Consider the following 72,089-nt stretch of genomic DNA (forward strand, 5'->3'; position numbering starts at 1 on the left):
CCGTCCAGCGCATAGCTCCTCGCCGACACGGCCACCGGCCTCCCTGCAACTAAGCACCATGTCCAGCAGCTCCGCCATCATGAGCCATCGAGCTAGCTCCCTACACGATCTTCTACCAGCCTCGCACCGCCATTAAGTCCCAAGCACTGGCCGACTTCCTCGTCGACTGGGTCGAAACCCAGTACCTGCCACCGGCCCCCGACTCCACTCATTGGCGGATGCACTTCGATGGGTCCAAGATGCACACCGGTTTGGGAGCCGGCATAATCCTCACCTCTCCCAAGGGCGACAAGCTCAAGTACATATTACAAATTCATTTTGCCGCCTCCAACAATGTGGCTGAGTACGAGGCGCTCATACACGGGCTCCGGCTAGCCAGAGAGCTCGGCATCCGCCGGATCCTGTGCTATGGCGACTCGGATTTGGTGGTCCAGCAGTCATCTGGCGACTGGGACGCCAAGGACGCGAACATGATGAGCTACCGCTTCCTCGTTCAGCAAATCAGTGGATATTTTGAAGGATGCGAGTTCCTTCATGTACCACGGGCCGACAACGTGCGAGTAGATGCCCTGGCACGAATAGGCTCCACCCGGCAAGCTATACCAGCCGGCGTTTCTCTCCACCGCCTCCTCAAGCCGTCTATAAAGCCGTCTCCAGAATCTGATTCCATCTTCGTGCCGCCTGACCCCGACGCAGTCGGATCCGACTTGGGGAACCAAGCAGGTGGCTCGGGGACTTCAACAGGCGGCCCGGGGACTGCCATAGTCGCACCCGGCCCGGGAACTTTGGAACTCGGCCCGGAGGCTACTGCAGCCGGCGCGGGGACTGCATCGACATAACAGGCGGTGGCCGACTCTAACTCTTCACCACCCAGCCCACCCGCCCTGGTCACAGTAGCAGTTTTGATAGTAGAAGAAGTCACGGCTCCATCATGGGCCCAGCCCATCCTCAACTTCTTTGGTAAACAGAGAGTTGCCAACTGACGAGATCTCGGCAAGACAAGTCCAACGCCGAGCCGGAGCATACACAATAGTAAACTGAGAGCTTGTTAGGCGCAGCGTCACTGGAGTCTTCCAGCGCTGCGTCGAGCCAGAGAAGGGCATAGCAATCCTCAAGGACATCCACCAAGGTGAATGCGGCCACCACGCGGCCTCAAGATCACTCGTTGCCAAAGCTTTCCGCCACGGATTCTTCTGGCCGACTGCTTTGGATGACGCCAAGGAGCTAGTCAAACACTGCAAAGGGTGCCAAGTTTTCAGTTCCAAGCAACACCTGCCGGCTTCTACACTCAAGACCATCCGCCTCACCTGGCCTTTTGCCGTTTAGGGGCTGGACATGGTGGGCCCATTCAAGACGGCACGCGGCGGCATGACACATCTGCTCGTCGCTGTGGACAAATTTACCAAGTGGATTAAAGCAAAGCCGATCAAGAAGCTGAATGGGCCGACTGCCGTAACGTTCATCGCGGATATCACAACCCGGTACGATGTACCGCATAGCATCATCACCGACAATGGCACAAATTTTGCAAAGGGAGCACTGGCACGTTTCTGCGCAACACAAGGCATCCGGCTGGACCTAGCGTCCGTTGCCCATCCGCGGTCAAATGGCCAGGTCGAGTGAGCAAATGGCCTCATCCTCTCCGGCATCAAGCCCCGACTGGTCGTGCCACTGGAGCGTTTGGCCGGCTGTTGGCTCGACGAGCTGTCGGCCGTCCTCTGGAGTTTGCGCACTACCCCAAACAAGTCAACCGGCTTCACCCCTTTCTTCCTTGTATATGGTGCCAAGGCTATCATCCCAACTGACATCGAGTTCGACTCACCTCGGGTCACCATGTACACGGAGGCGGAGGCCAAGGAAGCACGAGAACACGGCGTCGACCTGCTGGAAGAAGGCCGGCTGTTAGCCCTAAGCCGGTCCGCCATCTATCAGCAGGGTCTGCGACGCTACCACAGCCGGAAGGTCAAGCCAAGATCCTTCCAAGAGGGCGATCTTGTGCTCCGGCTGATCCAGCAAACAGCCGGCCAGCACAAGCTCTCGGCCCCTTGGGAGGGCCCCTTCGTCATCAGCAAAGCTTTAGGCAACGACTCCTACTACCTAATCGACGGCAGAAGCTGAAGGCACGCAAGAGAGATGATTCCGGCAAGGAGTCGGAACGACCATGGAACGCCAATCTCCTCTGAAGATTTTACAGTTAAAAAGCAGTATGTACCACGCTACCTTTTGTACTAAGTACGAGACAAAGGGTCCCCCAAGGAGCACTCGGGGACTACCCTCCTTTATCTATGAATGATGAGTATGATGCCTATGATTATGTTACTACATTCGCTTTTTTCGTCCGGCACCGGGTTCGACCAGTCGGCCCGGGGACTCGCCGCCTCGAGTTATATCTAAAGTTCTGTCTGCAGTCAGACAAGTAGTGTGCCGGCACCCAAGCCCCCTCTTGTCAAAAGTCACAGCTCGAAGAATCGACTGTCCGACTGGCAAGAGCCAAGGGCAGGAAAGGATGCCCACACGAAAAATGGCTAAGGACTAACGAACTTATATAACGCGAGTCGGCCTCCTCGCCCCGCCAACCTTGCTGCAATCTAAGAAAGCTCGAGTACTTGTCTTCCCAAAACGACCAAGCCCTTCTCCAGTCACAGACTGCAGAGCAGCTGTCCGGCTGGGAAGGCGGTGGCCAAGGGAAGGCGGCAAAGGAAAAAGCCAAAAGGATGAAAAGAAAACATGAACGGAAGCCAAACACAAGCATAATTATATTTACACAAAAGACCTTCAAAAGGCCAGCATTCAACATAGTTTGAATACACCCCTAGTGGGTGGAACTGCGCAAATTTAATAAAAGTTGTTCAAAAGAGTAACAAGCAGGAAAGCAAGGACGGCGGATCAGGCCAAGGGAGCGACGGGCGAGTCGAGCAGGTTGGTGGAGACGGCAGTGCCGGCGGGAGGAGTGACCGGCTGGCGAATCTCGACATGATCATCACCTCTTGCAGGCAACGCGCTCGCACGCGCCTCGTTGCTGGAGGAACGATCAGGCTCGGGTGGGCTGGTCGCTTCGCTATCTGGCACAACGTCTTCACCATCCTCTCCCTCTTTCCCTTCACCCTCATAGCTGGAAGCAATCTCCTCCGCTGAGTCCTCACCTTTTGCTGGGTTCAGCCCGAACCACTCCTCCGGCTGAGCGACGCCGGCACCATCCACCTCTGGGGCAAAGGCGCTGGTGTCGGTGTACTCGGCGATCGCCGAGGCACGCTGGACGATAGTCGGCCGCACAGCCTCTAGCTCCTCGTCGGCCTCCTGCCGCCAGGTGCTCAGCTGGTCCAAGTTCAGCCCAGGATACCAAGCTCGGACGAACTCTAGCGCCCGCCCAGCGCCGGACCGGGCCGCTGACGCCTTCCAAACCTCGAAGCGGCCGATTGCGACCTCCAGCCAGTCGGCAGTCCGACTTGGGGTGCGGGGAACCACCTCGCCAGGCCAGAGGGCGGCCAGCACTTGCGCCCCGGCGCGCCGAAGACGGCGGAGCATGCGGTGGGCTGGCTGCAGGCGGGCTTGAAGCGCCAGAAGCTACTCTTCAAGTGACCGGACGACACCCGGTGCGATCTCGGCCCCTGCCTGCCGTCGCGCGTCGCAGTAGGCCTTGATGGCTTGGGAGGCGGCAACAGAGTAACCGGGAAAGTAATTTGTGAAGGAAATATGCCCTAGAGGCAATAATAAAGTTATTATTTATTTCCTTATTTCATGATAAATGTTTATTATTCATGCTAGAATTGTATTAACTGGAAACGTAATACATGTGTGAATACATAGACAAACACAGTGTCACTAGTATGCCTCTACTTGACTAGCTCTTTAATCAAAGATGGTTATGTTTCCTAACCATAGATAAAGAGTTGTTATTTGATTAACGGGATCATATCATTAGGAGAATGATGTGATTGACTTGACCCATTCCGTTAGCTTAGCACTCGATCGTTTAGTATGTTGCTATTGCTTTCTTCATGACTTATACATGTTCCTATGACTATGAGATTATGCAACTCCCGTTTACCGAAGGAACACTTTGTGTGCTAACAAACATCACAACGTAACTGGGTGATTATAAAGGAGCTCTACAGGTGTCTCCAAAGGTACATGTTGGGTTGGCGTATTTCGAGATTAGGATTTGTCACTCCGATTGTCGGAGAGGTATCTCTGGGCCCTCTCGGTAATGCACATCACATAAGCCTTGCAAGCATTACAACTAATGAGTTAGTTGCAAGATGATGTATTACGAAATGAGTAAAGAGACTTGCCGGTAACGAGATTGAACTAGGTATTGAGATACCGGCGATCGAATCTCCGGCAAGTAACATACCGATGACAAAGGGAACAACGTATGTTGTTATGCGGTCTGACCGATAAAGATCTTCGTAGAATATGTGGGAGCCAATATGAGCATCCAGGTTCCGCTATTGGTTATTGACCAGAGACGTGTCTCGGTCATGACTACATTGTTCTCGAACACGTAGGGTCCGCACGCTTAAGGTTTTGATGACAGTTATATTATGAGTTTATGCATTTTGATGTACCGAAGTTTGCTCGGAGTCCCGGATGTGATCACGGACATGACGAGGAGTCTCGAAATGGTCGAGACATAAAGATTGATATATTGGAAGCCTATATTTGGACATCGGAAGTGTTCCGGGTGAAATCGGGATTTTACCGGAGTACCGGGAGGTTACCGGAACCCCCCGGGAGATATATGGGCCTTAGTGGGCTTTAGCGGAAGAGAGGAGAGGTGGCCAGGGCTGGACCGCGCGCCCCTCCCCCCTAGTCCGAATAGGACAAGGAGAGGGGGGCGCCCCCCCCTTCCTTCTCTCTCTCCTCTTTCCCCCTCCCGAATCCTATTCCAACTAGGAAAAGGGGGGAATCCTACTCCCGGTGGGAGTAGGGCTCCTCCTGGCGCGCCCTCCTCCTGGCCGGCCGCACCTCCCCCTGCTCCTTTATATACGGGGGCAGGGGGCACCCCTAGACACACAAGTTGATCCACGTGATCATATTCTTAGCCGTGTGCGGTGCCCCCTTCCACCATAATCCTCGATAATATTGTAGCGGTGCTTAGGCGAAGCCCTGCGACGGTAGTACATCAAGATCGTCACAACGCCGTCGTGCTAACGGAACTCTTCCCTGACACTTTGCTGGATCGGAGTCCGGGGATCGTCATCGAGCTGAACGTGTGCTAGAACTCGGATGTGCCGTAGTTTCTGTGCTTGATCGGTCGGACCGTGAAGATGTACGACTACATCAACCGCGTTATGCTAACGCTTCCGCTGTCGGTCTACAAGGGTACGTAGATCACACTCTCCCCTCTCGTTGCTATGCATCACCATGATCTTGCGTGTGCGTAGGAATTTTTTTTGAAATTACTACGTTCCCCAACAGTGGTATCAGAGCCCAGGTTTTATGTGTTATGTTATATGCACGAGTAGAACACAAGTGAGTTGTGGGCGATATAAGTAATACTGCTTACCAGCATGTCATACTTTGGTTCGGCGGTATTGTTGGACGAAGCGGCCCAGACCGACATTACGCGTACGCTTACGCGAGACCGGTTCTCCCGACGTGCTTTGCACAAAGGTGGCTAGCGGGTGACAGTTTCTGCAACTTTAGTTGAATCGAGTGTGGCTACGCCCGGTCCTTGCGAAGGTTAAAACAGCACCAACTTGAACAAACTATCGTTGTGGTTTTTGATGCGTAGGTAAGAACGGTTCTTGCTAAGCCCGTAGCAGCCACGTAAAACTTGCAACAACAAAGTAGAGGACGTCTAACTTGTTTTTGCAGGGCATGTTGTGATGTGATATGGTCAAGACGTGATGAGATATAAGTTGTTGTATGAGATGATCATGTTTTGTTGAAGTTATCAGCAACTGGCAAAATCCTTATGGTTGTCTCTCTATTGCATAAGATGCAAGCGTCCAATAATTGCTTTACTTTATCGCTATGCGATAGCAATAGTTGCAAGAGCAATTGTTGGCGAGACGACCACGTGATGACACATTGATATAGATCAAGATGATGGAGATCATGGTGTCATGCCGGTGACGATAGAGATCATGACAGTACTTTGGAGATGGAAATCAAAGGCGCAAGATGATGATGGCCATATCATGTCACATATTTTGATTGGATATGATGTTTATCTTTTATACATCTTATTTTTCTTAGTTTGACGGTAGCATTTTAAGATGATCTCTCACTAATTATCAAGAAGTGTTCTCCCTGAGTATGCACCGTTGCGAAAGTTCTTCGTGCTGAGACACCACGTGATGATCGGGTGTGATAGGCTCTACATTCAAATACAACGGGTGCAAAACAGTTGCACACGCAGAATACTAAGGTTATACTTGACGAGCCAAGCATATACAGATATGGCCTCAGAACACGGAGACCGAAAGGTCGAGCGTGAATCATATAGTAGATATGATCAACATAGTGATGTTCACCAATGAAGCTACTCCATCTCACGTGATGATCGGACATGGTTTAGTTGATTTGGATCACATGATCACTTAGAGGATTAGAGGGATGTCTATCTAAGTGGGAGTTCTTAAGTAATATGATTAATTGAACTTAAATTTATCATGAACTTAGTCCTGGTAGTATTTTGCAAATCATGTTGTAGATCAATAGCTCGCGTTGTTGCTTCCCTGTGTTTATTTTGATATGTTCCTAGAGAAAATTGTGTTGAAAGATGTTAGTAGCAATGATGCAGATTGGATCCGTGATCTGAGGTTTATCCTCATTGCTGCACAGAAAAATTAAGTCTTTGATGCACCGCTAGGTGACAAACCTATTGCAGGAGCAATGCAGATGTTATGAACATTTGGCTAGCTCAATATGATGACTACTTGATAGTTTAGTGCACCATGCTTAAACGGCTTAGAATCGGGACTTCAAAGATGTTTTGAACGTCATGGACCATATGAGATGTTCCAGGAGTTGAAATTAATATTTCAAGCAAATACCCAAGTTGAGAGATATGAAGTCTCCGACAAGTTCATAGCTAAAAGATGGAGGGGACTCGCTCAACTAGTGAGCATGTGCTCAGATTGTCTGGGTACTACAATCGCTTGAATCAAGTGGGAGTTAATCTTCCAGATAAGATAGTGATTGACAGAATTCTCTAGTCACCATCACCAAGTTAGTAGAACTTCGTGATGAACTATGATATGCAAGGGATAATGGAAACGATTCCCAAGCTCTTCGTAATGCTGAAATTGACGAAGGTAGAAATCGAGAAAAACATCAAGTGTTGATGGTAGACAAGACCACTAGTTTCAAGAAAAGGGCATATGGAAGAAGGGGAACTTCAAGAAGAACAGCAAGCAAGTTGCTGCTCAAGTGAAGAATCCCAAGTCTGGTCCTAAGCCCGAGACTAAGTGCTTCTACTGCAAAGGGACTGGTCACTGGAAGTGGAACTGCCCCAAGTATTTGGCGGATAAGAAGGATGGCAAAGTGAACAAAGGTATATTTGATATACAGATTATTAATGTGTGTTTTACTAGTGTTCGTGGCAACCCCTCGGTATTTGATACTGGTTCAGTTGCTAAGAGTAGTAACTCGAAACGGGAGTTGCAGAATGAACAGAAACTAGTTAAGGGTGAAGTGACGATGTGTGTTGGAAGTAGTTCCAAGATTGATATGATTATCATCGCACACTCCCTATACTTTCGGGATTAGTGTTGAACCTAAATAAGTGTTATTTGGTGTTTGCGTTGAGCATGAATATGATTTGATCATGTTTATTGCAATACGGTTATTCATTTAAGTTAGAGAATAATTGTTGTTCTGTTTACATGAATAAAACCTTATATGGTTACACACCCAATGAAAATGGTTCATTGGATCTCGATCATAGTGATACACATATTCATAATATTGAAGACAACAGATGCAAAGTTGATAATGATAGTGCAACTTATTTGTGGCACTGCCGTTTAGGTCATATTGGTGTAAAGCGCATGAAGAAACTCCATGCTGATGGGATTTTGGAATCACTTGATTATGAATCACTTGATGCTTGCGAACCATGCCTTATGGGCAAGATGACTAAGACTCCGTTCTCCGGAACAATGGAGCGAGCAACTGACTTATTGGAAATAATACATACTGATGTATGTGATCCGATGAGTGTTGAGGCTCGCGGCGGGTATCGTTATTTTCTGACCTTCACAATGATTTGAGCAGATATGGGTATATCTACTTGATGAAACACAAGTCTGAAACATTTGAAAAGTTCAAAGAATTTCAGAGTGAAGTGGATAATCATCGTAACAAAAATAAAAAGTTTCTACGATATGATCGCAGAAGTAAAATATTTGAGTTACGAGTTTGGCCTTCAGTTAAAAACAATGTGAAATAGTTTCACTACTCACGCCACCTGGAACACCACAGCATAATGGTGTGTCCGAACGTCATAACCGTACTTTATTAGATATGGTGCGAACTATGATGTCTCTTACCAATCTACCACTATCGTTTTGGGATTATGCATTAGAGACAGATGCATTCACGTTAAATAGGGCACCATCTAAATCCGTTGAGACGACACCGTATGAACTATGGTTTGACAAGAAACCTAAGTTGTCGTTTCTTAAAGTTTGAGGTTGCAATGCTTATGTGAAAAAAGTTTCAACCTGATAAGCTCAAACCCAAATCGGAGAAGTGCGTCTTCATAGGATACCCAAAAGAAAAATGTTGGGTACACCTTCTATCACAGATCCGAAGGCAAGATGTTCGTTGCTGAGAATGGATCCTTTCTAGAGAAGGAGTTTCTCTCGAAAGAAGTGAGTGGGAGGAAAGTAGAACTTGATAAGGTAATTGTACCTTCTCCCTTATTGGAAAGTAGTTCATCACAAAAATCTGTTCCTGTGACTACTACACCAATTAGTGAGGAAGCTAATGATAATGATCATGTAACTTCAGATCAAGTTACTACCGAATCTCGTAGGTTAACCAGAGTGAGATCCGCACCAGAGTGGTACGGTAATCCTGTTCTGCAAGTCATGTTACTAGACCATGACGAACTTGTGAACTATGAGGAAACGATGATGAACCCAGATTCCACGAAATGGTTTCAGGCCATGAAATCTGAGATATGATCCATGTATGAGAACAAAGTATGGACTTTGATGGATTTGCCCGATGATCGGCAAGCCATAGAAAATAAATGGATCTTCAAGAGGAAGATGGACGCTGATAGTAGTGTTACTATCTACAAAGCTAGACTTGTCGAAAAATGTTTTTGACAAAGTTCAAGGTGTTGACTACGATGAAATTTTCTCACTCGTAGCGATGCTTAAGTCTGTCCAAATCATGTTAGCAATTGCCGCAATTTTATGAAATCTGGCAAATGGATAAACAAAACTACATTCCTTAATGGATTTAAAGAAGAGTTGTATATGATACAACCAGAACGTTTTGTCAATCCTAAAGGTGCTAACAAAATATGCAAGCTCCAGCGATCCATCTATGGTCTGGTGCAAGCATCTCGGAGTTGGAATATACGATTTGATAAGTTGATCAAAGCATATAGTTTTATACAGACTTGCGGTGAAGCCTGTATTTACAAGAAAGTGAGTGGGAGCACTACAGCATTTCTGATAAGTATATGTGTATGACATATTGTTGATCGGAGATAATGTAGAATTATTCTGCAAAGCATAAAGGAGTGTTTGAAAGGATTTTTTCAAAGAAAACCTCAGTGAAGTTGCTTATATATTGAGCATCAAGATCTATAGAGATAGATCAAGACGCTTGATAAGTTTTTTCAATGAGTACATACCTTGACAAGATTTTGAAGTAGTTCAAAATGGAACAGTCAAAGAAAGAATTCTTGCCTGTGTTACAAGGTGCGAAGTTGAGTAAGACTCAAAGCCCGACCACGGCAGAAAATAGAATGAGAATGAAAGTCATTCCCTATGCCTTGGCCATAGGTTCTATAAAGTATGCCATGCTATGTACCAGACCTATTGTATACCCTACACTAATTTTGGCAAGGGAGTAAAATAGTGATCTAGGAGTATATCACTGGACAGCGGTCAAAATTATCCTTAGTGGAATAAGGATATGTTTCTCGATTATGGAGGTGACAAAAGGTTCGTCGTAAAAGGGTTACGTCGATACAAGTTTTGGCACTGATCCGGATGACTCTTAGTCTTCATCTGGATACATATTAAAAGTGGGAGCAATTAGCTAAAGTAGCTCCGTGCAGAGTATTGTAGACATAGAAAATTGCAAAAATACTTACGGATCTGAATATGGCAGACCTGTTGACTAAACTTCTCTCACAGGCAAAACATGATCAAACCTTAGTACTCTTTGGGTGTTAATCACATAGCAATGTGAACTAGATTATTGACTCTAGTAAACCCTTTGGGTGTTGATCACATATCGATGTGAACTATGGGTGTTAACCACATAAAGATGTGAACTATTGATGTTAGATCACATGGCGATGTGAACTAGATTATTGACTCTAGTGCAAGTGGGAGACTGAAGGAAATATGCCCTAGAGGCAATAATAAAGTTATTATTTATTTCCTTATTTCATGATAAATGTTTATTATTCATGCTAGAATTGTATTAACCGGAAACATAATACATGTGTGAATACATAGACAAACAGAGTGTCACTAGTATGCCTCTACTTGACTAGCTCGTTAATCAAAGATGGTTATGTTTCCTAACCATAGACAAAGAGTTGTTATTTGATTAACGGGATCACATCATTAGGAGAATGATGTGATTGACTTGACCCATTCCGTTAGCTTAGCACTCGATCGTTTAGTATGTTGCTATTGCTTTCTTCATGACTTATACATGTTCCTATGACTATGAGATTATGCAACTCCCGTTTACAGGAGGAACACTTTGTGTGCTACCAAACGTCACAACGTAACTGGGTGATTATAAAGGAGCTCTACAGGTGTCTCCAAAGGTACATGTTGGGTTGGCGTATTTCGAGATTAGGATTTGTCACTCCGATTGTCGGAGAGGTATCTCTGGGCCCTCTCGGTAATGCACATCACATAAGCCTTGCAAGCATTACAACTAATGAGTTAGTTGCAAGATGATGTATTACGAAACGAGTAAAGAGACTTGCCGGTAACGAGATTGAACTAGGTATTGAGATACCGACGATCGAATCTCGGGCAAGTAACATACCGATGACAAAGGGAACAACGTATGTTGTTATGCGGTCTGACCGATAAAGATCTTCGTAGAATATGTGGGAGCCAATATGAGCATCCAGGTTCCGCTATTGGTTATTGACCGGAGACATGTCTCGGTCATGTCTACATTGTTCTCGAACACGTAGGGTCCGCACGCTTAAGGTTTTGATGACAGTTATATTATGAGTTTATGCATTTTGATGTACCGAAGTTTGTTCGGAGTCCCGGATGTGATCACGGACATGACGAGGAGTCTCGAAATGGTCGAGACATAAAGATTGATATATTGGAAGCCTATATTTGGACATCGGAAGTGTTCCGGGTGAAATCGGGATTTTACCGGAGTACCGGGAGGTTACCGGAACCCCCCCGGGAGATATATATGGGCCTTAGTGGGCTTTAGTGGAAGAGAGGAGAGGTGGCCAGGGCTGGGCCGCACGCCCCTCCCCCCTAGTCCGAATAGGACAAGGAGAGGGGGGCGGCGCCCCCCCCTTCCTTCTCTCTCTCCTCTTTCCCCCTCCCGAATCCTATTCCAACTAGGAAAAGGGGGGAATCCTACTCCCGGTGGGAGTAGGACTCCTCCTGGCGTGCCCTCCTCCTGGACGGCCGCACCTCCCCCTTCTCCTTTATATACGGGGGCAGGGGGCACCCCTAGACACACAAGTTGATCCACGTGATCATATTCTTAGCCGTGTGCGGTGCCCCCTTCCACCATAATCCTCGATAATATTGTAGCGGTGCTTAGGCGAAGCCCTGCGACGGTAGTACATCAAGATCGTCACCACGCCGTCGTGCTGACGGAACTCTTCCCTGACACTTTGCTGGATCGGAGTCCGGGGATCGTCATCGAGCTGAACGTGTGCTAGAACTCGGAGGTGCCGTAGTTTCGGTGCTTGATCGGTCGGACCGTGAAGACGTACGACTACATCAACCGCGTTGTGCTAACGCTTCCGCTGTCGGTCTACAAGGGTATGTAGATCACACTCTCCCCTCTCGTTGCTATGCATCACCATGATCTTGCGTGTGCGTAGGAATTTTTTTGAAATTACTACGTTCCCCAACAATTTTCACAAAGAATAAAGCAGTAGCACAAAATCAAAAGATGAACCAGATGGTAGGAAGCAGGCAAAGAAACGAAGAAGAAGGCGGCCTACCATCGATTAAGTCTTCCACTCGGCTGTAGCCTTGACTCAGCGCCTGCCTTGCCTTGGCCCAGTTCGTCGCCTCGGTTTCATATTCGGCTTTGAGGGCGGCCTCGCTGTCTTGCGCCGCCTTTAGGGCCGCCTTGTGGCTCTCCTCTTGGTCGGCCAGTTTCTTGGCCAGGCGATCACGCTCCTGAGCTAGGGCGGCGCACTCGGCCTCCTTGGCGCGAAGGTCGGACTGGGCTCCGCTTAGCTGGCCCCTCAAGTCAGCATTGGCCCCTGCAGATATGAAGAAAGAAGTCGTCAGGAAAAGATTCGACCCGACTACTCAGTAGTCGGCCCGAATCTCGGGGACTACACCCAGTGGGTGCGCTGACGCGCCCCCACTTGAGATAAAAGATGAAGCACTTACGCCGGCTCTCGGTCAGATTAGTGGCTTTCTGATTCAACTCCTGGGCCTGGGAGTTGAAAGCAGCTGCGCGGAGGTTATGATACTCCTGCAGATAAGATAAGAGACGCAGGTAAGAGCAAGACGGCAATCAAAGTCTACTAAGAAGTTCCAAGCCGTCTGCTCAGCAGCCGACTCGGAACTCGGGGACTACACCCAGTGGGTGCCCTGACACGCCCCCACGGAAGAAATCAAGAGCAATCAACGAAAAGCGGGAGGAATCACCCGGATCACCGTTCGCGTCGTGAGAAACTCTTGAGTGTACTGCTTCAGCGCGACAGCTTGGGCCTGAAGCCGGTTCCGGACGTCCTGCACCGCCACATTCAGCACGGCCGTCCCACCGCCCGGCGTCCATCCGGACGAGGTATCGCTGGCCGCTTCCAGCTCCTGGGCCGACGAGCCGGCGCCCGCAGTTTTTTGCGGCTTCGGCGCCGAAGTCGCCTTCCCCGTGCGCCGGCGAGACAGCGACGAGACGACAAGATCCGCCCCCACAGCCGGCTCGCCTCCAGCCGGCTGCATGAGTAGCGCATCAGGCCGACTTCCTTGGCCCATTCCAGTCGGCGGCGACGGCACCACCTCCCTCTCCATCACCGGCTGGCCGCGGTCGGCCTCCTCCATCGGGGGCACTGGGGTGTCAGGAGCCGCGACATGAAGGGGGATGACGAGCTGCGGAGGCTGGTTCTGCAGGGCCTCCGCCTCCCTCTCCGCTGTCGCGGCCTCTGCCTGGACCTTGGCAGCCGCGTCGGCTCGCGCCTCCGCCGACTTCTCCTTCGCCTCCCGAGCCGCCCTCCGCTCACTGCAAGAAATATGTCAACTAGTGATCTTCTGTCAGTGACCCTGGAAGAATTGGTCATAGATCTATGACCATTTCAGACCAATTGGTCAAAAGCTGTTCGGGGGGCTCCAAACCCTAAACCATTGCGACCATTTTGGTCAGAAAGGTCATAATTTCCTTACACGAAATGGTCATAAAGCAAACAGCGCTAGTCCGCTACCTTATTTCTAGTTGTTAACGACCAATATAGATGGTCATAGCCTTGTAAATTGTGGTGGGTTTCTATGACTAGGCGCCACCTCATCAGTTTTGCCTATGTGTCATGTCCATGTGGCAGTTTTTGCCCTAGGTTGTGAGGCAACCTATATTTCTGTCATTCCCAAAATTCCCAAAAAATCTCATAAATTCTTTGGGTCATATCTTCGTCAAATATGTAAAAACCTTCCTTGCCTAGTTCAAAAATAATTCAAAAATATACATTTTCCTATTATGTTCAGAACAACAGTTTGTGAAGGAAGTTCCACTTTGGCATGTCCAAATAGTATCCATTTTCTACAGTGCTTTCCTATGCCCAAATAACCATCCTCCACCAAATGCTAGCCCAATCCATTCATTATTTTGAGCCGAGCTTCAACATTCGTATTTATGTCCAGTGTGGTAGTTTGCAAAGCAAGTACCACCTAGGCTCCTCCTTTTGAGCTGAAAATTTGTGAAGACGGTCTTCTTAGTAACTGATCATCCTCAGCCAAAACTCACGCCCATTAGCCATGTACATTTCCCGTACCGCTAATCAAACACTTGGCTGTTAATTCATGTTTGAGCATCCATCGGTCTCCTCGTGAGAATCTTATGTTGTAATTTTCTTCCTAGCACCTACCTGGGGAGTTCCCAACCCACTAGACATGTCTAGGCTGCCCAGAACACATGGCAACGCCACGGTCACGCGGTGACCACGCGGCGGGCATGCGAGTTTACGCGCTCTAGAGTTGGGGGCCTCGGCCACCGCCCAAACCTCGACGTATCGCCACCAAACCATGTATTTATGATTAAATAGGTACTTATGTAACTATAAATGATTTTTGGAAAAAATAAATAGTAAACTATGAGGCAGCTGTAGTTCAAATTTGACCCGCTTCCTACTGAATCAGCGGGAATTTGTCTTTTTCACCAGAGGTGGATAAAAACTTTTTACACCCAACCATTTTGTCAATTGTGCATTAAATATGGCCTAGTATTTTAAAAAAATGATTTGGTCCAATTTTGCAACAATTATTTGGGAGGTCCTTCACAAAAAAACCTCCTTTTGGGCACTCGGAAAATGGAAAATGGTTCTTTCTTCCAAAGAAAAAGAAAACTTCCTTAGACAACATTGTTTGCCATTCCAATATGCACCCGTGCACAATATGAGATCATTTAAACAAACTATGCCATGAATGTGGCCATAAGATTGATCATTTGGCTTGAAAGCCATTGATCTCCACACGTGATAGCTCGTTTCTAAGAACATTTTTTTAAAATAATTTCCGTATTACAAGTTTATTATTTTTCCTGGGAACTTGGCCACATATAATGACACAATGCGAAGGTTTCCCAATTTTTTGATTTTTTTTGAATATTTTATGCCCGTTTCAAAATGCGGTCAAAACGGCGGGAATGATCGTTCCTAGCTAGTGGTTGAATCTTGGATTTTTTTTGGTGTTTCTCTGATTAAATAGATACTTATGTACCTATAAATGATTTTTGGAAAAAATAAAGAGCAAACTACGAGGTAGCTACAGTTCAAATTTGACCCGCTTCCTACTAAATCAGCGGGAATTTGTCTTTTTCACCAGAGGTGGATAAAAACTTTTTACACCCAACCATTTGTTCAATTGTGCATTAAATATGGCCTAGTATTTTAGAAAAATGATTTGGTCCAATTTTGCAACAATTATTTGGGAGGTCCTTCACATAAAAACCTCCTTTTGGGCACTCGAAAGATGGTAAATGGTTCTTTCGTCCAAAGAAAAAAGAAAACTTTCTTAGGCAACATTGTTTGCCATTCCAATATGCACCCTTGTGCACAATATGAGATCATTTGAACAAACTATGTCATGAATGTGGCCATAAGATTGATCACTTGACTTGAAAGCCATTGATCTCCACACGTGATAGCTCGTTTCTGAGAACATTTTTTTAAATAATTGTCGTATTACAATTTTATTATTTTTCCTGGGAACTTGTCCACATATAATGACACAATGCGAAGGTTTCACAATTTTTTGATTTTTTTTGAATTTTTTATGCCTGTTTCAAAATGCGGTCAAAACGGCAGGAATGACCGTTCCTAGCTAGTGGTTGAATCTTGGAATTTTTTGGTGTTTCTCTGATTAAATAGATACTTATGTACCTATAAATGATTTTTGGAAAAAATAAAGAGCAAACTACGAGGTAGCTACAGTTCAAATTTGACCCGCTTCCAACTGAATCGGCGGAAATTTGTCTTTTTCATGAGAGGTGGATTAAAACTTTTTACACCCAACAATTTTGTCAATTGTGCATTAAATATGTTCTAGTATTTTAGAAAATTTATTTGGTACAATTTTGTAACAAATATATGGTAGGTCCTTCACAGAAAAACCTCATTTTGGGCACTCGAAAAATGGAAAATGAATTTTCCGTGCAAAGACAATGAAAACTCCCTTAGGCAACATTGTTTGGAATTGAAAAATGCACCCTTGTGCACAATATGAGATCATTTGAACAAACTATGCCATGAATGTGGCCATAAGATTGATCATTTGGCTTGAAAGCCATGAATCTTCACGCATGATAGCTCATTTCTGAGAACACTTTTTAAAAATAATTGGCTTATTACAAGTTTATCATTTTTCCTGGAAACTTGGTCACATATGATGACACAATGCGAAGGTTTTCCAATTTTTGATTTTTTTTAATTTTTTATGCCCGTTTCAAAAATGCGGTCAAAACGGCGGGCTTGACCGTTCCTAGCTAGTTGTTGAATCTTGGAAACCTTTTGGTGTTTCTATGATTAAATAGACAGTTATGTACCTAGAAATGATTTTTGGAAAAAATAAAGAGCAAACTATGAGGCAGCTACAATTCAAATTTGACCCGCTTCCTTCTGAATCGGCGGAAATTTGTCTTTTTCACGAGTGGTGGATTAAAACTTTTTACACCCAACCATTTTGTCAATTGTGCATTAAATATGTTCTAGTATTTTAGAAAATTGATTCGATACAATTTTGCAACAAATATATGATAGGTCCTTCACAAAAAAACTTAGTTTGGGCACTCGAAAAATGGAAAATGAATTTTCCGTGCAAAGAAAATGAAAACTCCCTTAGACAATATTGTTTGAAATTCTAAGATGCACCATTTTGCACAATATGAGATCATTTTAACAAACTATGCAAAAAAACAATCTTTGACACTCGAAAAATAGGAAATGTTTTTTTAAAGAAACTTATCTTTAATCAATCACGACCAATTTAGATGGTCTTTAGATGGTCATAAGGTCTTTAAGTTGATTGTTGCGTTCTGATTGGTCCAAGGGCAGCTCAGGCGGATCATGCATCAACCACCGTCCGATCGTCCCGGATCCAACGACAGCCATCGCCCCTCGCTGTCTCACCTGCTTAACCCTAACACAACCCTTCCATCTCCCTCCCTCAGATCTCCTATGCAGCCATAGCCGCCTCCCCCAACCAACTCCCTCCCTTAGATCTCGATTCGCCGCCGGCCCCAACCACCCCCCACCGCCACCGTAGACGAGGTCGAGGCTGACCCAAGATCGAGTCCATGCCCAGACTCGTGATGGGCATAGCGGGGATGGGATCCCATCCCATCCCGCTCCTCCTCCTCCTCCTCTCAGACTCCACTGATTCCTCCCCAAATCCAGCCGCCCGGCGCCCGCCGAACTCCTCTTCCCCAACCCCACCGCCACCGGCGACCTCGTCTCCACAGCCCCACCGGCGACCTCGTCTCCACAGCCCCACCGGCGACCTCCCTCCCTCCCTCCCTTCGTCGAGGGAGCCCGAAACCCTAGCCCCTTTCTTCCCGCGCGGACGGGGCGACAGAGATGGCCAAGGATGCCGCAGATCCGGCAATGACGATGCCGGAATCCGCACCCAACCGCGGTGGCTGCTGCACCAGCATCACGAGACGGCGATAGGGGGTCCCTAGCCCTTGACGACGGCGAGGTACGAGATGGGCTGCAGCACCTAGACACCCAGGTACGCCCTCCTCCTTCCTTCCACATCTCATGTGCCTGCAGATTCTCCTCTCCTCTCATCTCATGTGCCACTGCTTGTTTGCTTCTTTCCGTGGGCACTGGGCAGACTCGACCTTTTCTTTCTCTCTGCGCCCGGCCACGGCCACGGCAATGGCAACGGCAAGGGGAACCCGACCGGTGATGCGTTCGTTCGCAGCCTCACAATGTTGTAAGCAGCCCCCCTTTCTGAAAAATTTCCTGCAATTTTCTTTTCTAAGATTCAGTACTCTGCTAATTTTGATGGTTTGTTGCGTTCTCCTAAGTAATATGCAGCAGCTTACTGAAGACAAACTTCCTCAAGAGGTCCGCGTATTGCTCGATGACGCTGTTGTTGCAGCATCGTCCTCCTCGACCACAACTACCGCGCCCGCGTCTCTGACTTGGGCACCGCCAAGGTCCACCACAACTGCAGAAACATCCTCCTCGACCACATCCATGCGGGGCAGAAGGAGTGAACTGCTACTTGTATCTAGAATGGAGCTCTCGCTTTAGGTTAATCTTGAATTCTTCATGCATTTACTTTCAGAAAGCATGTGCAGTTCTTCATAGTAGTATTTCTACCTGAAACTCAATCTGTGCTTTACCCCTAATGTTTGCTTGTTGGCAATTTGCCACTGCCCATCATGTTCTGAATGGCACGCATGGTGCTCACAACGATTTACACTGCACATTTTGATTCTGATAAGCATCAGTTTAGACATATCAGGGCCATTTGGTCAGCCTCTAACAAAGCTACTCTGAAACCCTTCTCTTTGAAATGGGTTGCTCCTGCTATGCTATGCCACAGTAATAACTTGCATAGCTATGCCACATCCTGCACTTCGACACTTAATCCTGGATAAGCACACAACTCATGTATTTAATTCTAGTACTTTTCATCATTGCACATTACTTCACATGTACTACTTGTATAATTGATAGCTCACGGCGTTCTCTGATTGCATGCTGCTTTTTTTAGTGGATGAACTAGTCTGTAATAATTTTCTAAAAAACTAATACTCGATGATTACAAGCAGGAGTAGTCCCTATTTTTGCGTTACTCACTTTTCTTGAAAGTTGCATACACGTTTTTTTAATTCAGATGTGTGTATCACTGGATATGCACTCCTAGTACAGCACAGATTAGTAAACACTTGGTCAGGAGTATGTTATACTTTTTAATTCAGAGGTGTTTTCACTTTTTGGTGCTGAGAATAGTAGCAAGTAGCGTCACCTGAGATGGAATTCTTGCTTCAAGGGTGAATGCTTGTCATTTTCTGCAGAATGCTAACACGAGTGCTACTTGAATCCTTAGAGTTGGTTTTTATTTCAGTACATCTAGTATCAAATATGGTATTTGTCATAACTAAGGAATTAGGAGCCAATTACCTTGCCCTTCTTGCTGTTTCTTGAGAGTCGGGTCACTTGCAGAATTGTTCTTTGGATAGATAGGCTTGTGAAGGAGCCAATTACCTTGCCCTTCTTACTGTTTCTTAAGAGTCAAGTCACTTGCAGAATTGTTCTTTAGATAGGCTTGTGAAGGATAGGGAAGCACCTTACCTATCATTGAACCCATCTATACTCACTTCAGCTGCAACTCTGTGTTTAATTCCGTGCCTGGGATTACTAATTGAGTCGTTCTACTACATCCTGTGATGAACTAAAGAAGATGATTTCTTTTTTTGCAGATAGCATGCAAGAATTTCCCTCACTCGCGTCATTTATGTTCCGAATTGCCCTTCAGCACCACTACTCACTCGAAGAATTGTGTAATGGCAAGTCACAAGCATTGTCACCCCCTGTACATGATTCTGTTTTTCATATGATTGCAATAGCAGAGTTCGCAACTGTGTGTTTGTAATGCGGCTCGTTGCTATTCTCTTTTTCATATGCAGTGCTAATGTTATGTGTGTGATGCTCCAGGTCCATGCAAGCACTGGGGCAAAGGGTTCTGTCAAGCAGGTCTCTGTGGTAAGCGTCTCAGTTCCGCCTCTGTCTGCTCGTTCGAACTGGTGGTTTTGCGAGATGGGTTTGCTTGTGGATTCTTGTTTTGGTAGTAGTTTTCTTTGCTATGAGTAAAATGCTGGTACTTTGCTTGCCATGTCTGGTTCTTGTTTTGGTAGTAGTTTGCTTTGCTTATCCAGTAGTATCAGTCAATTGGCCAGCCTGTAGCAGCTTGCAAAGAAAATTAGACCAGCTATCCATTTCTTGCCTGAATGCATTCTTTAAATGAGATGATGTGCTAGAGGCATGCTACTATATTGCCTTGCTGTAAACAAGATGGTGTTTATTGTATTGTCTTTCATGCACATTTGGTGTATTATCTGCCGACCTGCTGGTGTCATGTGTACTGTAATTCAAGAACTATCTTCACTATTTCTCCCTGCTGCATTGTCTCCCCCGTTCTCCTTCTATCTTAGTCTTGATATAACTCTGCAGTTTACTAGAATCTGCAGTTCCTTTCAAAAGTATATGCAAAGTTTGTGTGTGTGTATTCAGTGAGCAAATCTGTAGTAATTACTGAATATACTATCTGCTTTCTTTTAGTGGCTATTTTCTGCTCAGTTCTCTTTTGACATATAGTTTGTTCTCTTTGAATGTGCAGATGGTATGATGTGATGCTTATCTTTTTTCGTTGCTGGAACCTGGATGTCATATGTTATGTGATTTGAGCCATATGGCATATTGTAATCTTTTTATTTCTGGTTTTATGTACGATGTCATGAAGATGTACGTTTGAAATGTTGTTTTGACGGCAAAATTGGATTCATGTGTACATTTTGCTTTGACGACAAAATTATGAAATTTCTCAACAATATGTATGCGGGTTAAATATATGTTTTCCAATTTTCTATGCTTAAAGTTGTACTGTGCATGAAAAGGCTATAGCCCAACTGATGATGTTGTGGAATTGTTTATTTTATTTTAAATAGCGAAAATAATAATAATTCTGGTGAAAGTTGTAGAAACAAAAAGAAAAGGCCAACAAAAAAAGAATTTTACTAGAAAAAGGAAAGGGCCCAGAAAAGAAAAAGGCCATAAAATTTGGCTTGGCCCATTTAGTTGACCATGGAAAAAAACACAAATAGGCTGAATTGTTGGGCTAGGCCCATGTAGAAAATCGAATTGGACTGGGCTGATTCTTGTGCCACATCAGATTGCCACGTCGGATGCCTACATGGCCTGAGGAGGCTGCTAGTGACCAAAACAAAACAATAGGCATATTTTGGTCGTAAACGTCTACGACCTTCTCACAGAGAAGGTCGTTAATTTCAGTTTACAACCGCCAGCTTTTGACCTTCTATTTTTGGTCACAAAAAGGTCGCAAATGAAAAACAATGACCTTTCAGTGACCAATAGTCAAGGTCACAAGTTGACATATTTCTTGTAGTGGCTCCTCTGCCTCCCGCTCCTACCGCGCCTCCCGCGCGTTCCACTCCGTCACCTCTAGGAGATCTGCACGGGGATCCACACAGCGGGAGCTTGAAGACCCTCCCACGGCTCCGACTATGGAGGCGGCAGGGACCCGCCCGAGGGAAACAGGGGCCCTGTTTGATAAGTAAAGAAGGAGGCTTAGAAGAATATCAACCGAAGAAGAAAAAGAAAGGCGTAAGAAAAACAACACTTACGCTGAAACCGCCTGTGGCTGCTTCACCACCTTGCGGAAGCGGGCCGCCTTCGCGGCCGCTTCGTCCCGCTTGGTCGCCGCCGCGGTACTGTTGGGCTTCTTTGGCCGACTACCGAAGTGGGTCGACGCGGCCCAACGTTTCTGCGCGCCACCATGAGCAGCCGGCGCGGCCGATGGGACCGCGCCTTGATGATCGGGCGCCGGTCGGCGGCGCGGAATGACTTCGGCCTCGTTATCATCCGGCCAGTCCTCGAAGGCGGCCCCGAGCCCAGAGCCGCCTGCCTCGCTGCCTTCCCCTGCGGCGTCATCTTCCATGGCGGCCGCCCCCAGGTCCGGGTCGTCAACGTCATCCATCGTGCGGTCGAGGAGGAACTGGCGTTCCACCCCCGCAGCCCCGGCTGCCAGCGGAAGCATGGGATTCTGCCAAAAAACAAGCCGACTGGTCAGGAGTCGGCCATCATGAACCCGGCAACAAGAAAAGAAGAAAGGAAGAGAAACTTACCGTAGGCGGAGGATTGGCGCGAGAGTACGGCTCCTTGCCGTACCGCCACTCCTCGGTGAGCTTGCAGTTGGAAATATAGGTCACCATGTAAGACACCTTGGCGTGAGGCATCTCCTTGGTGCTTAGCCGTCACGGGTCGAAGCGGCCGCTCATCTGACAAATCATATGAGGTCGGCCCTGGAGCGGGAGCACCCGGCGCTCCACGAAGGCGGCCACCAGGTCGGCCCCGGTCAGACCCTCCGACTGGATCATCACCCGGAGCCGTGCAACAGAGGCGGCCCCACCCTGAGACAGTGACCTGGCCCGGTAGGACCATGAGGGCTGCCTCCTAGCCGGCGGGCCGGCTATGTAAGCCGGCAAATTGACGAAGTCGCCTTGCGGAGCGATGTTCTTCACATAAAAGTAAGATTTCTGCCAGAGCTTCACCGATTGGATAAGCGGGATGGCCGAAAACGGATTGTTGTCGCTCGTCCTCCGCATGGCGATGAAGGCGCCGCATGGGGCAGGCACGCCCGCGACGACAGTGCCAAGCTTGCACTGGAAGAATTCCCCCCAGAGTTCGAGGGTGGGAAGGACTCCAAGAAAGCCCTCGCACAGGGCGACGAAGGCCGACAGCAGCATCACCGTGTTTGGAGTGAGGTGATGCGGCTGGAGATGATAAAACTCAAGGAAGGAGCGGAAGAACCCGCTCGCCGGCAGGCCGAAGCCGCGCAGGCAGTGCGAGCGGAAGATTACCCGCTTGTCCTCCTCCGGTGCCAGCAAGATCTCCCTCTCCGGTGCAAGACGGACCCGCACGTAGTTCACGCCTGGCAGCCGCCGCGTTCGGCGGAGGAAGTCGACGTGGTCGTCATGGACGTTGGAGCCATCCCAGGAGCTCGACAGCGCCATGGGGACGGCGCGGCAACGAGAAAGTTGCGGCGGTGGAGAGGCGCGTGGCCCTGTCACGATAGAGCAACGGCGAGCCAAAAAGGTTGGCGGAAGAGCCGGGCGGCGGCAGGAAGCTGTGGCGACGGAGAGTGAGAAGAAGAAGGAAGGGGCAGAGCTAGGGCGAGCGTGCGAGCGTCTGCCACTCCCCTCCTAAGCCGAGGAGGCAGGGCGTGGGGGGACGTGGGATTAACTGCGCCCACTCCCCCATGCCCCGTGATTATTGCGCCTTCACGGCGTGCGGTAACCGCCGCTGGGAGGCGCGCGGTCCATCCGGGCCGCAGAAGATCCATGCATGGGTCGAGGCTCGGTAGTGGCGGGCCCCGGACTGCGGCGGCGTCCCGTCACGCGCGTGGGCTAGCAGGCCCTTCCAGCCGTAGGGTGCCACATGGCGCGCAGGCGACGAGCGGTCAACTCGCAGCCTGACTCGCACGCCGCCTGGTTCCCGCCTTCGAGCTTCGAAACCTCCAGAAGACGGCGCATCTAATCAAAGTCGGCTCCCAGTTTCCGACTCCTCAAGATAGGAAGCTGATTGAGCTTCTCGTCTTTTTTCTGCCTCGGAGCCCAACCAGCTTCGGGGACTACTGTCGGAGTAAATGACCACAGGGAGCCTAGTCGGCTCCCCCTGGCTCTTCAAAAAAATTATAGGCCGAACGAGCCTTCAAGCATCCAAGACGTGGGGCCGCCTTCCCCCAGCTGGGTACCTCTCAGGTCGGCTGCACGAAGGCGGCCTAGCCCTAAAAATCCCCATGAAGAAAACCACGAGAGGGTCGGCTCCAAGAAGCCGGCCACGAGAAGGCCGACTCCAAGAAGCCGCCCCCCCAGCCGGCGGCCGAGATCGTGCCCTCAGAGTCTGCACCCACATAACGGCAATGAGACGGGGCGTGCCTACAGTGAAGCCTGCCACCCCCGAATCCCGGAACGCGCCTGGCCACAGTGCGTCGTACGGGGCGGCCATCACCCGTCCGGCGCGGCACTGTTGCCATGTTGACCATGACGTCACCCACGGCGAGCTGTCAGTACGACCCGTGGGTGGCGGGCCCCCTCAGTCAGGGAGACGCCTAAAGGCGGCCAGGCCTCTCCCAGTCGCCCCGGGGTATGGCCGACTCCCAATAGCCGGCTAGTTCACTCCCTCGAAGGAGGCGCCTCATTAAGGAGATAAGACGAGGTAAGGCTACAGCGATAAGCCGCCCAGCGGCAGCACTGTAGCCATGCTTACCACGACAAAGCCCTCGTCACCAAAGGCGAGGCAACATTAACCAGCCTCCGACAAGACCCTCGAGCGGTGGGACCGGCCTGTCAACCAGAAGGCCGGCAGCCGGCGGGGTCCACCAGTCGGCGGGCCCCATCGGTCGGTGAAGAAGCCAGCAAGCGTAGACACAGACAGCTGGGGCCCACGCCCAGCCGGATTACCATTGTACCCCTAGGGGTAGGCCTATATAAACCCCCCAGGGCACCCATGCAGGGGGATCCTTTTTCAGTAGTTCTAGAGACCACATCGAGAGGAGAGGCAGGCTAGCCTTGCCCTTCTTCATCCTTTCACCAAACAGCTCAAGGAACCTCTTGTAGCTACTTGTTGATCTAGTGACCATGCGGAGACCCCGCAGAGCAGCAGTAGGGGTGTTATCTCCACGAGAGCCCTGAAGCTGGGTAAGATCCGCCGGCGTGCATGTCTTCGCCTTATCCCGTTTCCAGGCACCGACGATGTTTTATTGGCTCCCACAATGATAAGCCACCCGTTGGCATATGTCGCACCAACCACCCGACAGGGTTGCTCCTCTCCTCCGGTCGCTGGGAAGGCTCGATCGGGATTGGGCGAGTGTATAAATCGGACTGGAATTGATGCGGTCTCGATCCCATCCCTCGCCCCGTCTTCAATGGATGGAATCGACCGCACCGGCTGCTCCTCTCCTCCGGCCCCTGGGATCGACCGGCGATCTTGTTCCCCTCAGGCTCGATCGGATCGGGATTGGGTGAGTGGATAAACAGGACTGGATTCAAGAGTGGATGGACCGGTCGCTCGTAGGCCTACCTCCATTTGGGCTGTCGGCTGGCCTAAGGCCCAATGCAGCAGAAGCGTCCGTTTCGGCTTGTGGAGCAACAGCCCACAGGACAGCTGGGCCAGATTAGCCACACCGTGAAACAGATTGCTTTAAACATTAAATCTAACGGACATGAACTCCCAGATCAATCAAACGGACGGCCGAAAACCCAAATAGCTGTGAGGGCAGGGATTATGTATGGTTATAATCGTTACTAGATCATGGATGGCGCGCGTTGCTGCGCCCATCCATTTCTTCGATATAATGATAGGAATTATGTAAACATGTGGTCACATGAAAGATGGAGTTTAGTTTGCATGAACATGTTCCTTGAGGGTGTTCTGTGTTTCATAAGTCATTTCAAAATGTTTGAAACAAAAATGCTAAAGCATTGAAACTGGATATCAATACCAGGTACAATACTAAGACTACTTATGCCCACCAGATGAAGGCACTTGAAGAAAGAGAAGTAGAAACATCATTAGAGGTCTTGGCTCAAACCCACTTCATCGTCCTAAGAAAGAAAAGTTAGGACATCAGCCAAATATTATAGAGTTTCAAACATCACAAGTGACATATGATATAAAAACAAATATAACAATAATGCTTCACTGATAAAAAATATGAAAATTAAATAGTTGAGATTCATTTCACGGGGTATTGAATAGTTTGAGAAAACTTTAAGGGAGAGAACAGAGATATTCCAGTGATGCTTCTTCTTTCCATGACGTTATTTCCAAAGGATTTTATCGACCCACAAAATAGTAATCCCACGGTAACTTATATGGCATCCCAAGAACAAAATAATCTATGAATGCCAATGATAGAATGAACTATGCTAGACCTGAATGAGAAAACTATGAATTAACTACATCAACTCCAAAATTAAAAAATATGCAAAGAAAGTCATTCATATATTCATTCAGTGACAATCATTTGCAGCCTAGTCGGACTTACGTCAAACAACTTGCGTACACAAATTTAAAAGCTGCAAAAATTGAACTGCAGCGGCACAAATTGTTGAATATAAATCTGAATGGCTATCGGTTCAATATGAAGTGGGAAATCCTTTCTGTCAATGCCCTTCAAAATTCTTAAGATTAAGTGAATTACATTAGAAAAAATAGGATACGGGAATTTATGTACCTTGCTATGCTGATGCTAAAGATAGATGAGATGCCTCGTTTGATGACTTCCCAAGGGTTTCCAAGGGCGGAGACCAATCATGATGTAGTTTGTGAGATATATATTAAGGTCACCATACATGTTCAGCAACGGAGTTTCAACAGGCGGCGAGCTCATCGACTGCGCTCAGTGCTCGCGGTGTGCAGCCTGCGCTTGTTGTTGGCCTAATAGTAAAAGACCTTACCAAAGAAGAGAAAAAACTTTATAGAACGGAGATGTAGCTCACACCTAATAACTAAGGTATGTGTCGGCCTTGCCACTCTCCTACAGACTACATTATATAGTGGTCAAGAAATTCATCTTCGATTAGCACTTCATGTTAACTAACCTGATTGCCATTGCAAATAGTCAACCCATCAATATCTCTTCCAATAAAATTCCAGAACCAGCCTTGAATAGTCCCCAAACAATATACCATAACCTGCAGCAAAAAGAGAAAAGATAAAACAGATTTAGGACGAGTAGGACTGATCAGATGGAAAAGGTAACGGGGAGGAAAAAAATATGCAGATAGCAGCCTGGTTTAGAAGGCCAGTTGACATGGTATTGAGGGACGGACATAGCTCATATACATACCAGAGCAAAATTGTACCGCACCTCCACCATCCGTCACCATCGCTCCCTCGACTGCCATTAATTGATATATACAAAACAAGCGAGCACTTTACTCCTCGCTTGAAAAACGGTGGATGAACTTCCTTGCATCGGCCGGTGAGATCTTCTCCGCATCGATTGGCGAGCCCCACACTGTATGCACAAGTGATCTGAGCAATCGTGGGGCATAAAACCATGGACAGTAAAACATACAAGGATTAGGTATGGGGTAATTATCTGCTCAAAAGCCATATGGGATTATGAGTTGCTGAAGTAAAATATTAAAAAAATCAATTAACAGTCTCAAAGATATGCCCATGTCAATTGATCACAACCAGCATATATATCACCTGTATGCACTATGCACAAGGGATTGAGAGGAAATCAGCAAATGCAATTATTTGATAGAAGAAGGAATCGTATATGAACTGGAAGGAAGTACAGGGGACCTAGTCGCCTAGCCGAGCATCGTGCTGAAGGATGTTTTGTTGCCGGAGTGGAAAGGATGTGGGAAGAGTTGTAGGGGAGGACGTACTTGTACCGTGAGGCAGCGGAAAGGATAGGACATCCCCTGCCATGAATTTGTGCAGAGTAACCGTATAATGACTGCGGCCTTCAAATATGAGCAGAGCAGTTTCGATCAGATGAAGCGTCGGCTTGCAACACCCGCATCCCTCCATTTCCCCCTTGCTGCGATGGATTGCCCCCGCGTCGAATTGGATCGAGCGGCCCCCGCCTCGGCTAGATCATGCGCGTAGGCTGGATCCTGAGTAAACTTAAAATTGTTTTAGTCCTGCGTATCAATTGATCCCGCAAACACAACAGGAACACAATTTTGGAACAAAAAGAGATCCCAGTCATCTGTCTTTATCGAGCAATCTTCAGATCGGAGGAACCAAATGAACCAGGAGGAAGAAGATAGGAGCGGAAAGAACACACAGTGAAATTGTTTATACCACAGATTCGCAGGAGCAGAAGGGCCGAACCGATAGCCACTGCTGCGAATTGATGAAATGATGGAGAATGTTGAGCAAACCAGTAACACCACGCCGCCACCAGACAATCAATCCAAGAAGGCCACTCAGATGGCTGAGGAACAGGAGCGTGAGTGCAGCCACTGCCATCTCCATCGCGTGGTGTCTTCTGTTGGGGAAGGCGGAGGGCGAGAGTGGGGGCGGATGGAGAGGAGCCGCCGCCGGGCAAATCGCCACCACGATGTCTGAATCGTGGACACGAAACCAAGGGCGTGGGTGGGAGGCGAGGAAGAACACGGCCGAGGAGGAGGTCCCTGTCCCTTCATGGATCGTGGTCCAGCTGATGGGCCTTGATTTCCCTTTGCTGCTTGCTAGAAGGGCTACCTGGCCCAATCAACTAGAGGCATCAAAAAAAGCCACCGGAGTAGCTGCCCCCAGGACAACAGGCCCAGTTAGCAGGAAAGTTGCGTTTCACGTGCATCCAACGGACAAAAATGGCCAGATCGGGACAATGGACGGCTGAGAAAACTGATGGCGTGAGAGGGCTCAGTTTAGGCTCAGTTTTACTGTCCTTAATGAGGGCAAGGATTAAATACGGTTATACTATTTCGAATAATAATGGACCAGTTCGCTCACCCACGAGTCGCGAGAGATGTCTGGCATTAAGCGAGATGGTAGCAGCTGTCGCTCGATTTTATTCATCTCCTGTAGCAACTGCGCCAGCCCACTTAATAAACGAAATATGTATTTGGCAACCCTGTGCCCAATTGCAAAAACGACCACATGAACTGAGAACACTTCGATCGTAATCACGCGGCTGCTGGCGATCTGCACAGGAGAAGAAGGAAAACGGAAAACTGACAGGAGCCTTATCTCCTCGCTCGCACCCATTTCCTCTCCTGCCCAGCTCCGCCGTCGCCACACACCCATCTCCTCCCCTGCTCCCGGCCGGCGCCGTCCCGCCCCCATCTCCTCCCGGGCTTCTGTCGTGCCGCGACGGCTAATCCGGTGCACAACCGCCGTCAGCCACCTGTCGCACGACCGCCGCGTCCATGCCCACCGCCGCTGCTCTCTATCCACAACCTCCCACCATCTCCTCGACTCCACAAGTCATCGTTGGGCCAACCCCGCGCGTCGTGTGCCTCCGCCACCCCATCCGCCACCTCTGACCACCGCCGCCGCTCATCAAATGGACGATCCACCGTCGCCGCCTACTACATCGACAGGTGAGCTTATGGTGAGTGCCTTCTTTGACCATTCCGAGGAAAGTTTCCACTGGCGCAATCATCCTCTTTTCTCTCTCAATTTTGTTCAAACAATATAGCATTGAATCAGTTACTATGGAAATTGAAAAATTCCTTCTCTGAAGTCCTAGTTTGATGGACAGAAGTCTTCAAAAATTCCAAATTGTCATCTATTTTTGCCGTGGTATGAGTGCCCTCAACTTGTTTGTAATTATACCTATGAGACTGAATAAATTATTTTCAATTGTATGTGTATGTGACAGGTTCCTGATCATGGTGCCATAATTGCGCTCATCCTCTATGGGGTCCATCCGAACTGAAGTGCGTTGCTCGATCAACCCATTTGGTTGCTATTCTTAAATTGTGTGATATGTGGTAATCGAATGTACATCACCAATGGCCTGAGATTGACATCGACGTGCACCGTTTCAGCTACATATCATGAAAGGGCCTCAAGACCTTCCGAAAGCTGCACAAACATGGCGTCATCGATCTTGGGGTTGACCATTCAGGTACTTGCGTTTCCTTCTGTTCTTGGCCTTGAGACCAGTTGACATGAGGAGTATTTTGTTCCGAGGAAGTATAAAGTCTGAACCTTATAACTTACAGTGTCAGCTTGGTCACTTCTAGTGGGTCAGCATGATAACGATCACTTTGCTAACCTGTCTAACTCATTTTATTTTTTAGCATAGTAATTCAATTACTTCCACCTGATAATTCATATTGATTTAGCTTGATAAATTATATCGTGCCAACAGTTTAACTCGAACCGCTTTGAATACTTATTCTTTTTATTTTAACCAGATAACTTATGAAACTTCAGCCTGATAACTTGTGATGTATCAAAATGTTTAACTCTAACTGGTTTGAACACTCATGTTTTAACTTCAACTTGATGACTTATGCGGCTTGAACCTGATAATTTATAGTATGTCGGCCTGAATAAATTCTAGTGTGTCAACATGGTAAGAATCACTTTGTTAGCCTATTTAACTCATTTTATTTTTTTCAACATGGTAACTTGAATTTTTTTTTGATTGATAATCCATATTGTTTTAGCCTGATAATTTATACCGTGTCAGCATTTTTAATCCGATCTGATTTGAACAGTTTTTTTACTTTCAACCCGATAATTATGCAAACTGAGCATGATAACAATATGTCAGCTTGATAACTTTGAAGTGTCACCACATTTAACTCACACTTTGTCAACATGTTGAACTCATTCTATTTTTTGGCGTGGTAACTTCATTTTAGCATGATAATTTATGATGTGTCAGCACAATAACTTGTATTTGTTTTGGCTGATAACTTTGTATTGTTTCGACTTGATAAACCACATTTCTCTTTATCTTATCAGATGGCGGAGAGCCTCATTAACACGGGCCTCTCCAACCGCCGGATGGCCATCCCCCAGCATTCCTTCATGCTCATTGTAGTCACCCGCTCCGAGTCGCTCAACCTTGGGGCGGCCATCGGCGCCACCAAGCTCGCCAGCACGCTCGTCTCGCTAGACGGCGCCATGGTGATCACCTTCTACATAGGTGTGGTCTTCAGCTTCATCCAGGTCACCGTGCAGCGCAACCTCGCCGGCTAGACCATCTCCAGCAAGTTCCAGATCATCACTTTCATGTACTCCGTAAGAAACCAACCAACCATCATGCTTTTCAATTGCTTGCTACATTATGCACAACATGGCTTGCCGCTGATCGACTTTGATTGATTTTACCTGAATTCGGGTTGTGGTCCCGTCTGGCATGTCCTTTGTGATGATGCATTCCTTCGTGATGCTGACATGGTGCATCGACCCATGACCTAGCCTCTTCAGTGGGAAATTCTGACCACGCTAACCAGGTCAGCTACATCATGCTTGTGCTAAGATTGACCAATCCATGTGGTTGTTCATTCATGGAACTAGTGAAGCAAAAAACAAAATCACAGAAGACCCAAAACTCATGGAATCGACCCATAGATTATATAAAAATAGCATGTGGTTGTTGAAAAACATACTCTGGATAACTTATATAAAAATAGCATGGTAATATATGAGCAACATACTTGATAACTTAGGTCAAACACCATGGTAACTCTGTCCAAGGAGGGGAACAAGTTGTTGAAAAACATAGTCCCAGTAACCTATGTGAAAATAGCACAGTAATTTATGAACCGATACCCGATAACATACATACAAACACCACGGTAACTTTGAACAGTGGAAAAATGTTATTGAAAATATACCCTTGGTATCTTTTGTGAAAATAACATGATAATATATGAACCATATACCTGATAACTTAGGTACAAATACCATGGTAAATTTGACCAAGAAGGGGAAAAAGTTCTTGAAAAACATACTCCTAATAACTTATGTGAAAATAACACGGTAATGTATGAACCGTATACCCGATAAGTACGTATAAACACCGTGAGAACTTCGAGCAAGGAGGGGGAAAAGTTATTGAAAAATGTACCCCCAGTAAATTATGTGAAAATAGCACGGTAATACATGAGCCGCATACCCGATAAGTTACTTACAAACACCATGGTAAATTTGATCAAGGGGAAAATATTAAAAAAAACATACCCCGGTTACTTATGTGAAAATAGCACGATAATATACGAACCACATACCTGATAACTTACATAAGACACCGCGTTAAATTTAACCAAGGGTGAAAAGGTTGTTGAAAAATACCCCTCATTAACTTCTATGTAAATAACATGGTAATATACGACCAACATAGTTGATAACTTAGGTGAAAATATTGTGGTAATTTGCGTCTGAAAAGGAGGGAAGAGGATGATCGGGTTTGTGAACCATGTGAACCGGCGTGAAACGTGCAGAAAAAATGATGGAACTAGGGCGTATAGTCCTGAAACCTGGATAAGTGAGGCCACTGGTTTGGATTTTCAGTTATCGATCGCTGTCTTTTTTTTTTCAATCTCGTCTCAGGAAGATACAATTTCCATGTAACTCTTGTAGAATCAGCAAAGGGAGCTAGATCAGCTGGTTGTTGTTGTTACATTTAGTATGGTAGGTTGTGGTTTTGATCCTCTTGTAAGGCCTGTGTTTTTCTTTTCTTTTTTAAACTGCAGATAGTTCGGGTGTAGCGACCTAGAAAACCAGGGAGAGCACGCAACCTCGTGTGCGGGGAGGAGAAAATCGGATCGAAGGAGGGGGTTCGTTCGGGAGGTGCGGTACTTTTTGCAATCTGCCACATGGTTGACAGTTATCACATTCCATAAACGAAAAGGTAGAGAAAAAGCGAGCACAAGCGGGGTTTGAACCTGGGTCTCTTGGATGGGAGCTAGCGACGCTAGCTACAACCATTGGGCCCCTAAAAAAACTACAGCCATTGGGTCTGGTTCGTGATTAACGGTAGGGCACGACCTCCTTTAATGTAAAAGAGCTGATTTTCTTCACCGTTCCTTGGTTTTATTAATTTTTTGCAGTTTTTTATTTTATTTTCTTTTTCTTCTCCGTTTTTTTCCTTTTCATCATTTCTGCATTTTTTCTTTGTTTATTATTTTTCATTTGCTATTTTGTTTTTTCTGGATTTTCTTTGTTTCTTTCGTTGTTCATTCAAAAAATTGGTATATATAATTTTTTTTCTAATACACATTTAGAATTTTTTCAATACAAATTTAACATTTTTAATATATGGTCAACATTGTTCCCTTACACATTTTAAACATTTTTCAAATTTTTGATTAAAAAATTCGTATACGAGATTAATATTTTTTTGTCAACATTTTTTCAATGCTTGATTAACAATTTTCATACAAAAAGATTAACATTTTCAATACATGGTCAACATTTTCTCTATACACGATTAACATTTTCCAAATGTTTGATTCACATTATTTAAAGGTGTGTTTAATTTTTTTAAGATACTTGATTAACATTTTTATATACATGATCAATTTTTTCAGTCTTTTAATATATGGTCCACATTTTTCCTATACATATTTAACATTTCCCAAATGTTTGACAAACATTTTTCAACTACTTGTTCAACATTTTTCCTAATTCTTGATTAATTTTTTTATATACATGATAAAAAATCATCATTTTTAATACATAATCAACAATTTCCTATACATGTTCAACATTTGATGAATGCTTGGTTAACAATTTTCAAATACTTGTTCAATATTTTCCGATTGCTTGATTAACATTTTTTCAAATGCTTGTTCAAAAAATTTCAAATACCTGTTCAACTTTTTCTGAATGCTTGATTAACAGTTTTTAAAACTTTTTCAACATTTTAAATGTTCTTTGTAGAATTGTTTTTGCAATATATATATATATATATATATATATATATATAGGATATTTTGATGTACAAAAAAGTGCAAAATAAAGTTAAAAAATGAAAACAAAAAACGTAAAAACAGAAAAAGTGGTCTCCTGCGCGCATGGGCCGGTCCATCTCGCTCACCCTCTTCAACGAGTCAGAAGCTAGACTCGCTGAAGGCGAGATATATGCCCCCCCCCCCCCCCCCCCCCCCCCCCCCAAGTCCCTCGCGACACCTGAAACGATTTGCCCACCTGCTACTGCAGGGCCGACAGCTGTGTATGTTGCTCTTTCTTTCGGGTATCGCCCGGTCACGTAAGGCCCATAAAGTCCAAATGATAGAAGACCTTCTATTTTGTTACGAGACAGACTACCTGTGTAGCCCTCCCACGTCCTCAATTAAAGCCCGCTGGATTATAAGTTGACCAAACGACCAATGATGCCCAGAAGTATTGATCTGAAGGTTGGAAACACTAATAGCCTGAGAGGGGTTCCAATAGTGTGCATAGATGGATTATAAGTTGATCAAACAAACAATAACGCCCAGAAGTATTGATTTGAAGGGTTGGAAACACTAATAGGAGAGAGGGCTCCAATAGTGTGCAGTTATAATGTCTTTAAATTGCTAATTACCTGATACCAGTTTAATGTTTACTTGATCATTAAGGGCTCCGGGCTCATACTCGCCCCCTTGGCTTCACCACTATCGATCTTGTGATAGAGGTATTCATGTGTTGTTTCCTTTTTGGATGCCTCGTCCTTGAAGCACTTCTTTTACAATCGAGGGTGTTGTCTTATAGCTTTATTCTTGAGTTTGCTTGGACAGGACTTTCGGAGGTCATGTGTTTTTTCTTTCCTTATTGGTGTGTGTTCGTGTTGGCTATGCACATTTTATTCGTGCAGAGACCTGGTGTGCAATACTTGTATTTTCGTGATGCGTGGTGCGATTTATAAATTAACTAGAAGAACACCCGTGCGTTGCAACCGGGCCACATTAACTTTAAAAGTTCAATATCAATTATGTTAATATTACATTTAATATTTTCATACATATTAAGTGATATTGACGACCTTTTTATCACCAAATTCTCTCACACACACACCCTCTCCCTCCCTCTTGCTCACTCTCTCTCCCCTCTCCCTCACTCGGGAGGTGGGACGAAAATAAACCCGGAACGGAGACTACCAACTGAGACATTAGGAGTAGAGATCATTTAATTGATAAGAATAAATAGAAAACGGTGTTAAAAAGGAGAAGCATATTATAATACATCGAAAAACCAAAAGGACGATATAAAGGGGGATTCGCCCTGCCCCCGGGCCTTGCCACCGAACCGACTCAGCGGTCCAGTCCCCGCGCGGTCGTCTTCTCCTGTTCCCCGAGCCGCGTCGCTATAGAGCCGGGCTCCCGCCCGACCACCTCACTGGCATCGAAGGGGAATGGATAAGGGTGACGCCCTTCCTTCCCTGCACCCATGGCCTCACTCCTCCTCGACGCCCCCTCCCAAATCCACTTCTTCTCCTCACTCGCTCGATCCCGTCGATCTGGACGAAGTCAGACGCCACGGCCACCATGACCGACCCCGTCCACATGGCCACTGCCCTCCCTGCAGGTTAGGAGCTTGTCGAGGAGCTCCGAACGTCTTCGCTACTTCGTCTACGCCAAAGAGATCAAGTCCAGCACCCCCACATCGACGTCGCTGCCGTCTTCCTCAACCTTGGGCCACCGCGACATTGCCGTTCGATCCGCGCCGCCCCGAGCTCCCATGTCTTCTCCTAGGGCGCCATTGACACCGCCATGATCTCCTCTTGGCTTTCCCCTGTTTCCCCTCTCGTTTGCTCTCGTTAGGTATTTCGCCGTGGCCGAGAATCGGCATCCGCCATGGCCATTGCAGGGGTAGCCACCGAGCTCCTTGGATTGACGCCCTGGCACATGCCCGCTCCTATGCACGCCCATGCCCGAGCCTGCCGCTCTTCTTCCGCGCCCGCGGGGCCACTCCCTCTCCATGCCCACGCCCGTGTTACACCGCGTCGGTCGCGCCCGCCGCTGCCTTCGCGCTCGCCGCAGCCACCGCACCACTGTGCCCCGCGCGACACACACCCTGGCCGCTCGCCACACTCTCGCTGGCTGCGCTCGCCCCGTCTGCTGCCGCCAATCCCTTCGCTCGCCCCGCTGTCGCGCCCCTGCCTCGCGCCGCCTCCAGTCATGGCCATCTTCTACCGGCCGCCCCCTCAGCCACGCCGGCCGCATCTCTGCCCTCCACCGTCGGCCGCTCGCCTCGCTTGTTGCGTGTTGTTTCCTGCTGCTATGCGCTGCTCTACCGCTGGTACGCTGCTGCGCCATGCCCTTGACACGCCGTCGACAAATGTGGCGGAGGGATTGTTAATGGAGTACGAGAAGGAGGTGGTGGAGAAGGTGTGGAGAGGCAGGAGGTCTGGAGCGGTGTCACCTGGCTGTGATGGAGGTGTTTATGCGAGAAGGAACCGGAGTGGAAGGAGAGGTCACAATTGAAAATAATCGCAATAAAAAAAATCATAACCCGGAGATCTCAGTTCAAAAAAATGCTAATATCGATGGAGGGGTGATTTCCTTCAATAGGTGGAAAACATAGGAAATATTGGTTGTTATCAAGGTAAGGTAAAAATTTAGGAAAGTTAGGATTTTTGAACTGATTTCTATGCAAATGGGGTTTTATTATTTGGTAACGTGATATTAGTATCTGCCCGTTTGTGATGTGTCTGATTAGGAAAGTTTGCAAATGTTAAGAAACTATTTATTGGGAGGAAAGTTGTGACGTGTCTGTTATTTGTTTCCTAAAACAAATTTCACTAATAAGAGAAATCGATTGATTTAGATAAGTTAGGAAAGTTAGATTAAAATGTATTATTTGTTACTGAAAATCTTTTATTTGTTTCCTAAGACAAATAGAACCAATAAAAGAAATCGATTGATTTGCATAATTTAAGAAAGTTAGATTAAAATGTATTATTTGTTTTCTGAAAATCTGTTATTTGTTTTCTAAGATAAATTGAACCAATAAAAGGAATCGATTGATTTGCATAATTTAAGGAAGTTAGATCCGTGATTTGTTATACGTTAGGAAAGTTCTGGTTGTAATAAAGAGTGGAGAGAAAAATAAACCGATGGACCAGGGTGGGAGGAGGTGGTGGGAGGAGAGACGAAAAAAACCAGCGAAAATAAACCGCGGACCCGGGTGGGAGGGGGTGGTGGGAGGAGAGACGAAAAAACCAACGAAAATAAACCGCGGAGACGATTCACCAAATCGTCCATTAGAAGTAGAGATAAAATCCAACCCTTTATGGAAAAGAACGAAAATTGCAGGCCAAGGTAGGGACTAACGTCAAAGAAAAAAAGGGCCCAACATAAGGAGTAGCCCATCCCCGTCGCCTGGTTCTCTCCTCAAGCCCATTTCGGGAATACCACCAGCGCTCAGCGAGTCGCCCACCGATTCGCCGTTTCCACAGCTGCCGCAACCCTCCGGCGGCGGCGCTGGCATCCGGCATGGCGTCGTGCCTCCGATCCGCGCACCGCGCCCCTCGGCGATCCGGCTTGGCGACAGGCCGCAGCAGCCAAGCGGCGTGGCCTTCATTGATTATTGAAGAAGGAACACTCCGCCGTAAGTTATTTTGGCTTCCTAGATGAGATTTGTTCGCGGTGAATTCACGAGTTATTGAAGAAGCAGCATCATGAATTCAGGTGGCCTGCAGCGCTAAGTTCTTTTGGCTATCAGATTGCCCAGTGAGGATTGATGAGATTGTTCTGGTTAATCTTAATTCTGTTCACATGCTTTTTTCAGATTCAGTTGATTAACTGAATTCAGTTTAGTTCAGTGCTATTTACATTTCCTTTTCTTCTTATTCTCTAGCTCCTGCAGTACTAATCTCATAGAATTAATCTTTTTCATGGGTAGTCTTGTACTCTCTCTGTCCCACAATATAAGATTTTATCACATTCAATATGTGAGTACTAGGAAAAATACCTTTTGCATCGCGACAGGTGAAAAAACTCTCATATGCCTCTAGCCCGTAATACATAAAGGATGAAGTATTTGGTGGTTAGTTAAGACATGACATGTAAAGATAAAGAAGCAAACGAAGTAAGCAGAGAAACATATCAACTATTTGAGATTCACTTTGGCAGGGAGCCTGGTACGTCGCGAATTGTATGCTCCCGCTTAATTGGCCAAAGTGGCCGATTTAGTTTAAACCTCTCCTGGTACCGTAGGTGTAGAGAGGCCGCGTTCGGTTCCATTCCATATTTCTCTTGCATTCCTTCCGTATTTCTCTTTCCAGTCGCACCGGAATTCACTCTCGCCACAAATTTATTCTGTGGAAAGGCCAGGTTCCATTCCTTATTTCTCTTTCACACTACTAATTGATGATTGACCACTACTCATTGAGGGGAACTTGCCGCTGCTCGGGTAGGGGATAGATCCAAATACTGCTGACGGAGGGGGCTGCTGGTGGAGGGGACACCACCTGCAGATGCTGATTTGGGAGGGGCGGCGGCTCCTCCTCCCGGAGCGCGAGGGAGCAATTGATCGAGCAGGAGGGAGGAGTGGCCTAAACCTAATGTTGTGGCAGCTATGAAAACTGAAAAGTAGGGCGGTAAAGGGAGGAACGGGTCAGATTTAGGCCAAAATATGCCGCCCAGTTAATCAACCCAGCTGATAATTCGGTCTGACAGAACGATTAACTGGGCCTCTGAGTTAATGAGCCGAATAGGCCTTTCTCGTATCGGAGGGGGGGGGGGGGGGATAGCAATTAACTGCTCATATTGTTAGTTAATCAGCAGATATTTGTAACAATGGTTGATTTATCATAACACGCTGGATAATTTATTGGATGGGAGGCCCATGAGCGGTTGCGCGTGGGCCGGTCAGTGCGTGTGAAGGACGCAGGTAGCAATGGAAACATAGCCTGACTTAATATGATCTATTAAACATTGTTTTTTTTCACTTAACATGGGCTGGTTGAGTTGGCTAACCGGTCAAGTTGTGCTCTTTTTCTGCCAACCTGAGTTTGAGTCCGTGCGGCAAGCACGAACCGTTCATTTATTTTTTTGACGAACCGTTCTTTTACTGCAGGTAGATTGTACTAAAAGTTGTTCCATTCCATGGCTAATTGATGATTGACCACCAGATTTATTCTGTCGATAGGCAAGAAACCTTCCTTCGTTATTTCTGGAATTCATTCCTCACACTTTGCTAATTGATTCCGGAAACAACTTCCTGTTACCCACAAAACTTAAAGGCATATATAAATTGGAAGGATTCGATGCAAGGGGCCAAGGTGGGACTAATTTTTTGTTGATTTATCATAACACGTTGGCTGATTTATCAGATAGAAGGCCCATGAGTGGTTGCGTGCGTGGGCTGGTCCAGGCCATGCAAGCCTCCGTGCGTGTGATGGCCGTAGGAAGAAATGGAAATATAGCCCGGCTTAATATGATCTACTCCCTCCGGCCCATAATGTAAGACGTTTTTTTACACAAACGTCTTACATTATTGGACGGAGGGAGTATTAACCATTGTTTTTTTCACGTAGCATGGGCTGGTTGAGTTGGCTAATCGGCCAAGTCGTGCTCTTTTCCTGCCAACCCGAGTTCGAGTCCATGCGGAGGCACAAACTGTTCTTTTATGTTTTTGACGAACCATTTTTTTACTGTAGGTAGATTGTACAAAAAGTCGTTTCATTCCATTCCATATTTCTCTTTCCAGTAGCACTGGAATTCACTCTCGCCACTAATTTATTTTGTGGAGAGGCCAGTTTCCATTCCTTATTTCTCTTTCACATGGATAATTGATGATCGAACACCAGATTTATTCTGTGGATAGGCAAGAAACGTTCCTTCCTTATTTCTGGAATCATTCCTCACCCTTCCCTAATTAATTCCGGAGAGAGCTTCCTGTTACCCACAAAACTTAAAGGCGTATATAAATTGGAAAGTATTCGATGCAAGGGGCCAAGGTGGGACTAACTTTGTGTTGATTTATCATAACATGTTGGTTGATTTATCGGATGGAAGGCCCATGAGCGGTTGCGTGCATGGGCCGGTCCAGGCCATGCAAGCCCCCGTGCGTGTGAAGGACGCATGAAGCAATGGAAACATAGTCCGGCTTACTATAATCTATTAAACATTGTTTTTTTCACGTAACATGGGCTGCTTGAGTTGGCTAATTGGTAAGTTGTGCTCCTTTTCTGCCAACCAGAGTTCGAGTCCGTGGGCAGGCATCAACCGTTCATTTTTTTGCCGAACCATTTTTTTACTGCGGGTAGATTGTACTAAAAGTCAAGGGTGTTACTGTAAAATGTCGCGACGGACCAAGAATACCTATTCCCTTTATTAGTAGAAGAATAGAGAAGAAAATAAATATATATAGATAAAGGATGTAATAACATCTTATATTATGGAATGGAGGGAGTACTTAGTATGACCACACATAATCATGACTTTATAGTTAATGTTTAAACCAAAATGACAAAACTGCTAAATCCACACTTTCAGCTTGGAGCATGATGGATTGATGGCAAATGCATATTCAACAAAAGAAACCCCTTTCGAACTTGCAGCATGGGAAATGGTTGCTATTCAAGATCACAAATTAGGGTATTGTAGCACATGTCAAATGATAATCAAGCTTTTGAGCTTACCAATGCAGTAGTCAAATTCAGTTCTGTTTATAGAAACATACCGGACTTGCTTCCCTAAACTGCCATCTCTCGGTTGTTCCTATTTTTTCTATGAACAAGCAACTTAGTTAGTGAACCATTTAATTTCAGCATGTGTTGTATTTTTAGTGATATATGGTAGACTGCACGCTAATATAGGCTCCCTGTATTCTGGAAATGTTAGGACAGCTTAATCCGGATTCTGAAGCAATGAGTACCTGTAAAAAGGCCATGGTGGAATCTACATCTGTTGTGAGTTCAGACAGACTGAGCAGTTTGCCTCCAGAGATAAAGGGCGACATCCTCTCCCGTTTGAATGTCGAAGAAGCGGTTAGGACTAGCACCTTGTCAAGTACTTGGAGGGATGCATGGACTAATATGCCAAAAATATTTCTGTGTGATGGAAATTTTGCAAAACCCAAGTTCGTCACATTAGTCGATATGGTGCTATCACTCTACAACGGAACTGTAGAGAAGTTCGAGATTTCAGGTAGCAAAACTTACCATGACGAGTTCGGCAGGTGGATGCTCATGCTTTCTAGGAGATCACCAAGATCAGTTAGAATCGAGTTGAACTCTGGGCCAGGGTATAGGATTCCCTCATGTCTATTTTCTATCGGCGATTTGAAGCTTCTCTACCTGCAAAACTGCATCATCAGGTTGCCCCGGGTATTCCAAGGTTTCAAGAGATTAACTCACCTCAACCTGATAAAATTCTCCTCCACAGACTTGGACATCCAAAATCTGGTCTCGTTTTGCCCCGTACTGAATTATTTGAAACTGTCTTATTTTGAGGGCATCAACCATCTAAACGTTCAAGCTCCTAAACTGAAACATATTTATGTTGTCGGGGACTTTAAAGACATTAATTTTGATGCCCCCAATTTGGAGGGGGCCGTTCTCTTTCCTTATCACAAAGGTAAAGCATATCATTTGGATCCAATTGCGCTTCACAAGGAAAGCTATGTCAAGCAGTTATTGGGAAGCCTAAGTGACATCAAAAGCCTTGCAATTAGCGGCTTTTTACTGATGGTGAGATATTATTACCTCCAGCTTTACTATGGCCTTCTTTTGGATCCTGACTAATCAGTGTTGCCATTTCCTTTTTCTTCTCTTTGTTCGTGTTGCAGTATCTATCAAAAGGTTTAATACTTACGAACCTCCCTGCCGTGTTTACTCGCCTAGAGAGTATTTATCTTGCAATATGCTTTGGGGACGAGCGGCAACTCTTGGCCGCTTGTTCATTGTTTCAGAATGCCCCTAACTTAAAGAAGCTTGACATATGGGTATGTATGCCTCCAGTAAATCCTCTCCCTCGCTCAGTCATCCAATCAATGTTCATTCTTGTATTTATGGCACCTAATGAGTTGTGGAAAAAAAATGCAGAGGCCCTCTTCGAGCTCATGGGTTCAGGATCAGGTTCAAGATCAGGCGAGCATTCCAGAGCTTACCATGCAAGTGCAATTGGATCATCTTGTAACAGCCAGTGTGAAAGGTTTCAGGGGTCTGGACTGCGAAGTCGATTTTGTGGCAAAGCTACTGAGCTGGGCACCAGCTCTGGAAGAAGTGAAGATAGAATGGAAGGGTAAAACAGAGTGCAGCATGGTTCTTGCCAAGCTATTAGCTCTGCCGAGGGTTTCTCCCAGGGCCAAGGTCATTGTTACATTTTGATAAGAATGCATCCCTACAGTCTAGAGAGCATCCCCCATCATTTTGCCGGTTTAATTTGCAGCCAAGCAGGACTATTTCAGCTTTCTTTATGCCAAGACTAGATGGTGGTTATATATGTGTGCATTGACGCAAATCATCAGGCAGAGGGAGTACTTATTGTGCTATTAGTAAGTGTTATCCTTTGTTCAGCCGGGGACACAAGCCGCTGTTGCCCTTCCTCAACCGTGTCAGTTCGGCTCGTCCCGTCTTGTCCTGTTGTTCCGCGTGTCATAAATTCCTGATTCTAGAAAATATAAGAAGTAATGAAATATATAATGACACCTTCATCCTATATGAATAAGAATGAAGGTGTGAATCAAAGACATGAAACTGTACCTGCTGCGTGTGTTTGGAAAGCAAAGCATGTATCAAGATTGGTTCCAGACCGGAACGAGTGTTCAATGTTTCTTGCTTCTCCTATTTCATTTTTTGTTGATAAGTGAAATATTTCTATATCTCTGCCGCCTTTAATATTCAGCTATTGTGTGCTTCAGTATTATTCACTGGTTTCTCAGGTATTGATCAAATCTCGCTCTTGGAAAGCCTGGATTACATTTCTATATATTTATGAGTATATAAATGGAACACAGATATGGCCATTTACTTGCTTTCAGATATATAGAAACGTAATACAAATAGGAGCACGGGTGAAGGAGTGAACGAGTTTCACTCGAGGCTCCAGATGCTTGTGTTATGAAGAAAAAAATAAAACCATATCCAAACAAACAATCCCTAGGATGAGGAGGCGGCCGGAGAGGCTTGGGGGTCCATTTTGCCTGTTTATTGAACGGACGCAGCGTCAGTACTATCTTCCCGCTCATGATTCAAGGACAGCTGGTCCACATCCGGCGCCACACGAACACGAGCCGACGGGCGTCAGTACTATCTGTCTCTCCGGCCGCCACCTCTCCATTGTCGGCCAGGCGTTCCTGGTCGCCCTGCCCGCCTCTGATCTCCGCACGAACGGCCGCAGCGCGGGAAAGTGGGGTTGCACTTGTACCCGGCCGCACTATGCTCTCCGCGTCATCAAGTAATGCAATCTCCGGTAGCACATCCCCTTCCCTCGTCACTGAAGATTGGTAACATGCACCAACACAAACACCGTCCTCACAAAAAATATGATCTGAATACTTTAAAATATACAGACTGAATTGAGTGGAGAGACATTAACATAGACCGTTCTCAGGATTGACCACACACTAAAAGCGGCAGTACTAATAAACAATACAGGGTTCACAAACACAAATCAAGTACTGAATAATAGTATTTACTACAGACAAGCAAAGTTGCACTAACTAAACTCTGCAGAGTATTTCTTGCCACCGACCTACGGGATGAACCCCGCATAACTGACTAGGCCATGGACTTCGTGTGAGATGTCTACATGCACCATCAGCATCTTGTCAACCTTGGAGAACCTAACAGAGTGGTCTTTCCACTCATAACCATGCTGATGAAGACATGCCGCATCAGATTTGTTGGGAAACTTTACAAGAACCACACCCTTCGTAATCGAAGGCACAGCCAGGAAATTGTTGTGGTCAAGTACAGCCTCGAGAACATGCCTGACAACAATGCTACAGGAAAACACTAGTTCAGGACACGTGGCGACAAGGACACGGCAGCTGGATAGTTCAGCAGTAGAACTCATCATCAGATCTTCCAGTTTACACGGCATGACTTTGAGAACTTCATCTCCATCACGGACCTGGTTCTAATTCAAACAGAAACCATATTTTATTACTACCTCCGTTTAGAAATATAAGATGATTTTCGATATTATACTCCATATATGACTACATACACGCACAGAAATGAGTGAACAAAGACACTAGAACATGTCTTCAAAGGCATGAGAGCAGAAGGATTACATGCAATATCCATAACACAAGTTACCGAAGCAAATATACCCTCTTAAAAGGTAGCATTGATGTTCATAAAGTACTCCCTCCGTCCCAAAATTCTTGTCTTAGATTTGTCTAGATACGGATGTATCAAGTCATATTTTAGTATTAGATACATCTGTATCTAGACAAATCTAAGACAAGAAATTTGGGACAGAGGAAGTAGTTGGAAGTAATATATAAGAAATCAGTGTCAACCTCTCGCATGTTTTGGTCAAAAGAGGAATTTAGAACCGTCATTTGGCACACAAAAATCACATGCAAAATCACCCAGAAAGTTGTACTACTAGTACTAGTACTGCGTGTTAGATGAAAAAACACGATCAAGATCGAGAAAAAGCTCGTCAAGAAGAGATATTACCTGGGCTTGCTTAATGAGGGATCCCGTAGAGGGGGGCTTGGACAGGGCGATGGCTTTGAACTTGTCTGCAGTAGTCTCGGCGGGTTGCTTGCGCTTCTTTGTACCATGAGCCTCGACGGTTTTGGCTGGAGCCATAGACATCACTCCGGCCGGTGCTCCAGCGTCCATCAAGAAACTGTCAAATAGAAATAAAAGAAAATAAACCATAATCACAAACCCAAAAGAAGAAAAGAGAGGGAGTTATAGGATCAGTCTTGGGGTTGCAAGACCGGGCCTTGGCCAGAATCAACACCATTGATGCGCTCACCTTTCCTTCTTTGGGAGAGAAGAACAATGGCAGAAGCAGGTCGGGGTTTTCTTGAAGAAATGAGGAACAAGATGAGGCAGAAGCGAGGGTTGGGTAGAGAGGAAGCTGAGAGAGAAGAGTGAAATGATGGTTGCTTCGTCTGTCCAACTTACAGCTGGAAAGGAGGGGGTTTTGTGATTTGACGGCTCATTGGGCATTACTGCGGCGCTTCGGTCGGGGTAGTCTACCGTCACTCCACTACGGAGTAATTTAGTGCATGGCTGGTGGCCCCCGATGCTGGCTTTCCCACACGTCGGCGAAAGTGAGTAATTTAGTGCATGGCTGGAGGAGGATCCGCACGGTAGAGTGTGTCCACTGTTTTTCAGAAGAAAAAAATGATTACAGCAAGCGTTTCCACTCTTACAACAGAGGAGTGCAAAACACGACAACCACTTGAACATACACAGTGCTCCTACTACTAGGCATGTGCAGTGGTTCATACGTCAGTACTACACAATCTTGTTGCTAGTGTAGTAAGATATGACGATAACAAATGATGTTGTGCGCATGTCAACTACTCCTATATGTAACATAGTACCGCTTTTTCGACTGTCCGGTCAAGAATGAACGGTGAGATCAATGTTAACAGAACTAGGTCCACAGCGCACGGAGAGTACGGTGCTACAGTACTCCACGAAACATGAACCATATGAAGCACGAATAGTGTTAGGCAGGGTGTATGAAGGGTGCACGGGATGGGAGCAAAAGTTCCCTTCTCGACCCACTTTTGGGTGTTTGGCAGAGTGCATGAAGGGTGCATGAGTCCACACTAGTAGGTTGACAAAAATACACGAAGAGGAAACAACTATATTGAGATGAGAATGCAACCAAACACACCCACACGCTTTGTGCTACAGTGACTGGTCTGCACCGTCTGAGTTTGATCCAACGGTCATGTTGCGCCGAGACATGGACATGCCCATGCAGAGGGCGCCTAAACACCACCGAAGTCCCTCTGCTTCTCGAGGCGCATGACGTTGGTGATGCAGGGTGCAACCGCCCGCAGAGCCTGCTCCCGGTCGACGGGAGCCAGCTCGTCAAAGACGGCGTCCAATGACACGAATGGATTCCGGTGACGGAGCCCTAAAAGGATTCGTCCGGCAACAGCGACGGCAGCCCGCAACCCCTCCTTGTCCAGCTCAGCCCCCACCATCGCGCGGAGACAGCTCAGCTCCTCGGAGATATAGGTGAAGAAGGAGACCAGGTCAGGAAGCCGCAGCTCGTTGAAGTCGACCGGGTGGTCGAATGGGTTTAGCCCGACGGCCGGAATCGTCGCGCTGGCATGACGGTAGGCATCGCGCAGCCGCAACACGTGCGTGGAAACTTGGTTCACCAAGTGGCTGAGGCGATCCTGGACCTCGTCATGATCGGCCCGCTCGCGCTCCAGCCGGCTCCCCTAATGGCCTATCGTATCTCCCGCTTTCTGCAGCAACGCCGCCGACGCCTCGAGCATCTTTGTGGTGGACTCCTGCCGCTTTTGAAGCTCCATGAACTCCCGCACATAACGGATGAGCATGGCACTCCTCTCCTCCTTGAGCTCACGGAGCTCCACGTCCTTGGCCCTGAGCTCCGCATCCTTGGCATGGAGCTCCTGTGTCAGGCGCCTCACCTCGGACTCCGTGATCTGCCACGCCACCATGGCACCAGGTAGAAGCAATGGGGAGAGGAAGCAATGGGGGCGAAATGGCTGAAAGGCAATGCAATCTACGGGAAGGCGGAGGGAGCGGGGAATCTTTTGGTTTTCACCACGGTAAAACACCAGTCGACGACTTCTCACATCAAGGAGCAGTGGGTTTTTACAGGCGGAGTCATCGTGACTAATTGCTGTCGCGCCTGCTCCCGTCAATCAAAAAATTAAAAATCCTGCCGTGCCTGCTCCCGTCAATCAAAAAATTAAAAATCCTGCCGCACCCAAACACCAGAGCAACGCCGCGGTGGATATTTAAATTTACCTGCCGGCAAGTAGATAAAAAAAGGGGTGAAAAAACAAATGTGGCGGTGGCCTAGCTAATCGGTCGAACTAGCCCAACTAGCTAGCCACCATGCTTCACTGATGTACTCGGCGGGAAAGGTGGTCTTTCGTGATTTGACGACTCATTTACTTGCTTCGGCGCTACAACCAAGGAGGACCCAGAAAACGCGCGGTAGGGCGTCCCACGTCAGGAAAAATATATGCGTGCACCACCCGGGAGGACCCCGAAACCGTGCGGTAGGGTGTGCCACGTCTCGGCATGGAGGAAAAATGTGCGTGTAAAAATATACTGTATCAGACGTAGTACCTATCGTTCGACCTCGGGACCCAGCCAGTCGGTCGAAAACACCCCACTAGCCACACAGCTTCATCATGCAAATGTGGCATGGAGGATAGATGTGGTTAGCTCCGCCTCGACCAGCCACAACGTCTCTTGTTCTAGGCGATTCTTCTATTTTCCAAGATTTTTTTAGTTGTAATAACACCACGGCAAGCTAGCGCCGCTCTTCGTGTGTGCCCGTGCAAAGGTTAGACGATGGAGAGAAGAGAGATTGAGATCGCAGACCTGGGACCCACCAGTAAGTGAGACAACGGTCATGCACGTGTTGACGAGGCACTCCCTCTACTCTACTCAACGCAAGTACTGTATAAATAAAATCAAGTTATGGGTCAAAGCCAACAACCGTTTGTTTTTTCAGGCTATCGACTTACACTTTGTAGTCCAGGTTTCCAGTTCGAATCTCGTCTTTCAGATTTGTTAGTTTTATGTCCAAATTTGATTAATAACAAGTGGGACCCCCGTGTGTTGTTCTGATATTTCAGTGTAGGATGGTTTTTTTGAACAAACACTTTGCGCAGTTAGACAAGTAACGGCACGAGTTACACGTATTTTGCAAGTTTACGAACAAAAATGACAGCGGCATAGAATATCACATCCACCCCGCAGCTTAGATGCTATGGTGATACGAGTTTTTACACCGTTGGAAGTGAGATCCAATGGCTTGGGAGTAGTCTTTGTAATTATGCGCAATTTCCAAACTCTCCAAAGTTTTTTTGCAAATAAAACATTCAGGCCTCATGTGTGCCGCTGCATCTTCGATCCAACGGCTCCCCGGTGCTCATATTAGGTGCTCCCCGTAGCTTAATTACCCGCTACGGTGATATGAGCATCTAGGTCGTATGATCAGTGATCAGATGGCACATGCGTAGTACTTGTACTTTCTGTGCATTTCCCAAGCTCTATTAGTCGTATATTGCAAAAACATTCAAACCACCTATTGTGGGCCGTTAGATCTCAGTGAACTCGTATCACCATACTCTCCCATGCGAGAAAACATAAGGTGCTATCGCAGCTTGGATGCTACGGTGATACGAGCTTGGAGGTCGTTTGATCTGAGATCCAATGGCATCTGAGCAGTCTTTGTGCTTGTAAGCAGTGGCTGAACTCTTTTGAGGCTTTTCTGCAAAAAAACCATTCGAACCACCGAGGAGGTGTTGGGTCACAAATCCAACGCCTCCGAAGAGCTTGTATCACCAAAGCATCTAAGGTGTGGTAGCACATGATATTCTTACATACAGGAGAATATGATGTCCTCCTTCATCTTAGATGCTACAGTGATACGAGCTTCAAGGTCGTTGGATATGGGATCAAAGGGCATCTAAGTAGTTTTTGTACAAATTGTGTGCAATTCTCAAACTCATCAAGGTTTCCTGCAGAAATATTAAGACACATCATGTGAGCTGCTATATCTCAGATCTACAAGCTCCAAGCAACTCGTATCGGCATATAGCATCTAAGGTATGGGGGCACATGATATTCTCCCGGGGAGGAGGGGTGGGGGGTGCACAACCAATCGGTGGTTGGGAGGGTGGGGACAAATATAATCTAAACAACCCTAAACAGAGCTCCACAATTTTATCTAAGGTCGAGGGTGTCGGTGTCAAAACCGGCGGATCTCGGGTAGGGGGTTCCGAACTGTGCGTCTAGGCGGATGGTAACAGGAGACAAGGGACACGATGTTTTTACCCAGGTTCGGGCCCTCTCGATGGAGGTAAAACCCTACTCCTGCTTGATTAATATTGATGATATGGGTAGTACAAGAGTAGATCTACCACGAGATCAGAGAGGCTAAACCCTAGAAGCTAGCCTATGGTATGATTGTTGTTGTTATTGTCCTGCGGACTAAACCCTCCGGTTTATATAGACACCGGAGGGGGCTAGGGTTACACAGAGTCGGTTACAAGGAAGGAGATCTACATATCTGTATTGCCAAGCTTGCCTTCCACGCCAAGGAAAGTCCCATCCGGACACGGGACGAAGTCTTCAATCTTGTATCTTCATAGTCCAACAGTCCGGCCAAAGGTTATAGTCCGGCTGTCCGGACACCCCCCTAATCCAAGACTCCCTCAGTAGCCCCTGAACCAGGCTTCATTGACGATGAGTCCGACGCGCAAATTGTCTTCGGCATTGCAAGGCGGGTTCCTCCTCCGAATACTTCATAGAAGATTTTGAACACGAGGATCGTGTACGGCTCTACAAAACAAGTTCCACATACCACCGTAGAGAGAGTAATATTTTCACAAATCTAATCTGCTGACGTATTCTGTAGCGTGACATCACACCACAACCAAGCCTTTATTCAAATCGTTTTTTACTGTCCCACCTCAGCGCGTTTTGCGAGGCGGTTTCCTTGGCACGTCTTGTCGAAGCAGAGATCGTGTCCCCTTATCACGGGATTCTCATCAATACGGACGTGGGTAACCCAATCGTGCCCATTGGCATGTTTCCTCGATCGAAGGCGAGTCCCAAACGGTCACGTGGAGGGCTCTCGGTATTCCACCTCTTTATAAGGAGACCAAGGCATTACTTCTTCTATCGATCTCAATCGAATCCACCTCCCACCTCGAGTTCCAACACTCGAAGCCTCAGATTCAGGCGCTTCGGACCTTCGATCATGTCCGGATCCAACCTCCAAGGTCGATGGATGCCTTCCTCCGTCACGGGGGAAGACATAATAAAGCTAAGGGAGGCCAGATACTTGACCGGCGAAATCCCGCATAGGCTACCTCCTCAAGGGCAAGTTATTCCTACTACCAAGCCTGGTGAGAGCGTCGTGTTCGTTTCTCACCTCCTTCGAGGGCTAGGCTTAACGCCGGATCCCTTTGTGAGGGGGCTCATGTTCTATTACGGGCTGGACTTCCACGACTTAGCTCCGGAGTCTATCCTCCACATCTCATCGTTTATCGTCGTGTGCGAAGCTTTCCTCCGCATCACCCCTCACTTCGGACTGTGGCTCAAGACCTTCAAAGTGGAGCCGAAGATGATCGAGGGGCAGCACGCAGAGTACGAAGGTGTTGTAATAAGTAAGAATGCTGACGCCCCATGGCCCGAGGGCTCTTTCCCGGAGGAGCCCGGCTTATGTCAACAAGAGTGGTTTTATATCACAGCTCCCAGGGGTACCAAGTGGGTGGCTCCACCTGTTTTTTGCTCTTGCCCCCCGCCACGACTAACGTCATGGGTCAGCAAAGGATTAGACCGAGGACCGGCAAAGGACGTTCCCATATTGCAGAGCCGCATTCGAGACCTCTTGGAGAGAGATGTCAGTCTAGTCGTGGTGATGCAGGTTATGTTAATTCGCCGAGTCCTGCCCTGCAAACGGCGTCCCCTCTGCCTGTGGGAGTTCAATCCAGAGGGACCACGAGCTCTTCAACATTTCCTTGGCATGACGCCCGTGGAGATGTACAAATTGTTCTTATGACCACAAGTAATGTGTCCGGATTCTACTGAGGACGCAGGTTTGAGCTGCAATCGTTTGGATACCCAAGTAAGTAGCCCTGTGCCCGGACACGCCATCTGTTCCTTTATCGCAACATCACCTTTAAAAGAGTTGTTCTTGAACCAGGAGTGGATAGTGAAGGCGAAGTTAATCAGGTGTCCGGCCCCCCTTCCTGAGACCTCACCAGATCCCGTGTTAACCAGGATGCTGGAGGTCACGCCGTTAGAAGAAAATGAATGGGGGAACAAGGAAGCTACTGCCTCCGCAGAGGAGGTGGTCCAGAAGGGAGGAATCGAAAATTCCTCTCAGGGGAAGAAGAGGACCACCTCTGAAGACCCGGAGACAATGATCTCAAAGCGGGGGAAGAAGTCTTCGTCAGCGGGTCCTGTGCCAGGGGATACCCCGGCCGTACTGTGCCCTCAAGGGGATCAGCCCTCCACCGAGTCGTAAGTAAAAGGGTATTTAATAATGAGAGAAATCCTTGCTTCACTTCTGAGGAAAATAACCGAAAATTTACCTTGTAGTTCGGATCTTAGCCCTTCTCAGCAGAGTTCGTCTTCGGGGGATCTTCTTCCAGAGATGATGGAGAGCGGAACGCCTCCCCTGCCATACTGTCTCATGAGGCGGGCGACCCCGAGGTGTCATCGCGGAGGGTTTCTCATGATCCGGCGAGGCCAGAAGGTAGTCACATGGCCACCCGAAGCCCTCAGTATCCGGCTTTTGAAGAGAGCAGTCGATAGAGTCCGGCACAGCCTGGTGTGCGGTCAGACGTACTGAGGGATCTGCTAGAGCGAGCAGTTATCTCAGAGGAGCACCGCATGTTAATGGGTACGGTAATTGAAAGGATTTCGTCCGTGGAAAGCGGGTTGCATGAAGCTGTCATGAGTCTACTGACGGGCTTTGAGGTACGTGAAATGATGCACCTTTTTGACAGTACCACATACTTTACGACGCGCCCTGTGTAGATAGTAGCCGCTGAGACTCTGGGTGCCGTCGCAGACGACAGCGCGCAGAGGATCATAGTCCCACGTTTAATTTTGCCACCTTGATATGCAGGTGGCGAAGTGTCCGGTGGCCAGCCGGACTGAGGAATTTGCCGAGTTAAAGCGGCAGCTTGATGTGGCGGATGCCGACATCGTGCTTGTCAATAAGCGGCTTGACGAGGCGCAAGGTATGTAATTTCTCCATTGACACATGGTAAGAGGAGCATAAATGCTAGTATCTGTAACATGTGTGTTTAATGCAGACGGAGCTGCGGCCATGGAGAACCTGCGGGCAGAACTTGCCCGAGCCAAGGAACAAGCCAGAAAAAGTGATGCGGCTGCCCTAAAGGCAATCGAGGAGCTGAAAGCCGAACAGGCTGCTCACTGCCAAAGCAAGGGGGAAATGGCCAAGATGGCTGTGGAATTGAAGAACGCCGCTGACCGTTGCAAGCTTCTTGAAGAGGAAGATCAAACGAAGAGGACAGACCTGGAGAACGCCACGATGGAGGCCAAGGATGCCCGCTCTGTGATGAGAGCGAAGAAGGAGGAGCCGCGTCAAGCCGGACATATCGCGGCTGGGAAGCCCTTTATGCTGCGGATGAAGTTCGGAGATCCTAAATATGCTCCTTTGGACCGGCTGTGGAGCTCTGCGGACGCATATCTGGATTTAGCGGCGAGCGCTGCTGATGCGGCCGAACACTTCCGAGATCAAAAAGATCGTGAAGTGGAAAAGCTGTTCTGGTCACAATTTAACCAACCAGAGCGTCCGCTTCCATTGACTGATCGGCTGGCCGAATGGGCCGAGCTGAATAGATTGTGGGCACTCGCAATGAAGTATGTCGTGGATCATCTGTGGCCGGAAAGGCCAAAGCCGAACAGTTATTTTAGTTTGGTGCAGCAGTTCCTTGGTGCAGTGCCGCATATCAACGCGATGAAGAGGTCAGCGTGCGTGGAGGGTGCGCGGATGGCCCTTGCCCGTGTCAAGACATACTGGGCAGAAATGGAGGCCACCGCCATTGCGGCCCACGACTCGGACTAAAGCCGAGTACCTGCCGAGTACTACTTTCAAGAAGTTCTGGAGGGCGCTCGTTCGATAGAGGCGCAGTGCTCGAAGAATATTATGTTCTAATGACATGTATTCCCATTGAAAACAATATTTTGCTAAAATGTAAAGGCCATTTTATACTTGTGCCTTCAAGAATTATGATACCTCCTGTGCGGCCGTTTATGTATATATGTATATAACCTGAAAGATGGCAGTCGTCGGCTTCAGCCCCCACGCATATAATGCAGGGGTGTTCGCAGAAGACGCACGTTCACACTTGATCCAACATCTTGGTCCATTAAGGAGGTGATAGCGCAGCGAACTAGGCAATCGGACTATAATGCTTTATCACTTTCACTTAGCCATAGGAGTTTGACAGTGGGGCTACTATATAGCCCCTGGTGGCTCCGCGCTTACCCGAATTCGGGGTGCGTGTGTGCCTGGCCGGGAAACGGCCCTTCGTTTAGGCGGAGGAATCCCGAAGATTACGCTAGGTCATCGAGTGGTTGACCACTCTCACGCTATATCATGACAGTCAGTTTTCGGCTTTCTCTACTGAGGTGCTCGCCTGGCTGAACCGAGGCACAATCGCAGTCGTTCTCCTGGTGCCGCCTTAGCCGATAGAGCGGAACGTAAGGCAGCAAAACACAGGAGCCGGGCAAACCCAACATTTGACCAAAGACATGACTCGGAGCTGATGCATATAAGGCCAAACTCGCGACGCCGAACACTACCTAAGGTATTCGGTCTTTGTGATTTTAAACAGGCTGAAGCGCCCTTTGTAATAAGCCTCTGGTGTCCAGGTACGTGCATTATTCTAACGTGGCCACATGCCAAGACGTCAGCCTCCTTCTCAGTTGCGCTGAGAATCCGAGGGGATGTGTATCAACAAGAGACAGTGAAAAAGGTTTACGCAAGGTCTTAATCTGAAAAGAATCCTTGGAACAGGTCTCTGCTGCACGTCTGCGCCTGTGTCTCCGTTGTGCCGTATCCTGGACGGGTGTAGCACGATGTTCATCTGGAAAAGAGAGGAACTTAGTTGAAAAAGTAGTCGTGCAAAATGTATGTTATACTAAATAAACAAAGTATAATTCAGGGTGGGAAGAATTGAGTTTTATTGCTGCTTGTTTACATGCGCGGAGCCCCTTGTATAGGGGTGTATAACCATCAAACCTTTAATAATTATATAGTTACGCCGGACTCGTCCAGCCATGTCCCTGGTCTTAACGACCTATTAGGCGCTCTGGTTGGTGAGGCAGTTTAGTGTGTAGCTTTCGAAGCACCCGCACAGTCTTCCGTGCGCAAGGAGCGCTCAATGTTTCCCTTTACTGAAATGATGCCTTGTGGACCGGGCATCTTAAGTGTGAGAGACGCATAGTGCGGTATTGCATTAGAGCGAGCGAAAGCATCGCGTCCTAGTAGTGCTTGATAGCCACTTTTAAACGGAGCGATGTAGAAGGTTAGCTTTTTGCTGCAGAAGTTATCGGGAGAGCCGAATATGACTTCTAGTAGGAGGGAGCCCGAACTACGAGCCCCTCGGCCTGGTGTTACTCCTTTAAAGGAAATATTGCTATGGCTAATTTTTGTTGGGTCTACCCCCATTTTGCGGACCATGTCCTGATATATCAGATTCACACTACTGCCGCTATCCATCAGGACTCGTGTGAAGTAGTATCCGTTAATTATCAGGTCTAACACCAGGGCAGCCCATCCTGCGTGCCGGATACTTGCGGAGTAATCCCGATTGTCTAAGGTGATCGGTTTGGATGACCAATGGCGGGACTCCGTTGTGATAGGCTCTAGGGCACATATCTCTATGGGCGCCACCTTGCTTCTCCCCTGTGTCACGTGTAGCACATTTACTGTTTTTACTTTTGATGGGAATTTCTTCTGTCCCCCGGTGATTTGCTTGCGGGGTTCGTCATCGTCTTCACTTGGTGTATCCAGCCTCTTGTGTTCGGTGTTGAGTTTGCCGGATTGTTTGAATACCCAACATTCTCTATGGGTGTGATTTGCAGGTTTATTAGGGGTGTTGTGGATTTGACATATCTTGTCCAGAATTTTGTTAATACTGGACAGTTCGTCTCTGTTGTCTTTGAGAGACAGCTTTTGCTGACCCCGCCGAGAGCTTTTGAATCCGGCGTTAACTGCCGTGCTCTTCGGGCTGTTTTCCTTATTCCGGCGCTGGTCTTTGCTGCGTCGTGGCTTCCTGTTTCCATCCCTGATTTCGGATGTACTTGGGTCGCTGGTGCTGCATCTTGCCAACCAGCTGTCCTCGCCTGCGCAAAAGCGAGTCATGAGGCTTGTTAATGCGGCCATTGTTCTTGGCATTTCTTGGCCGAGGTGTCTGGCGAGCCATTCGTCTCGAACACTATGTTTGAAAGCTGCTAAGGCTTCAACATCCGGATAGTCGACTATTTGGTTCTTTTTAGTAAGAAATCTGTTCCAGAGCTTCCGGGCTAACTCTCCGGGTTGTTGAGTTATATGACTTAGATCGTCTGCATCCGGTGGTCGGACATAGGTCCCTTGAAAATTTGCCCGAAAAGCATCCTCGAGCTCTTCCCAACTTCCAATGGTGTTTTCGGGAAGGCCTTTAAACCAATGCCGGGTTGGCCCTTTGAGCTTGAGGGGTAAGTATTTGATGGCATGGAGGTCATCTCCTCTAGCCATGTGGATATGGAGGATATAATCCTCAATCCAGACCCCCGGGTCTGTCATTCTGTCATATGCCTCTATGTTTACGGGTTTGAATCCCGCTGGAAATTCATGGTCCAGCACCTCATCAGTGAAACATAGGGGGTGTGCGGCACCCCTGGATTTGGGTGTGCCGTTGTGTTCGGATATTTGTTGTGTTGCATTTCTTGCTAGAGCGTGCTTTCTTGGCCCGTAGATAGATCTGGTTGGGCCATCTTTTTGATGCAAGTCTTCGTGTGGATCGTGTGCTGTCTTGTGTGCGGCGTCGTTTACCGCTCTATGTTGGCCATGAGGTCGTCTATCCGACCGGATGGCTGCTTTGTTTTTTGATTGCGGGGGCTCTAAGGCCTCCTCATCAAATTCGGGCAGTAGCTTTCGCTTCGGGTAGCTCTTTATGTGGCAACTGCCGCCATATTTGTCTGCGGTGTTGAGTACTTTGCTCCATCTGATTCTGAGTGCATCTTCCGCAGTCTTGAGATTCCGCTTCTGCTTTTTCAGGCTACCCGCAGTGGCGACGAGCCTTTTATTGAGGTTCTTATGCTCCAGGAACTTGTCCGGCGTGAGGTCATCCAGACTGTTATCTTCGCCGGGGACGGGTTGTTCGGTTTGGTTATCCAAGTTGCCTTGTTCGGACGGTTGCTCGATGCCATGTTCGTCGTCCGCTGGCTCGCCCTGCTCTGTGGCTGGGTCTGTATGGCCGCTGTTTCTGTCGAGACAGGGTTTGGAGCGGCGCTTACGCCGCCGCTTTACCTGCTTTTCTAGGGAACGATCCTTCGCTGCGTCCTTCTGTTCCTCGTCATCGCTTCCTTTTGGTGTGTCCACCATGTATACATCGTGGGATGAGATGGCTGTCCAGTGCCCTGTAGGCGCTGGTTCCTGTTCGTCTCCTGCATCGTCGTCCATACCGTCGATGTCTTCGGAGTCGAAGTCGAGCACGTCGGTCAAATCATCGACAGTAGCTATGAAGTGGGTGGTGGGTGGGTGTCGAATTTTTTCGTCGTCCGCATCCCAATCCTGCCGGTCATAATCCGGCCAGGACTCTCCTGACAAAGAGAGAGACCTTAGTGAATTCAGTATGTCGCCGAAGGGCGAGTGCTGAAAGATATCCGTGGCAGTGAACTCCATGATCGGCGCCCAATCGGATTCGATTGGCAGGGGCGCGGATGGTTTAGAGTCCGGAGGAGAGTCCGGCAATGTGGAGTCACGGGCCTCATGAAGGGTAAGGTTGGTGTTCGGCTCGATCGCCGTTGAGGCTGTAGCCTCCGCGGCGGGGTCTAACCACCCGCCCTCGGATGGCGTAGTTGGCTCTGAATTAAAGGTCGGAGCGGATGCAGGTGCGGTCTACCGGACACTGTTCGGCGGCAGAGCTAAATCATGCCCATCGAGACAGTGCGGCGCACTCGGCAAGGGCTCGAATCCGTCGAAGATCAAGTCTCCACGGATATCGGTCGTGTAGTTTAAGCTTCCAAACCTGACCTGATGGCTAGGGGCGTAGCTTTCAATCTGCTCCATATGGCCAAGCGAATTGGCCCGCAGTGCAAAGCCGCCGAATACAAAAATCTGTCCGGGGAGAAAAGTCTCACCCTGGACTGCATCGCTAACGATGATCGAAGGAGCCATCAAGCCTGATGATGACGACACAGAGGAACTCTCAATGAAAGCACCAATGTTGGTGTCAAAACCGGCGGATCTCGGGTAGAAGGTCACGGACTGTGCGTCTTGGCGGATGGTAACAGGAGACAAGGGACACGATGTTTTTACCCAGGTTCGGGCCCTCTCGATGGAGGTAAAACCCTACTCCTGCTTGATTAATATTGATGATATGGGTAGTACAAGAGTAGATTTACCATGAGATCAGAGAGGCTAAACCCTAGAAGCTAGCCTATGGTATGATTGTTGTTGTTATTGTCCTGCGGACTAAACCCTCCGGTTTATATAGACACCGGAGGGGGCTAGGGTTACACAAAGTCGGTTACAAGGAAGGATATCTACATATCCGTATTGCCAAGCTTGCCTTCCACGCTAAGGAAAGTCCCATCCGGACACGGAACGAAGTCTTCAATCTTGTATCTTCATAGTCCAACAGTCTGGCCAAAGGTTATAGTCCGGCTGTCCGGACACCCCCTAATCCAGGACTCCCTCAGAGGGGTTGACCCCCGACAATCATAGCTCCGCCTAAACACAACATTTGCATGTACTGTAGTACTAGACTTAATATTCATGTTTTAGTTTCATGTTCATTTTAAATATTGAACTGAGGACCATGGATGTATTACATTTTACTCCCTTCGTTCCTAAATATTAGTCTTTTTAGAGGCTTCAAATGGACTGGCACATACGGATGTATGTAGACATATTTTAGAGTCTAGATTCACTCATTTTGCTCCGTATGTAGTCACTTGTTGAACTCTCTAAAAGACTAATATTTAGGAATAGAAGTAGTATTTTTGAATTCATGTCATACATGCATGGTTTGGAAAAATAGATGCACTATACTTGTTGGATTGTTGTTGTGTTCGTGCGTGTCTCTCTCTCTCTGTGTGTGTGTGGTCATATGCTTGATACATACAAAGTTTTCTCACCTCCATATTGTTCATATTTTAAATTTGAATTTGCATTGGAAAACTTATTAGGGATACCATGAAATGTGAAATCCACGTTGAGATCACTATATCACAAACTCACTCTAATTCAACAACTCGTCATAAATCAATTACCACGTTGAGATTAGTATTTGCAAGGAAAATACGGGTATTGTAATACACATAGATTCGTTCGGCAATTTAAAAGGTTCCTTTCGTATTTTCGAATGGTAGGACCCAACGGCGTACCAGCCAGACCTTGGCTCGTGTTGATCCTAAAAAAACTGGGCTCGTGGCCTTCGGTGGCGTGCGTGGTATGCACATTAGGCAACCCCAACCAGTCGAGCCTCAGCGTTTCAAGTCGAAATATCTGGCGGCCAGAATTCCAGCCCTAGGAAATTCCCCTCATGTCCCCGGTCCATAATGACTACCGATGAACAACGGAGGGATGCTTTAGTAACTAGACAACGTTACCTACCGTGCCGACCACGGTTCAATTCCCTCGATCGCCGCTCGTCAAGGTCACCCGTCAACTGCATTGCCTAGTACTATTACTACTGCACCAGGATGAGCACAGAATTGAGCCTGTTTGTTCGTGCCTAGTACTTGAGTTAATATATCAGGCAATGCACTAGTACGGAGGGATTATCCTTTTACTCTGCATATATAACTTGTCTAAAGTCTAACTAAGCAAAATGTTTGACCAAATCCTTTCTTAAGAAATACAACAGGACAGATGTACGGCTTGAAAATTTATTGCATGATGCAGGTTATGATATTGTTTCGAATCCTGGATCTTAAATTCCAGAAAATCCAAAAGTGAGCATAAATTCTTGAAACTAAGCATGTTCCCGTGATATGGCACAAATATTACTTCGTAAGTTTTTTCTTCAATTTGAGACAAGCTGCTTATGACAAGTTGCACAAATGAAGAGCCAAGGTATTTTGGAACAAAGACCTGTCACGTTAAGGCGAACGCTTTCACTATTGAAACCGTGGGTGTTTACGTGCCGCCACGAGTCTCCGCTACTCATCGACAGGTGCCGTCCGAGCAAGCGTGTGAGTCGACGGGAGGCGTGCGAGCAGACCGCTGCGCCGGCTGTCAGGGAGGCGTGCGAGCAGACCGCTGTGCAGGCTCACCGGGAGGCGAGCCCTTTGACCAGGCTCCGCTGCCCACCGTCGTCCCAACTGCTCCCACTTTTAATGTCGCCGGCATCGCAGTTTAAAATCAACCCCGCACTACCCGGTATCGCTACAATCCTCTCTCTTCCTCTCCGATTCTCCTGTCGTCTACCTCCAACTAGCCTGACCTAAACGTACGCCATGCCGCATCACGATGGTCTGCCCTTAGTGTTCCAGTTTCCTGAGGAAGACACCCAGCCGGAGTCTCAAGAACATAAGGCGCTTTGGGACGAGCTTGAACTGGCCTTGCGGGAAGACGCCGCGCCTATCCCCACTCTCGTTCCGGCTCCCGTCGCCCCGACTGCGCCAGCACCCATCCCCATGGCATTGATGGGCTGGGAGCCGCACATTGTCGCCGAGCTTAATCCCACGGGGTTCCACGAGGTCCCCGCCGACTTTCACGCGCCCGTGCACCTGCCAGTGCATGCGCCTGCACGTGCACTGACGCGCACGCCCGTGCCGGTGCCTGTGCACCTGCCAGCGCATGCGCCTGCGCGTGCACTGACATGCGCTCCCGTGCCGGTGCCCGTGCACACGAATGTCTCTGTCGCGCCGTTGACAGCGCCTGTCCCCGCGCGGGTGCTAGTGCCCCCCTCAGCGGCATGGATGGCCGTCGTCGACCGCTTCCTTGCACCAACGCCAGTCGCCTCCTCCCGCCAGTTGACTCGCTCCGAAGTCGAGAACATTTTGGCCTTCCTTGAAGCTAGGCCAACGTCCAGGAGTACGCCAACAACAGCGCAAGACGCCGCCGTCGCCGTCGGTCAGTGGCCCGACGACACACAGAGCACGGCAGAGGAGCCGCTTCCCACCGCGAGACGCCCCCGCCGCCGCCGCGTAATCTAAATTTGCCATGAAAAACGTTCGGATTGCCATGCTTAAAATCCGAATGTTTATCATTTCCGTTTATTTTATATCGATCGTCGTATAATTTAAAATCGGAGTCAGACTGAACGAAATGTATGGTTTGATTGATTGAATGTTCTGCTAGAGCCGTATCAAATTAAATATAAAACGTCATCAAGCCACATGTATTCCTTGTCATCCAACGACCTAGACCGCTTCAATGTCGAGCGCTCAACACGTTTAGCATGCAATTAATTTCATGCCAAAATAGTGCTAATCACATGACAACACGCAAATAATATCCTAGTAGTTAATATCCGCATGTACTTAATATACTTCCAAATTAACGTGCATTGCACGTACACACTGACTAGTGCTGCTAGTACGTGAAACTGGTGCCGTGACTTGTGAACGCGTCCAGATATGGTCAACGGCAACATCGCCCGCGAGTTCTTCTTGTTTGCCCATGCGTCTAAACGCGGAAGGGGAGGAGAGGGAGAGCACACATGGAACCCACCAGTAAGTGAAGGCGAATAGTACTAAAAATAATATTACATGTTATCCATTAATTAGGCTGTGGTAATATAAAAACATTATGTGAACAAAGGGGGTACAACAAACATTGCTATTCTACGTATGCTGCCTATTGACGTGCGGCTTGAAGGCCCGGTCGCATGTTCGATCCTCATCCTTTATTTTTTAATTTGTATATGGGTCCAAATTTGTTTCATGACATGTGGGCCCCTCGGTGTGTAGTTTGTAGCACTTTAACTTGTGGGTCGAAATTTGTTCCATTCCAAGTGGACTATCGCTGTGTAGTTTTGTAGCTTATTTATAATAATTAAAGAGAACAACATAGTTTTTTCAATTATACCATGGTGCGACGTTGAAGGCGAGAAAGGACGTGCGAGAGAGCGATGACCGAGCCAGAGGGAAATCAACTAGGGGAGTTGCGTGGGTTGCAACGGTGTTTGGAGTAGTTGTGGACCGAATGCTACGAAAATATAATCTAAACCGACCGAAATAAATGCCTATCACAAATTAATCCAAGGTTCACTTGTAGAAAACGGAGTTTTAGCGCCGGTTCGTAAGGGCCTTTAGTGCCGGTTCCATAAACCGGCACTAAAGGGTGGGCACTAAAGGCCCCCCCCCCTTTATTACCCGTTCGGCACGAACCGGCGCTAAAGTGCCACCACGTGGCGTGAGGTCGCGCCCTGGTTTTTTTTTTGAATATTTTTTTTGAAAATTTTGGAAATTTTTTTTGATTTTTTTTTAATTTTTAATTTTTTGAATTATTTGATGATTTAGTCTCTAATCACCTCTCTTAACTGCTCAAGTGTGGATCACTCATTCCAAATTATCTAACTTCCCGACCGGTCACCCATCCCTCTCACTACTCCAGCCCGAGCATGCTTAACTTTCGGGTTCTATTCTCCTTCATTTCTGAGTCTGCACTTGTTGTTTTCCTGACATTAGTAAGATGTCAATCCTATTAACCCTCGGGAGTTTAGCTTGAGCATGAAGTCACACATTTCACCGTTTGAGTTTGAAACTATTATTTTAAAAAACAGTAATTATTTAGTAACGCTAATATTTCTTGAATAAGTTTGACCATAGTTTGACCAGATTTGACCAAAATTCAAAAAATTGAAATAATTATTTAGTAACACTAATATTCTTGAATAATTATGTAGTAACATTAATACTTCTTGAATAAGTAGTTTGACCAGATTTAACCAATTTTTTTTAAACAAACTGAAATTTGACCATATCTTTTTTTCCTTTTGGAATTTGAGGATTCTAAAAAATTCCAAACTGGCCGTTTTACATTTTCGTGCTGAATTTTTTGATATATTATACGTTTTTTCCGACATCGTATGCAAAAGTTATAGCCGTTTTACATTTTCCCTACACTTTTTGCAAAACATGTCCAAATTGTAGTTTTTAAATTTTCCTAACTAGTAGATGTAGTAATATAACTACCTCTCGAAGGATTTTATTTTTTGAAGTTTTTATCATTTTCTTTTGATTTTTTCAGAACTGAAATGGCGACACACCGGGGGGGGGGGGGGGGTAGAGTTTAAAAATTGCCCTATAGTGCTGGTTTGTGTCACAAACCGGTACTATAGGTCAGACCCCTTTAGTACCTTTAGTACCGGTTCGTGCCACGAACCGGTACTAAAGGTGATCGTGGGGCCCCGGCCTGACGCCAGCCTGCCACCACCCCTTTAGTACCGGTTCGTGCCACGAACCGGTACTAAAGGTTCAACACGAACCGGCATTAATGCAAATCCGTTCGAACCGGCACTAATGGTACCATTAGTACCGGGCCAAAATCAAACCGGCACTAATGTGCTTCACGTTTGACCCTTTTTCTACTAGTGGTTGGAGTGCCCCTTGCAATGTAAATAGCTCCGGCTTTGCGAGGGATGGAGAGGTAGTAGCTTCAACGCGTGAAAGATACGGTGTGAGAAAGCAAGGTCAATCGAGAGACATATAGATAGAGAGACAAAGTGAGTGTGGTCCGACATTCATTGAACAAATATATATGCTCTGGAGAGATATTGTCCGATTGAGCTTTTTGGCAAGGGTGAGGGCTGTAAGATAGAGCTTGAGAGATGATCCAGTCACAGACGTGTAGATATATTTTGTGCGTGGGAGGAAGCAAGGTCAACCGATCACATAGGGTCGCCGTGCGATCGAAAGAGTGAGACGGGTTGGATAGAGTGACCTAGATAGACGATGTGCGTGAGAGAGTATACAATGTGAATAGGTCGAATTGGGCTCAAACATGGTGATATATCGTTTTTGTCTGAGAAAGAGCGAGGTCAACCGAGACATACGGAGAGAGAGAGGGAGGGAGGGAGAGAGAGAGATTGAGTGAGCGTGGCCCACCATGAGGTCGAAAGAGTGGCGGCGGCTTGGATGGACTGACCTAGATAGACAATCTGCGTGAGAGAGTATAGAGTGTGTCAATCGAGGCCCGAACAGGGAGATATATCATTTGTGTGTGAAAGAAAACGAGGCTAAACGAGACTCAAATAAAGAGAGCGAGATTGAGAGAGTGTGGCCCGCCGTGCGGAAGAAAGAGTGAGACAGTCTCGAGGGAGTGACCTAGATATACAACCTGCGTGCGTGCGCACGAGGGGTTGGGGGGCTAGATAGGCAATGCAAGTATTTAGCGCGAGAGGGTGAGAGGGAGAGGGGAGAGAGAGAGGTTGGGGGGGCTAGATAGGCAATGCAAGTATTCCTGGCCTTAACAAGATAGGTCTCCCTAAATCGCGGTATGAGGGGAGACTGACTGGAAAAGGCACTCTTGGAAGAGACTCAATAATATGCAGGGACGGATATTCTTGGTCTCAAGCACACTACACAGTTCTACAGAACTCTACCTTGGTGACCCCGTATGTCGATGAACACAAGAACAGTCTGTGCTCCAAACACCCGGAACAGTGCGACGACTGGATTACATGTGAACACATCAGGACTTTCAGCAGTTGGTTGGAAACACGTCTCAGAGGTGACAACACTGTTTGTGATGAGTTGTACTTGTTGTCCAGGGCACCATCTTTGACTGTATTGACTTACAAAGGATACGAGATAAATGGGAATACATTTTACACGATCGCCCAAGATCAAAAGAGCACCAACCAAAACAGCGGTGTCCGCTTTGATGCAGCAACCAAGAGCGGAAAGGACACATATTATGGTTACATAGTGGACATATGGGAACTTGACTACGGACCTGATTTTAAGGTCCCTTTGTTTAAGTGCAAATGGGTCAATCTGTTAGGCGGCGGGGTACAGGTAGACCCACAGTACGGAATGACAACAGTGGATCTGAAAAATCTTGGGTACACTGACGAACCGTTCGTCCTAGCCAATGATGTGGCACAGGTTATCTATGTGAAGGACATGTCTACCAAACCGAGAAAAAGAAAAGATAAGGAAGCGAATACATCATACGATGAGCCAAAGCGCCACATAGTTCTTTCAGGAAAAAGGGACATCCTGGGAGTGGACGGCAAGACAGACATGTCTGAAGATTATGAAAAGTTTCATGAAATTCCTCCCTTCAATGTCAAGGCTGACCCAAGCATCCTGATAAACAATGAAGATTATCCATGGTTACGGCGCAATAAGCAAATGATACAAGCGAAGAAAAAGTGAAGACTTTCTCCCGCAACTATTATGATGATACCATGCCAAATTTGTAACATACGAACATGCTACCATTGTCCGTTTTGTACATGCACATGCTATGTGGGTGAAATTATGATACCACCCCAACTTTCAACTTTTTCAGAGTTCATTTGAAATGCTTTCATGTCTTATGCTTCGAAACTTTGATACTTCGAAAGTGATTGTCCATTTTCTACACGAAGTGCATCAAGTTTTTGTCGTAACCCTCTCTACTTTTTGGAACATGCTATGTGGGTGAAATAATGATACCATGCCAACTTTCAACCTTTTCAGAGTTCATTTTGAAATGCTTTCCAATTTCAGAGTCATTTAGCTCAAAGAATGAATTAATAGCAAACAGAATGAACTACAAAACTTTTATGAAAATAAAAACAATCAATTAAAATATTATGTTATGATCAACTAAAATAAAACTATAATATTCTTCAATAGCAAAAAGAATATAATTTTTGTGACCTAAAATCAAACTATAAGTATTTAATTGTAAGTATAAATAAAAAATAAATAGCAAAGAAGAAAAAAAATTCTATTTTTATAGTAAAGTTATTCATAAACTAGTGATTCACACAAATTTTTAAAAATTCAAATTTAAACTATTCAAAATTTAAAACTAATGGCACTAACAGAAAGTTTATAATTTTTGTGACCTAAAAGCAAAAATAAATCACTAAAAAACTGTAAGTATATAGTTGTAAGTAGAAATAAAAAATAAATAGAAAACAATTTCTATTTTTATAGTAAAGTTATTCATAAACTAGTGATTCACACAAATTTTTAAAAATTCAAATTTAAACTATTCAAAATTTAAAACTAATGGCACTAACAGAAAGTTTATAATTTTTGTGACCTAAAATCAAAAAGAAATCACTAAAAAACTATAAGTATTTAGTTGTAAGTATAAATAAAAAATAAATAGAAAAAAAATGCCTCCTACTGGGCCTCCACGGCCTGAATACGACTAGAAACCCTACATGGGCCAGGATTCAGGCCCGCAGAAGGCCCAATAGGCCCACAGGCAGTAGCACCTTTAGGCCCGAAAGCCTGCATTAGAGAGGAGCTCGAATGGGGAGGCACACCAGCACTTAGAAACCAGTGCCGGCGCCCTTCAGCTAGCTATGTGGGACTAAACTTTTGGGCGCGGGCCAGCACAAGGCCATTGGTCCCAGTTGGTGGCACCAACCGGGACTAAAGGGGGCATTGGTCACGGTTCGTGGCACCAACCGTGACCATTGCCTCCCTTTAGTCCCGGTTGGTGCCACCAACCGGGACCAATGGCCTTCGCTTCCCGCCCTTCCGGCTGCTGAAAATTGGCCTTTGGTCCCGGTTCGTCGCACCAACCGGGACTAAAGGGAGCATTAGTCCCGGGTCGTAGCACGAACCGGGACCATTGCTCTGGCTATATAAGCCAACACTTGTGAAATTTTGGCCAACCGCCTCCCATTCGCCCCGACGCCCCCAGGCCGTTCGTCGTCATCGTCGCCGCCCCGAGCCCGTCGTCGCCCCGCGCCATTGCCCCGCGCCCGCCGCCGTCGCCCCGCCCCGGCCCGCCGTCGCCCTGCCCTGCCCCGCCCTCTCGCCGCCCCGAGCCCGTACGTCGTCGCCCCGCGCCGTCGCCCCGAGCTCGTCGTCGCCCCGCGCCCGCCGCCGTCACCCCGCCCCGTCGCCGCCCCGAGCCCGGGACTAAAGGGAGCATTAGTCCCGGGTCGTAGCACGAACCGGGACCATTGCTCTGGCGATATAAGCCAACACTTGTGAAATTTTGGCCAACCGCCTCCCATTCGCCGCGACGCCCCCAGGCCGTTCGTCGTCATCGTCGCCGCCTCGAGCCCGTCGTCGCCCCGCGCCCGCCGCCGTCGCCCCGCCCCGGCCCGCCGTCGCCCTGCCCTGCCCCGCCCCGTCGCCGCCCCGAGCCCGTACGTCGTCGCCCCGCGTCGTCGCCCCGAGCCCGTCGTCGCCCCGCGCCCGCCGCCGTCGCCCCGCCCCGTCGCCGCCCCGAGCCCGCCGCCGTCGCCCCGCCCCGTCGCCGCCCCGATCCCGTCGCCGCCCCGAGCCCGTCGCCGCCCCGCCCCGTCGTCGCCCCGCGCCGGCGCCGGCCCTTTAGGTTGATGTTGATGATATGATGATGTTTTTTTTCTGTTGATGATATGATGATGTTTTTTTTCTGTTGATGATATGATGATGTTTTTTTCATATATGCATTTTTTCATATATGTATTAATTTTTTAAGTTGTTAGTAGATATCGATTTTAGGTTAGTGCATTTTATCACTGATTTTAGGTTAGTTGAGCCTCTTTAGTGCATTTTATGTTTGTTGCATTTTAGGTTAGTGCATTTTATGTTAGTGGAGAGGAAAAAGTAAAATAAGGAAAAGGAAAATAAGTAGAGAAAGAAGGAGAAGAAGAAGGAGAAGACGAGGAGAGGAAGAAAAGGAAGAGGAGAAGAAGAAAGGAATAGAGGAGGAGAAGAAAAAATAGAAAAATAATTATATTTTTTCTTCTCCTCCTCTATTCTTTTCTTCTTCTCCTCTTTTTTTTCTTCTTTTTTTTCTTCGATCTTCTCCCCCTCCCGATAGGAAAGTTTTATATAGAAAGTTACAATTTTAGAAAAGTTTTATATATGCAAAAATTACAATTTTAGAAAAAGAAGGATAGGAAAGAAGAAAATAAGAAGAGGAAAGAAAGAAGAAGAGGAGAGGAAAAGTAGAGAAGAAATAAATACGACCTTCTCCTCTTCTTTTTCTTCTTTTTTCTTCTTCTTATTTATTTCTCCTCTTCGAGGGGTCGAGGGTCGGGAACTAGGGTAGAGGGTCGAGGGTCGTTAAGAGGTTTCAAGTGTCAAAGTATTGAAGAAATCCATGCCTTCATCATTAGCCGGAAGTAACCAGGGCATGTTGGTACGAAGTTCTGCAAAGTTGTTCTGGAATGGAGTCCCGGATAGAATAATCCGCCTTTTGGTACGAATTCAGCAAAGGCCTTCCAAATAGCGATATTCGGAAGGCTCTTGTTGAACTTTGTACCAAAAAGCGAATTATCCTATCTGGGACTCCGTTCCAGAACAACTTTGAAGAGCTTCGTACCATCATGCACATGTTACTTTCGCCTAATGATGAAGACATGGTTTTGTTGAATCCTTTGACACTAGGCAACCTCCCGACCCCTCGGCGATCCTCTCGAACATGACAGGAAGAAGAGGGTCGTCTAGGGGTCGAGGGTTCCAGGGTCGTCGAGGGTTCGAGGGGTCGAGGATCGCCAAGGGGTCGAGAGAGGTTTCCTAGTGTCAAAGTATTGAAGAAATCCATGCCTTCATCATTAGCCGGAAGTAACCAGGGCATGTTGGTACGAAGTTCTGCAAAGTTGTTCTGGAATGGAGTCCCGGATAGAATAATCCGCCTTTTGGTACGAATTCAGCAAAGGCCTTCCAAATAGCGATATTCGGAAGGCTCTTGCTGAACTTTGTACCAAAAAGCGAATTATCCTATCCGGGACTCCGTTCCAGAACAACTTTGAAGAGCTTCGTACCATCATGCACATGTTACTTTCGCCTAATGATGAAGACATGGTTTTGTTGAATCCTTTGACACTAGGCAACCTCCCGACCCCTCGGCGATCCTCTCGAACATGACAGGAAGAAGAGGGTCGTCTAGGGGTCGAGGGTTCCAGGGTCGTCGAGGGTTCGAGGATCGCCGAGGGGTCGAGAGAGGTTTCCTAGTGTCAAAGTATTGAAGAAATCCATGCCTTCATCATTAGCCGGAAGTAACCAGGGCATGTTGGTACGAAGTTCTGCAAAGTTGTTCTGGAATGGAGTCCCGGATAGAATAATCCGCCTTTTGGTACGAATTCAGCAAAGGCCTTCCAAATAGCGATATTCGGAAGGCTCTTGCTGAACTTTGTACCAAAAAGCGAATTATCCTATCTGGGACTCCGTTCCAGAACAACTTTGAAGAGCTTCGTACCATCATGCACATGTTACTTTCGCCTAATGATGAAGACATGGTTTTGTTGAATCCTTTGACACTAGGCAACCTCCCGACCCCTCGGCGATCCTCTCGAACATGACAGGAAGAAGAGGGTCGTCTAGGGGTCGAGGGTTCCAGGGTTCTTCTCCTCTATTCTTTCTTCTCCTCTTTTTTTTTCTTCTTCTTCCTCTTTTTTTATCGGGAACGAGGGTCGTCGAGGGACATAGATGTAGTGTCATCGTTGTCGATATATACCCCCTCCCAATAGCTTACTATGATTAGGTAGCCAGTTCTACATTTGGCACTAATATATCCATCTGTCATGTTTGAATAATAATTGCCATGTTGTAAATATTTGTAGAAACTATGGACACCGCCCTAGACGAATCAACAAAAGAAGCGTTGTTGAGGGACATAATCGCAGAAGGAAGTGATGCCATCTCGTTGTTTCTCAACGAAACCGATGGTCTGGAAGGAGAGGGTGAACAAGCTGGCTACGGTGACCTAATGCCGGTGCAAGAAGAAGAACATGAGGACGGCTCCGGTGACCCAATGCCGGTGCAAGAAGGAGACCGTGATGACGGCTCCGGTGACCGAACCGAGTCCAGCCAGGTATATATATTAGTTAAGCCTATGCTGACTAGCTGATTGATGCATTCATTGTTTTGGTATGTACACATATTAATTAAGTCTTTGTTCTTTTTTCTAGCCCTCCGAATCGAGCACAACTTCGGTAAAGAGACGAGGCCCGAAGAAAAAGTTGAGCTCGGATGAAAAGTTTGAGATCATAGCAATCGCGCCCGACGGCCAACCTATTGAACCCCTCCGGACAAAGAGCGCATTTGTTGCTCAGTGCGGGGTTCTGGTTAGGGACAAGATCCCGATAAGCATCCAGCAATGGTTTAAGCCGGCTACAGAAGACCCTGAGGTCTCTTATGTCAATGATATGCAGAAAAATGATCTTTGGACTGAGCTGAAGTCAAATTTCACCCTACCGCCTGAGGATAATCCAGAGAACCCAGTTAAAGAGAAATTAATCAAGTCTTTTGCTCTGAAGAGGATGGCAGAACTATTAAGGAGGTGGAAGAAAGAGCTGAATAAGTTTGTCGAAAATAATGAGACACCAGAATTCAAGGGCAGATATGAGAAGATCAGAGATCACTGGCCCGCATTTGTGGCCCACAAGACATCGGAAAAGAGTCAGAAGATGTCGGCGACAAACAAGCAAAATGCTGCGAAGAAGAAGCTTCACCATCGCACGGGGTCAGGTGGCTACCTCGTAGCCCGGCCTAAGTGGTCCAAGACTGAGAATGATCTGGTTCATAAAGGGATCGAACCAGAGACAATTAACTGGCCAGACCATTGCCGGACTTGGTTCTTTGGGGCTGGCGGAACCCTGGACCCTGTAACAGGGAAGTGCATTTGAACGAACGATCAAATGGACATACCAGTCAGTAAGCTTAAGCAGTATATCGAAGCAGCGCAGGAAGGGACGTTCTTTCCAGACAGAGAGAACGACGAGCTCACAATGGCCCTCGGGAATCCTGAGCATCCTGGACGGACACGAGGCACGCCAGGCTCCATTCCGTGGAAGGTTGGGTTTCCGGACGCAGGCGGTTACAAATCCCATGAGAGGAGGAAAAAAGTGCAGCAGACCCAAATGCAGGCGCTGCAAGCAAGGGTAGACGCGATAGAGGAACGAGAAGCAAATCGCAGCAAACGTACTGCCGAAGCCTCCCCCGAAGCTACCCCGCCATCTCAGCGCAAAAGCAGCGTGGCTTCCACCGAGCTGCTTCAGCCAGAGCATGCCTTGACGGCTCCTGCCAGCTATCCCGTGGATGCTATAACGGAGTCTCAAAATTGCCACCTTATGACGCAATGGATGAATTTGAAGGTCAAGGCGGCTGTTGGCTCTGTTTTTCCTACTGAACCCGGCACAACTTTTCACTGCCGGCCGATTCCAGAAGGATATGGTAGGGTGATGGTGGATGAGATAACGGAGGGATTTGAGGACCTCCAGCTTGACCACCCTACCGGTGAAGGGGAGACTCGGCTGGGGTCTGCTCTGAAGACTCCATGCCTATGGCGGAAGGAGCTCATCAACCTTCCGAACTGGACGCCACCGCCTCCTCCTCCTCCTCCGGCGAGTCAGGGCACTCCGCCTCCACCGCCTCCTCCTCCGGCGAGTGACGATCAGGGCCCTCGGCCGGCTCCTTCTCCGGCGCGTGGTGGCACTCCGCCTCCTTCTCTGCCTGCGCCGACGCGCCTGAGCAGCCAGCCTCCTCCTTCTCCGCCTCGTCAGCAAGGGCGGAAGAGACCTGCCGCCGCTCCAGCTGCTCCGGCGCGTCGTAGTCCTTCTCCTCCGCCTCTTAAGCAAGTAAAGAAGACAACCGCTACATCTGCTCGGTCGGCGTCTAGCAGTACAACCAGAGGCGGGAGGACATACAGATTCGGTCCTTCTCTGAAGACTCCAGAAAAGTTACCATATGAGAGGACCCTGGAGGAGAACGCCGAGATCGCGCGAGAAGAAGTGAGGAACTTCTTTGAAGGGGTGAAAGCAAAGAAACATCCACCTCCGGAGGAGAAGGTAGATCGGGTGAAAGTGAAGCGCACTCTGGCTGCCCTGACAAAACCACCGAAGTCTGATCCGCCGAAAGGAAACTATGACCGCATTATTGGAAAGGAATTTGCCGAAGCGGAGCGGTCGGGAAGTACTGTCAGTGATCAAAGGCTGAAAGAACGACGAGCTGGGAAACAAATTGCCCAGCTCGGCGAACAAGCAAAGCAATCGTGCCCCCCGCTCAAGGTGCCTAGCCACAACGTCGCTAATGATCTGAGGATGGTGCCCGGTTATAGCAATCTTGCAGATTACCTGCCCGACGAAGTACATTATGAACCCATGGACGTGCAGATACAAAGATACGAGTACGGGAAGCCTCTCGTCAAAGATGAAAGATCTCTATCAACGATGATGCGAAGATTGCATGATTGGTACATGAAAATCTGCAGAGACTATGGGGGGAGGAGTACTTTGTATGTGAAAGTTAAAAAGGAGCATGACCTCGTTGGAATTGATCTGTTGCCTGTTCCATTTGAGGAGTTCTATCAGTTTTTCAATCAATTGGCCCTCGATAAAACAACGGTCGCCTGCTACTGTCTGTAAGTAGTACTACTTTTGTCATTAAGTTTCTCTATATAGCTTAGCTCTTTCATTGCATGTATTTATAATCATCCTCACTATATTATGCAGATTGAAGATCGCCGAATTGAAGAAAAGACAAGTCGGTGATATTGGGTTCATTAACACATATCTCATAGATGCAACTGAGGTTAAACTTCATGCCGCAGCTACCGAGGCCAACTTGCTACGATCGTTCGTAATAAATCAAAACAAAGATATAATACTCTTTCCTTACAACTTCAGGTGAGTGTTACTGTCTTGTGCGTATTCGGTTTCCCTTATATATTAGTCAAGGTTATAGTAATGTAATTGATGAGTTATGCATGTGTGTGCAGTTTTCACTATATTCTCCTAGAGATTAAACTTGAGCAGGGAGTAGTAACCGTCTTAGACTCTAAACGAAAAGATCCCCAGGACTATGCGGACATGACTCAAATACTCCAGAAGTAAGTTAAATCGATCATTATCCACCATATCAGCAACTTTGTTCATTTCCTGATATCAAGTAATTGTTTTCTTTGTCCGGCAGGGTTTGGAGAAAATTCACCAAAACAGTTCCGGGACTGCCGAAGGAGCTGGAATTTAGACACCCGAAAGTAAGTACTATAGTAGCATGTTCCGCGCATCTCCTAGTGATTCAAGCGCTAGTTTCATCAATACCATTTAGCATTCTTGCTTATCAGTTTGATTGACCTCTATTTCTTGTAAAGTGGTTGTGGCAGGAATAAGGGAATGATTTATGTGGATACTACATCTGCGAGTCCATCCGCCACACGACCTGTGAGCGGGGCGGGTACTCTAACGAACAATATGAAGTACGTAAATAACAACATTCACAATTTTATTTTATTACCATCATTTGTGTTGAGTTTCATTCATTCATATATATATGTATTGACCCCCTTCTTCAAATTAGATGTTTCGGAAGCGGGATGAACTCCTAGCACCAGCTCGCATGCGAGCAATTCAAGAGGAATTGGCGGCATTCTTTCTTGACCACGTGATCCCTGAAGACGGAGAATTCTATGTGGACCCTGAGTCCGTATGATTATATTTGTAAGAGATGATTATTGTATGTATGTAGCCGATAGTGTCAGATAGATATACGAGAACTTGTTGTTCGACCAATCTCTCGGAGAAGGATAGGTGGTCGATATCACTTCTCTCTGTATGCATATATAATCATGACGATCTTCTGTTTCCTTCGTTTGCTTACTAGCTAGCCAGCGTGTCTAGTCCTCTCTATACGTATGTATAGTACGTAGCATCGACCAAGCACGGACATAATAGAGGACACTTCTCTCTATTAATTATAGCTAGCTAACACAATATATGAAACACCTAAATTAACCCCCCAAAACCCCCAACCCCCCCCCCCCCTTCAAAAAAACAAAAACCCCAGCCACAGAAATGCTGACGCGTGGATGCCTATTGGTCC

General features: G+C 47.1%; 1 protein-coding gene across 22 annotated transcripts; it reads left to right on the forward strand.

Moving 5' to 3' along the window:
• The first annotated feature begins 28,492 nt into the window (after window positions 1-28,492).
• Window positions 28,493-42,079, forward strand: LOC125527989 (F-box/FBD/LRR-repeat protein At1g13570). 22 transcript variants are annotated; one of them, XM_087514300.1, is made up of 9 exons: window positions 28,493-28,916; window positions 29,067-29,107; window positions 29,187-29,244; window positions 29,356-29,435; window positions 30,284-30,777; window positions 32,020-36,859; window positions 40,099-40,946; window positions 41,045-41,200; window positions 41,301-42,079. In XM_087514300.1, exons 6-9 carry the CDS (start codon window positions 36,745-36,747, stop codon window positions 41,583-41,585), a joined length of 1,404 nt encoding a protein of 467 aa, XP_087370426.1. In that variant the 5' UTR covers window positions 28,493-28,916; window positions 29,067-29,107; window positions 29,187-29,244; window positions 29,356-29,435; window positions 30,284-30,777; window positions 32,020-36,744; the 3' UTR covers window positions 41,586-42,079. The 22 variants fall into 22 exon arrangements, with proteins under 22 accessions (XP_087370426.1, XP_087370427.1, XP_087370430.1 ...); XM_087514301.1 differs by having other exon boundaries at window positions 28,493-28,905; XM_087514304.1 differs by lacking the exon at window positions 29,067-29,107 and adding an exon at window positions 38,330-39,425 and having other exon boundaries at window positions 28,493-28,905; window positions 40,104-40,946.
• The last annotated feature ends 30,010 nt before the right edge of the window (window positions 42,080-72,089 follow it).

The sequence above is a fragment of the Triticum urartu genome, chromosome 3A (genome assembly GCF_056163025.1).
Source record: "Triticum urartu cultivar PI428250 chromosome 3A, HENAU_Tu73, whole genome shotgun sequence".
Lineage (NCBI taxonomy): Eukaryota > Viridiplantae > Streptophyta > Magnoliopsida > Poales > Poaceae > Triticum > Triticum urartu.

Coding starts and splice junctions, on each gene's coding strand:
- LOC125527989 (XM_087514300.1), top strand. CDS start 36,745: ATGGCGTCGTGCCTCCGATCCGCGCACCGCGCCCCTCGGCGATCCGGC. Junction 36,860..40,098: donor TGAAGAAGGAACACTCCGCC/GTAAGTTATTTT, acceptor TGGAAATGTTAG/GACAGCTTAATCCGGATTCT. Junction 40,947..41,044: donor TTAGCGGCTTTTTACTGATG/GTGAGATATTAT, acceptor TTCGTGTTGCAG/TATCTATCAAAAGGTTTAAT.